Source organism: Lynx rufus, unplaced genomic scaffold, assembly GCF_022079265.1.
Source record: "Lynx rufus isolate CCGP_SWC_20201006 ecotype Redwood Valley unplaced genomic scaffold, mLynRuf1.p SCAF_41, whole genome shotgun sequence".
NCBI lineage: Eukaryota > Metazoa > Chordata > Mammalia > Carnivora > Felidae > Lynx > Lynx rufus.
In genome coordinates, this window is record NW_025814858.1 from 999,699 (window position 1) to 1,071,787 (window position 72,089).

The 72,089-nt window shown below is 47.8% G+C and overlaps 1 protein-coding gene across 1 annotated transcript; it reads left to right on the plus strand.

Moving 5' to 3' along the window:
* The first annotated feature begins 20,935 nt into the window (after nucleotides 1–20,935).
* LOC124525416 (uncharacterized) lies at nucleotides 20,936–44,577 on the plus strand. The gene is given in 9 exon segments (XM_047097796.1): nucleotides 20,936–21,013; nucleotides 21,444–21,506; nucleotides 33,849–34,032; nucleotides 34,378–34,524; nucleotides 36,343–36,486; nucleotides 36,605–36,921; nucleotides 37,342–38,026; nucleotides 38,029–38,513; nucleotides 44,449–44,577. Coding segments are annotated over 9 exon segments (2,232 nt in total).
* The last annotated feature ends 27,512 nt before the right edge of the window (nucleotides 44,578–72,089 follow it).

Here is a 72,089-nt window from a genome sequence, read left to right on the forward strand (position 1 = left end):
ATGTTTGTGATTAAATGTTTTAAATATTTGTGTGCTTTGGAATTCACTGCATAGTCCTTATGATTGTTAACTCTTCCTGATGGACAGACACTTTAATTATTTAATAATGCCCTTAAACATCTCTTGCTGCAAACTTTAATTTAAGGTCAAGATTGTCTGATATAAGTGTGGCTAATACAGCTTCCTTTTGACTCCCAGGAGCATGAAAGGTAGTTCTCCATCCCCCCACTTTCAATAGTAAGGTGTGCTCAGGTCTGAAATGAGTCTCCTGTACGACAGCAAATAGATGGGTCTGGTTTTGTATTATCCATTCTTATACCCTGTGTCTTCTGGTTGGAGCATTTGCTCCACTTCCATGCAGTGTTATTATGGAAAGCGATGGTTCCGAGGTATTGTGATGTCTGTAGTTTTCATGCTTGTACTGGTGTCTGTGGTACTTTGTGATACTTGCGACATTTCCCTCAAGAAATCCCTCTTAGGATCTCTTGTAGGGATGGTTTAGCGGTGGTGAATTCCTTCAGTTTGGGTTTGTTTGGGAAGACCTTTACCTCTCCTTCGATTCTGAATGGCAGGCTGGCTGGATAAAGGATTCTTGGTTGCATATTTTTCCTATTCATCACATTGAAGATTCCCCTATTCCTTTATGGTTTGTCTGATTTCAGTAGATGGTTCTGCTCCTATCCCAAAACTTCTCTACCTTTGTGTGTTAAGGTCCAGTCATCCCTAGCTGCTTTCAGAATTCTCTCTTCATGCTTGTATGTTGCCAGTTTCACCCTTCTGTGTTGTGCAGAAGATCAACTCAGGTTACATCTGAAGGGAGTTCTCTGTGCCCGTTGGGTTTCAATGCCGGTGTCCTTCCCCAGCTTGTGGAAGTTCTCAGCTATGATTTGTTCAAGGTCATCTTCACGCCCCTTTTCTGTCTCTTCTGGAAATCCTGTGATATGGATATTGTTCCATTTGATTTCATCACTTAGTTCTCTAATTCTCCCCTCTCGATCCTCAAATTTTTTCTCTATCTTTTTCTCCCCTCCTTTTCCCCATATTTTTACCTTCTGATTCATTTAGTCTCCCCTCTGTCTCTTCAATCCGCGCTGTGGCTGCCTCCATTTTAATTTGCTCCTCATTTATAGCATTGGGATTCATCACGACTACGTTTTATTTCCTTGATCTCCGCAATAATTGATTCCATGCTGTCTTGTACGCCTTCGCCAGTCCCAACGATTCATCTTTTGGCTGTTATGCTAAATTCTGATATGTAGCTTATACCTGTTTTGATCAAATCGTTAGCATCCCGGAACTTCTTTTGAGGGGAATTCTTCTGTGTCATTATTTTGGCTAGTTTTCTCTCTCCTGGGAGGTTTACAAGCTGTTATTTGCTCTGCACCTGCAAGAATTGCTATATGACAGGGGGCTCACGCCCTGTGCAGGTTCTAGCCCTGCAGGTAGTGTTTCTTGGAGAGTGTTACTTGCTCTCTGTTGCTGTGACATTGTCTCTTTGAGTTCTCTACTCGTAATGATGTTTTTGACCCTTCACAAGGGGTGCTTTTAATTGTCCCTTGAAGCAGCCCTGGAAAGGAAAACAAACAAACCAACAAACAGGAACCAGAGACATGTAAGGAAACGTGCAAATAAAAGAAATAAATGGACACACACACGCTCACACACACACAGAAAAAGAGTCTGAAATCAAAAAACAAAACAAAACAAACAAACAGACCAGAATATATATATATTGACCAGGCTGGGAGGCGAAATGTCTTAATGCAGACAGAGAGAAAGGAAAATAAGGAAGGAGGTGGGGGAACAAAAGGAAGATAAGTTTAGCCAGACAGAGAAACTATATGGCTTGATTATCCCAGAGAGAGAGAAAGGAAAGTATTGAAGTATAGGTAGGAAATGTATCACGGGAATGGATTATAAATGTCTGCTTAAACAAACCAACAAGCAGAGTTATCAACCTAAAGGAGGGAAGAGATAGGAAGGGAGAATACGTCTAAACAACAAGAATTGTCCCGGAATTACTCCAGGCTAGGCAGCATCACCGGTCAGGATGAGGGAGCTGCCTGGTTCCACAGCGCCTATCCTGCTCCATCAGACAAGCAGGTACCCAGCACAGAGGGGCGTGGTTTGGGATAGGCTTGTCCCACCTCCACTCTGGACCCTCGGACTGATCCCTGAGGCCCCGCCTTGGTGGTGGTGGTAGTGGTGGTCGTGGTGGTGGTGGTGGTGGTGGTGAAGTGGTGATGCCCAGCGTCTTCTCCATGACCTGGTGTACTCCGTTCCAGTTGTCCTCATTGTGCCGAGAGCACACGCAGGGTGGTCCTTCTTGCTCCACTGACTCCTTTGGCACAGCGCTTGTCGAGGGTTCACAGACCCGTTCCGTGTGCTCTGGCACTGGGGCAGTGCCGCTCTGTGCTGCTCCAAATGTCTTCCTGTCTTTGTTTGGGCTGCTGTGCTTCAGGGAGCCCCGCCTTTTCCTGCTGTGCACTGCGCTGCTGACCTCACTGCTGAGCTTGGGCATGATGGATGCAGGCAGGCATTGTTTTGTCCCACAGCGACGCCCCCAGGGAGGGGGCCACCTTCTCCTACTGCAGACTGCGTCCTACACCCAGCCACTGATCCGGGCGGTGGGAGTGGTGGATGCGGGTAGGCTTTGTTCTATTGCACAGCCCACCAGGGAGGGGCTACTGTCTCCTTCTGTGGACTGTGCCCCTGCTCTACCCCTGAAACCAATGCTGGCTCCTCTCCTCCCCAGGTGCGCAAACAGGGAGCCTAGCCCCAGACCCAAGAAAGCCCCACAGTTAGAGATAAGATCCCTCTCAGTCCCAGTCCGAGGTTCTCCTCTTATCCACATACAGCCCTACACTTCCGCAGCCACTCTTTCTCTTACTTTTGTCTCTCTGCAGAAGGGGATCTCTTCCCTCCATTCCTACTTGGCCCAATTTATGTACCCCAGTTCACAATTAGCCACCTGTCATCTCTCAAGGTGTCTCATTTCCTTCAGGGGGTATTCAGTCTGTTTTCCTCGCAGACTTTTGGGGTTCAAAATGCTTTAGCTTCAGCACTCTGTTTGAGAGACATGGGATGTACAGATCTTCCTACTTCTCCACCATGGTGACCCCTCTGCCCCAGAAGGATTTATTTATAAATTGATGGACATCAAATTCTAGATCTTATTTTCTTATTAATGTTATTAGGATTAATCTCAGTACATACATTTAGTTTTAAGAAAAATTCCCTGTGATTTGAATCCTTTGAAAATGTATTGAAGAGGCAATCCGAATAAATATCACATTCCCTTACTGGGACTTTTCTCTCTCCATCTCTCTGTCTCTCTGTCTCTCTGTCTCTCTGTCTCTCTGTCTCTGTCTCTGTCTCTGTCTCTCTCTCTCTCTCTCTCTCTGACACACACACACACACATACACACACAGACACACACACACACACTTCCCACAGACTGTCAGGAGTCTCTCTGAGGTGCCCGCCCAACTCCATGGCCAGTACATAAACTTCACCAGTACTCAGGACTAGACATTCTCACTAAGGTCTTCCCAGAACAAAATGGAAGAAAACAGCCTCTGTCTGTCCCCCTCTCCTGCCTGTTCACTTTCCTCCCTCCTGCCAGGTCTCCCTGACCTCCACCCCACCTTGCTGTCACAGTCCATTCTATAAGTACCCGAGAAACCTAGCTAGTGTTTGATTCTGCAGCAAAATGCAACAAAGTTCCAAAAGGTCTCAGCCCTCCCAGGCCGATGAGTCAGCAGGAAAACACGAGGCCAAGAATCACACTAGGAGAATTCTCATTCCAGCTGTACCACTTCCTAGCTGAACATGCACAGTGAAGCTGTCATCCAACAACAGTCTAGCTCCACATCTGCAGACCTCTAGCCCACCTGCATTGCTACCAGGCTCGGGGACACATCCAACGATTTTGTTTCTTGAGCGCCGTCTGGACTGTGTTTGCTTTGTTCCAAATGTCTACCTCTAGGATAAACTAGATTTTGAAACACAAATATGCACAATTCCCCAAGGTAAAAGACACGTCCAGGAGTCTGTTCACTGCACTCATCCAAACCCCCAAAGCACTGATTTCTACCGTGTACATAATTAGAGAGAAGAAGCAGGCAGACACCTGCCCAATGACAATGAAAAAGCAACAGAGGGTGATGGAGAGCCCCACGTGATGTAGTAGCTGGAAGACCAGAAGTCAAGAATTACCCACAACCACCACGGAGGCAGGGGTATACCTCGAGAACAGAGCCTGGCACACAGAGTCCCTCAGTCAGTTTTCGGTGAGTGGTGAATAAAGCCACAGGGGCACCAATAAACTGATAAGCAAGCGAGCAAAGGCTGACAAGGGAAAATCCACCTGTTCTATGGTGGTGTAGAGAAAGTAGGTGCTTTCAGCAATGCCAGTAAGAGGGTAAACATTATGGAACAGGCGAATTAGTGAATTCTGTGGTGGAATGTTTCCCCCTGATTACAATGGGCAGCTTATCCATCCTCCAGCTCTGAAGCATATGGTCAGTGGACACCGCATGTTGGGGACAACAAGTTCTGGAGGAAAGGAGTGGAAGTAACAACTCTCTACCTTTGCTAGAATGCCAGCGTCCATTTACAGACAATCCATCTGCCCCCTGGCCCTTTCTTCCTCCCACCCACCCCGATTACTCCCACATATTACGTCCTTACTGCAATCTTGCAATCCTTGGTTTTGAACCATCGTTCTAATCTGTTTTGTTGTTGGTTGTGAGGTCTGTCATTTATCTGCGTAAAAACCTGGGAATTACTATCTGAACAAAGGTGAGAGCACCTGGATGGCCCAGTCAGTTAGGCATGTGACTATATTGCTTTCGACTCAGGTCATGATCTCATGGTTTGCGAGCTCCAGTTCTGCATCAGGCTTTGTGCGGACAGCGTGGAACCTGCTTGGGATTCTCTCTCTCCCTCTCTCTGAGGTTTCCTGGCTGTCTCTCACTGTCTTATGTTTGTGTGCTGCTTTTTAAACTGGCCTACCAGTAATTTGGGACAAGTGGTATGATAAGTAACCTTCTCTTTCACCTGCTATGACAGCTCTAACGTTCCCATTACTCTGATGTGTTAAGACAGAGCTAAGGCAGAGTGTCCCGAGATCCTCAACCAAACTACACGGTGTAATCGTATGAGCATAGGTATTCACACTTCTGTCCATTCCCTCAATAACTCAGTCATTTCACAAATAGCGAACACTTACGCGGTGCACTCTGAGGAATATAACAGTAAGCAAAACAGCCTTCGTAAATTAATTTTTTTTTCCGCCTTGGGATTTCATGGGCCTATAGTACCCAGTCCTATGTGATTCAGCGCATGATTAGGATTAACGTATTTCACTTCTTCCAAAGATGTTTCTAAAGTTTGGCAGAGGCAGTGGGATGTGACCGATGCTGGTTCAAATCCTAGCTCTGCCACATAGATGTGATATTTGGCAAGGTATTTAAGCTGTCTAAGCATTAGCCTAGTTGCCTGTTAAGTGGGAATAGTAATACCTTTGCCACAGGCCTGTTATGTTTGCTTGAGAGGGAAACATGTGTGAATTGCAGAGAACTGTACTGGTGTATGGTGGGAACTGAAGTAAAATTAGTTTGTTCCCTCTGTTTTCCTATGGCTTTCTGATCATCTCGTTATGGGTTTGTTCCGAGGGCCTTGTGCCTCTCTGTGCCTCTCTGTGCCCTTGAGTATCGTCTTGCAATCCCCAGCATCAGGGAATTGGGCCTCATTCTCCCAAGTAAGCCTGACTCTCACACGGTGCCTTCCATAGTTCACCTGTTCTGTACATTCAACCCAGCCAACGTGAAGGTTTTAAGTAAGCAAGCAGCGACTTTGTCAAAAACGTAATTACATCACTGATAGAGGCGAGTGTTTACTGACTCGCAGTGAAGGGGGTTCCATGCATTATTCTAAGTGTTGTACCGTTGTTACCTCACTGAATTCATTTCAGAGCTCTATGGTGAAGGTGCTAGGTTGTGCCTGATGTTACAGCTGAGAAAACTGAGGAACAAAGAGAAAAAGTAAGTTGTCCAAAGGTCTGCTGCTGGAAATAGAGCAAAATAGGATATGAGATCCCAGGGAGCCTGGCTCCAGGGGTAGTCACTGAAATATTTTGCTTCTTGCTAAGCAAGAATTTACTGTAGGATAGGGAATTTAAGTGGTATTGGGTTGCAAATAAGATCATAAGAGATGGCAAAGGTTCCACCCAATTCATCTGATCACAAAAGGGTGAGAGTTAATCAAAAGTTGATGATGCAGGTGTTTGTAAAAAGAGAGAATCCGCCGTATAGACTGCTGCTGTTACACATCAAATTGAAGTGAGACAGCTAGTTCTTCTGTAAAAATTGGGAACTGAAACTCCATAAATACATTGCATTCATTCATTATGTCCAGGGTCCTTTGCCCATGGCTGGCACTGTAGTAACGACAGACGGATGGCTAAGGTGAATCCTGCCCATGAGGAACACATGGTCTAGGAGGGGAGCAAGGGCTACGTAAGGAGGTTCATGACAACACAAGTAGTGGGAAGAAGAACTGTGGACGCACAAAGGGGAAGTAAGCACCCCCAAGACACTTTCCATAAAGAAAGACATAAGAAAGGAATGAAACCTCTTAGAGTTCTGGAAGCATCCTTCTTGTAGGCTCTCATGAGTGTGTTTTCACTAAGTCCATAACAATTGGGAGCTGATCCCTGCTGAGCCAAGCCCCTCCAGGACAGAACCTTCCTCTGCTCACTTGGCTTCAAGGGAACCTGGGTATTCAGCACTTCTCCAGTGTCCCTCTCCTACCATCCCACTTCTGGCCCTCTTGATTCCTAGGTTCCTAGGAAAATCAGCCTATCAGGTCAAATCCTTATTTGTTGTTGGTTCCTTCGAGAGACAGGGTCTCCACGATGCTATCGATTATTTCAGTGGAATCCTGCCCATGGGCTGCACAAGGAACTCCATGATACGAGTTCAATGCCTCCTCAAATGATGGGTTTTATGAGAAGTTAAGTCCTGTGAGCTTGGGTTAGAAATAGTCCACATCATTCCCAATCTCAAGGCTTGTTTTGGACAAAGGATGAAGATAAAAGGCAACGAATACATAAAAGACTATTGGAAGAATCTCAGCTTAAATCTTTTCTCAGCAGAAGAAAAGATAGGGGGAAAGTGTCTTTTCATTTCATGTTAACAGCTAAAGAGAAAAACTTCTTTAGATTTCAAGAAGAAAGGGATAATATCAGTACACAAAGCAAGCTTTAAAGGTGAGTTTTATCATCGTGTCAGTAGAGCTTTTTAGTACAAACTCTACAGATTATGGTATTTCTCACGACTCCTTGCTTCCCTAGGGAAAAGTACTTAATTGCCTAACTTTTATCTGAGTTCATGGCTATTTTCCTTTCATTTTTAAAGCTTAGCGTGTCTTAGTTCATCAAATAATTTTTTTTCTATTTTGATGACAGAAATCTCATTTACACTCCTGAACGTCCTATTACCTTTGACAGGTACCTAGCATTCTGCCTTGCACATCTACTTACTTATGTGGGGAAAATGAAAAACAAAAACAAAAACAAAAACCGGCATTGTTTCTTCGCCGTCCACCGACAGAATAAACTCCTAACGGAAATAATAAAATATTTGGGCACTGAACACGTGACTGCTCTTAAATGTTCATATATTCAAATTGAGGAAATGTTTTATTTGACAGGTTTGGTCAAATGCCCAAGAGAACGATTCAAAAATAAAGAGAACTCTGGGAATCAATGGGTTAGGAAGGTCATGAAAAAATTGGAGACTACGATCCAGAACTTAAAAAAGCTCTGAATGTATACTCACAAAGACTTAACGACTTTGGATAACCAGGTTAAAAATAGTGCTTTGAAAATCCATAGAACTGTAGCATTCGAAGGCAGGGTTTCTTACAGTATGATCTGATACCTCTCCCTAATCAAGGGAATCACCGAGGGCTAACTACAGGTACGGATTCTGAATTCACACGGAATTCTACATTTTTAGATAATGTGCCAGTTTTTGTTAAGATAACCCAAACTAGTAACAGCATTCCAATCTGCAAAGGACACACGGGCCCCACTCTCTTTAGCATAAAGTTTGGGTTGCCTTGGTAGGTGGATGAAAGCAACAAAACACAGAAGTCTGCAGGGAGAAGTGGAGACTTGAATTGTTTGAAATGCATACTGTCCCATTTCTCAGGGATGGCACAGATACTGCTTGATGGCACCCAAATCAGGTATTTCTGTCTGAACCAGTCCTGCTACCCAGGCCACAGTCAACCATAAAGATTATCCACAGAAATGATCTGCATCTGCATCTGTATCTGCTGGAGGTTCCCTGACTAACCAGATTCTCACTGCTGCTGGGACTGGGGGTGTGGGGTGGGAGGTAGATAAACGGAGAGAATCAGACAAGCCCAGGTGGCCAAGAACTGGATGGAGTCCGCTCTAACTGTTACCGTGGCCATATCTGAAGTTTCCAGAGCTGACGATGCTACATTCGGGGCCACCATTGTTCCGTGATGATATTGCAGTTGGTATATGATGCTAAGAATTAAAACAAGGAAACGTAGTAACTTAGTATACATTATAACGTGTCAAGAAGAAGGCAAAGAAAACTCTTGGTTTGTACTTCGTCGGCATTACTAATAGATATGAAAGTTACCGTGCCTCCTAGGAGGCAAGGATCTTGCCAACAGAAATACAAGGCTAATACAGGAGCACCTTCCAAGTGTTCATCTGAGAGTATACTGAATGGCCTGAGTCTTTAATGTGATTTGATAAGGCCGAACTGGTTTCTCCATGGCCCACAAGTATTAAATTCTAGAATTCCTATGAGTTTTCTTGATGCATTGATAAGCAAAGGAAACCGAGGAGGGGATTTGGTGAAGCCACATGCCCTAGAAATATGACAGCTAATTTTTTAAAATTTTTTTTCAACATTTATTTATTTTTGGGACAGAGAGAGACAGAGCATGAACGGGGGAGGGGCAGAGAGAGGGAGACACAGAATCGGAAACAGGCTCCAGGCTCTGAGCCATCAGCCCAGAGCCTGACGCGGGGCTCGAACTCACGGACCGCGAGATCGTGACCTGGCTGAAGTCGGACGCTTAACCGACTGCGCCACCCAGGCGCCCCTATGACAGCTAATTTTTGACTTAAGAAGAAAACGAATGACCTCCAAAAGACATCAACAATTTTACCTCACCGACGTGCTGTGAGCTTGAAATGCTCACACATGTGCTGCATCTTGAAGACGGTAAGTGGTAAAAACATTGGTATTATTATATTAATGGCTGCTACCCTTTTTCCCAAAATCTTGTAGGAGGTCATAAAGAAATTGGCAGCTCTGCCATTCCATGCAGCCTGCTGCAGATGACATTGCTGCCTTAATGGAGCACAGCCTACAGCCTCTTTGTGAGTAAAACTCTCTTTGATTATGCCACTGGTGGCAGCCTTTCTGTGACAGCTGAACACGTCCCTAACCGATACTACTTGCACTTCCTCAATGCCATTCAAATACAATTTCATGTTTTGTTAGCACAGATACCATCAATAATGTCACTGTTATTGAAGGTGAAATTACCACCAACATCACTCAGCAGATGACGTCGGGGAAAAGATGCTAGAAAAGTTTCCTAAATGAAGAAGGGTCTTGGAGCATACCAGTGTTCTATCTCATAAGCATACCCTCGCAGAGTAAACTGTGGGGCACACGGTTCTCTCTGTTACAATATCACTTGAAGTTTAGGAGTGTTTTTCCTTATAAATGTTTGAAAAAGTCCATGGTAGAGAAGGGTTTACTTAATCCCAGAGAGTAAAATGAAAGAAGGCTTTGGACCCACAAACTCCTACAATCAGCAAGTAGGCCGAGACAACCATAAGGCTGTAGACACAGGCTACCTTTCATGAGAAGGGAAGAATGACTTGGAGGTTGAAAGCCAGAACCCTGGAGGAGCTAGAGCCATGGAAAATCATTCCCAGGCCTTAAGACCCAATGAAAGGACTGCCTACCTGTGCCAGCTGAACTTCAGAATTGCTATGGACCAGTGACTCATTCATGATAACCTCCTTCCTTTCTTTGGAACAGCAATGTTTGTGTTTTCTTGGTTTGTTTGTCTGTGTGTGTGTGTGTGTGTGTGTGTGTGTGTGTGTGTGTGTGTGTGTGCGTGTGTGTTTTGTGTGTGTGTTTTGGTTATCACATGCCCGTGTTGGTTTATGCTTAATTCATAGGTCTTCATTCATAGGTGTTCAGATTGAAAGTGTTGTCAGGACCAGTGCGCCCAAGGAGACTCATTCACACCTGGACGTAATTTAGATAAAAATATCCTGGACTTTGAGCTGATGTTACAAGGGTTGGGTCTTTAAAAGGGAGGATTCTTGGGGAAGGGTGAGGATATTTTTCATGCAGGATGAGAGTGAATAATAGGAGGCCAGCAGACAGGCTGTGGCAGTCTAAAATATGTTCATAAGTTCTCTTTTAAGCCCTTCAAAAGAGGGACCTCCGTTCCCTTTTCCTTAAGCATAGGCCAGACGGACTGAATGATTTTAAAAAATAGAAGAAGATGGAAGTGATAGTGAGTTAAAAACATTCTAAAGAACAGATATTGTAGTTCCAATGGTGTTGTGATTAGGGGAAAATCGATGGAAGGGGCAACTGGCCATTAGACGCTAGAATTCTATGAGTGGAAGAGATGAACATAAGTGAAGAGAAACAAAAATTATATAAAATCAGGGAGGGGGCAAAACAGAAGAGACTTATACATATGGAGAACAAACTGAGGGTCACTGGAGGGGTTGTGGGAGGGGGGATGGGCTAAATTGGTCAGGGGCACTGAGGAATCTATTCCTGAAATCATTGTTGCACTACATGCTAACTAACTTGGAGGTAAACTTAAAAAAAATAAAAATAAATCAATTAAAAAAAGAAGCGAGAATTCTACACCTATGAAAATTATCAATTAGATTTGAGAGTGGACTCAAGATATCTTCAGACGTGCAAAGACTCAGAACATTTGAGTCTACTCATTCTTCATTAGGAAGTTATCTGAAGGTGTACTCAGAGAGTACAAAACAAGGAGAGAAAAAATAAAAAGAAATTATACTTAATAATAGGCAACATTAACAGAGTGTTTATTTTTGTGCCAGACACTGGTATGGGTTATTTTCACATATTATTACATATGAACCACACAACAAACTTATAAAGTATATAAAATTACCATGATTATCTTCGAGAGGAGGAACGAGGGTTATAAAGAAGCCAAATAACTCATGCAACATCCAACTTACACAGTTGGTAAGTGGAACAAGTAAAGTCTAACCCCAGGCCGTCTGGCTCAAGAGTCCAGGCTTTTACATGCTCCCTAACTTCCCAGATAGCCATATTACCATGAAACCATGGAAACAAACTGGGAGCGTAGCAGAGGAAAATCACAGGAAGGAAGCTAGGAAGCAGACCTACAGAGTCACCACCTAAATGAGGCAGGAAAAGAGAAGGGTCCAGTGAGAGACCGCTAAGAGGTTAGCAGGAAGATGTCATAAAGTGGCATGATTTGAGAACACTGAAAGAGTGCAATAAAACGAAGAAGTGCAATTAGAAAATTAAGGAGAACAAGAAAATATCCATAAGACGGTCTTAGTCTGAATGAGCCAAGTGAAACATGGCATGGTTCAAAGCACTGATGGAATACAAAGAGAAAGGATCCATTTCACCTTGATGCCAGAGATGTCCTCATTCAGCAGGTCCAAGGACTCCAGGAAAAGAGTAGTAATTCTAATGTTTGCATATTATTTAATAATCCCAATAATTTAAACCATTTATTAGTGTTCAAGTTTTGATGCAACCTTGAACCCTCTAAAGAGACTTGATTGCAGAGCATAATAGCAGTGTTAACAACAATGACAAACAGAAGCCCAAAGCTGATGGGAGACAGAGAAAAAGTGCAGCACGGTTAAGGAAGACCTTTATCTTACAATGTAAGCAATGAAAAATGATAGTACAGGTAAGGGAAATAGGTCTCTATTTTAAAATTACATCTGTGGGGTACCTGAGTGGCTCAGTGAGTTCGGAATCCAACTCTTGATTTTGGCTCAGATGATGATCTCACAGTTCATAAGACTAAGATGAGCATTAGGTTTAGCACTGACAGCTCAGAATTCTCTCTCTCTGCCCCTATCCTGCTTGAGCATACGCTCTCTTTCTATCTCTCTCTCTCTTTCTCTCTCCCAAATAACATACATTCATACATACATACACATACATACATGCATACATACATACATACATACATACATACATACATACATACATACATATGTACAAACAAACATAAATTATATCGTGTGATGGTTAATTTCATGTTTTACTGTGCTAAGCCACAGGGTACCCAGATATATGGCTAAACATTATTTCTAGTGAGTCTGTGAGGACATTTCTTAGTACAATTAACATGTGTATATCAGTAGACTAAGCAAAACATATTGCCTTGCCAAACACTGGGTGACCTCACCTAATCGATTGAAGACCTGAGTAGAACAAAAGGCGGAGTAAGAGAGAATCCACTCTGTCTATCTGACTGTCTTCAAGCGGCGATATTGGTCTCCTGACTTCAGGCGCAGACTTGGAATGGAACATCCATCATCAGCTCTCCTGATTCTTAGGCTTTTGGAGTCTGCCTGGAACTAAACTACTGCATCTCCTGGGTCTCCCTTCTCAGCCTCCGTAATCCTGTGAACCAATTCCTATTGATACTGAGTCTCTGGAGAACCCTAACTAGTACCTATATGTACTTCCCTTCATCCGTTATGTCTTTTTGCCCTCAGATCCAGTTCCTGCACTTCTCCTACAGACTCTGTTTCCTGGTTCCTTGCCAACTGGCTTCCAGAGGGGTTTGACCAATGGTGTTTGATGGGAGAAAGGGAGGAAGGTATAAGCCCAGAGGTTTTTCTCTCTCCCGCTCCACTTCCTAGCAGTGATTTTATCTCCTCCAAATTCTAGCTTCTTTCCAAGAGCCTCTTCTCCCATGTTCTCAGTTCCTGCTAGGTATGGTTCTGAATTTCTCTAGCTCTGGGGGTGGCAACAGCTTTCTGATGATACTAATTCCTGATTGCTTCTCCATCCTTTGTTTGGCTTCTGGGATTTCCCATCACGTGTGTAACTGTTTAAAATACCTCGGGGCGCCTGGGTGGCGCAGTCGGTTAGGCGTCCGACTTCAGCCAGATCACGATCTCGCGGTCCGCGAGTTCGAGCCCCGCGTCGGGCTCTGGGCTGATGGCTCAGAGCCTGGAGCCTGTTTCCGATTCTGTGTCTCGCTCTCTCTCTGCCCCTCCCCCGTTCATGCTCTGTCTCTCTCTGTCCCAAAAATAAATAAACGTTGAAAAAAAAATTTAAAAAAAAATACCTATAGTGACTCCCTGGCTGGCTGGACCTGACTGAAACAGTATACAGATAGAAGTTCGGGAATATATCGGAAGGTGAGGAGAGAGAAGACAGGTGGCTTCAGCGACCTATACGTCAACTTCACATAGGAAGTCAGTAGACGGGGCTTAAAACTGACAAATCAATAAGCAGCAGTATACTATATGACTTATATTCATGAAGATTCCTAACAAAAGAATATAAACCTGGAACAGTTAAAAGTGTTGCCTCAAATAATGGAGACAGGAAAGAGACCTGTGGTTGCCAGGAACTCAGGGGGGAAGGGAGAGATGAATAATAGATGAAGCACAGGGAATATTTACGGCAGTGAAACATCTTGTAAGACAGTGAAATGCTTTGAATCATGGCATTGTGCGTTTGTCAAGACTCACCGAACTGCACACCACAGTGAATGCTAAGGTAAACTTCGGACTTTAGTTAATAATAGTTTTCATATGGGCTCATCCGTTGTCACAAATGCACTACACTGACACAAGAAGTTTACAATAGGGAAAACTATGTTTTGGGGGGTAGGAGGGAGAGCAGGGGAACTCTGCACTTTCCAGTCTTTTTCTGTAAACCAGCTTTTTAAAAGCTGTTTTAGAAAATAAATTCCCTTAATGACAGGGAGGCAGAGAGACAGAAGAGGAGGGAAGGAAAGAGGGAGAAAGGGAGCTACTTAAAAGTCATGGAGGAAACTTAAGTGTGGATTACTAAGTGAAGGGATCCAATACGAGAAAGCCATTTGCTTTACGTTTCCAACTATGATAACGTTCTGGAAAAACAAAACAAAATAAAACAAAAGAAATCAAAACAACGACACCTCTACAACAACAACAACAACAACAACAACAACAACAACAACAACAAAACGCCTTCGGAGACAGTAAAAAGACCAGTGGCTATTAGGGTTTAGGGGGAGAGAGTAAGTGGTAATAGGCGGAGCACAGGGCACTTTAGGGTGGTGTAACTGTTTTGTATGATACTGCAATAGTAGATACATACCATTATACATTTCTCAAAACTTATGAATCTATATAACACAAAATAAACCCTGTTAGTTAATGATAATGTTTCAAATGATAATGTGTCAATCAAGAATGGCTCATCCACCACTTAGAATTAATGTATCCACATTAGTGCAAGGTACTATAGAAACAACCGGGGGTGAGGAACCTGTATTTTTTGTGCAATTTGTCTCTAAATCTAAAATTGTCCTTAAAAAATGGTCTGTTTAAAAAAGCCCTGATTTAAAAAAAAAGAAAGTGATTGCCTGGTAATACTCCATTGTGTATGTGTGTGTGTGTGTATGTATGTATGTATGTATGTATGTATGTATGTATGAATGTATGTATACATATATACATATATAAATTATAAAATATAAATATAAATAATATAAATATAAATATAAATATAAATATAAATATAAATATAAATATAAATATAAATAAATATAAATATAAATATAAATATAAATATAAGTATAAGTATAAATATAAATATAAATATAAATATAAATATAAATATAAATATAAATATAAATATAAATATAAATATAAATATATATAAATGTAAATGTAAATGTAAATGTAAATGTAAATGTAAATATAAATATAAATATAAATATAAATATAAATATAAATATAAATATAAATATAAATATAAATATAAATATAAATATAAATATAAATATAAATATAAATATAAATATATATATCTTCTTTATCCATTCATCCATTAATGAATATTTGAGCTCTTTCCTTACTTTAGCTATTGTTCATAGTGCTGCTATAGACATTGGGATACATGTGTCCCTTCGAAACAGCACCCTTGTATGCCTTGGATAAATGCCTAGTAGTGTAATTGCTGGGTCATAGGGTAGTTCTATTTTTAGTTTTCTTAGGAACCTCTATACTGTTTTCCAGAGTGGTTGCACCAGCTTGAATTCCCACCAACAAAACAAAAGAGATCCTCTTTCTCTGCATCCTCACCAACATCTGTTGTTGCTTGAGTTGTTAATGTTAGCCATTCTGACGGGTGTAAGGTGGTATATCATTGTGGTTTTGATTTGTATTTCCATGATCGTGAGTGAAGTTGAGCATTTTTTTCATGTGTCAGTTGGCCATCTGGATGTCTTCTTTAGAGAAGTGTCGATTTCTGTCTTTTGCCCATTTCTTCACTAGATTATTTGTTTTATGCGTGTTGAGTTTGAGAAATTCTTTATAGATTTTGGATACTAATCTTTGTCTGATATGTTGCTTGCAAATGTCTTCTCCCATTCTGTCAGTTGCCTTTTAATTTTGTCGATTGTTTCCTTTGCTGTGCAGAAGGGTTTTTTTGTTTGTTTTTTGTTTGTTTGTTTCTGTTTCTGTTTTTTATATGGTTCTATTAGTTCATTTTTGCTTTTGTTCCCCTTGCCTCTGGAGATATGTTGAGTAAGAAGTTGCTGCAGCCAAGAGCAAAGATTTTTTTTTCCTGCTTTCTCCCTGAAAACCTCCCTCATTCTTACTTGGAGCATCATTTCCCTCATCCTGCCTCGTAGTGCAATATCCCTCCTGCTGGTTTGGATAGGCTTATCTGTCACTTTGTCTGGGAGAGTCGTTGCCACCGTCTCACCTGAGAACACCTTCTTTGTCATCCTCCTGGGAGCGCCATATCCATCATCATGCCTGGGTTCATGGCCTCCATACTCCTGCTGGGAGGATAGCCACCTTCACCCTGCTCTGTAGCATGATCTCTATCATCCTGCCTGAGAGAATGATCTAAGCCTTCCTGCTTAGAGGATGATCACTGATATTAAGACTGGGAGTGTGGTTTTGGTCATTCAACCTGGGAGTGCAATTTCCTTCATTCAAATTGGGAGCATCCTCTCCACCATCCTTTTTGGAAATGAGATTTACCTCGTTTTTCCTTGGAGTTCCATATCCATCACCCTGGTTGTGGTCACCATCTCTGCCCCACTGGTTGGAAGCAACATTTATGGCTTCGTGGCAGGGAATGGGCTAACTACCTCCTGCCGGTAATACTATGCCCATCATTGCATGGGGACACAGATTCCATAATCCTGCTTGAAAATGCCATATTGTCATCCTGCTTTGCAGTGCAGTATTCCTTGTCCTATGTGGGAGTGCTCCTCCGTCATCATTCCTTTGAGCAGCAGTCTTCATCTTCCTTCATGGGAGGACATATTGTTCATTCTACATGAGAGCACCATGTCTTTCATTTTTCCTGAGAGTATGACCTCCTTCAAGCTTCCTTGGAGCATGGTCTACCTAATCTTGCCCCAGAGCATGATCTCCATTATGCTCCCTTGGCATCCCATGCCTGTCATACTGCTGGGGAGCACAGCATCTTTCAGCATGCCTAGGGGCATTATCTCCTTAAACCTGCCTGGGCATCTCAGTTTCTAAATTCCTGCCTACGAGAACCTTCTACATCATCCTTCTGCCATCGTGTTCCCCATCACTCTGCCTTGGAATACCGTCTCCATAATGTTGATATGGAGCACTCTCCCCATGTCCTCCTTCCTTAGAGCACCTTATCCTTCATCATGCCTGCCTAGGAGTGCTGTATACATCATTTTTCCTGGGACCTCCCTCTTTGTCATCGTTTCTGGAAGCATGATCTACTGCTTTCCACCCTGGGGTGTATTTGGCTGTCATTCACCCTTGACAATGTGGAGTGCTATTATTACCGGGGCTTTATCATGGTAAGATACAATTAAAAGCAATTTTCTTAGGTATCCATAATAAAATTGTTGAATGAAGTGGCGTTTTGTCTTTAGCAATTGAGATTTTTTTATGTTTATGATCTTGGTGTTTTTTGTTTGTTTTTTTTTTCATGTCCATAAATTTGGATTCACATCACCTGATTTCAATTTATCCTGAGGAGTTACACTTGTAATGTGCTGTGAATTCAGTATGTAATATCACATTGCTGATGCATGTGGGTATACTGGATGAGAAATAACTTTCAGCATAGGTGAAGAAGACGTTCCTTTTCTTTAAACTCCTACACAATCATGCATTGCTTTGATTGTAGTTTTAGTGAAATGCCATTTATTTCTAGATTTTAAAAATGAGTTAGTGGGCATGGGATTTACATAGCCACAATATAGAAATGATGTTTGCGACCTGAAGAACTTAGACCTTTCCCTGAGTCAGGATGAGAGAGGTGACACTCTCTCTCAGGCAAAACAACAGAAAAAGCATCATAGACAGAATGACCTCAAGTAAGATGAAGGAAACCGTGCTCCCATGATGGATGTAAGTGATCATTCTCTAAACAGGATGACAGAAATTGTCCTCCCAGACAGGGTGACAGAGATCATGTGCAAAGCAGGATGAAGAAAATAGTCCTCTCAGGATGATCAGGGAGACCATGGACACAGTAGGATGACAGATATGTTGCTCCCAGGAGGATGACAAAGAAGGTGCTCCCAGGCATGATGATTACAATGGCACTCCCAGACAAAATGACAGAAAAGACCCTGCAAGGCAGGATGAGGTGTATTGGGCTACCAGGCAGGATGAGGAAAACGGTGTTCCAAGGCAGAACAAGGGAGATCATGCTTCCTGTAAACGTGATGGTGTTTGCATTCCAGGCACGATGACAGAGATGGTTGTCCCAGTAAAGAGGAAGTTGACTACTCTTCCAGGCAGGATGAGGGAAATGTATCCCAGGGAAATTCTGGAGAAGTTTCTCCCTTGAAGGGCAATGGAGACAGCCTTCTGAGGCAGGGTGATGTACATCGTGCTCCCAGAAGTGTGACAGACAAGCACTGCCAGGCAGGTTTGGTCAGTGAGGGGTACTGTGCCTCCAGGTGGGATGAATAAACGACAGTTACAGGCAGGATGATCATGACCATATTCTACACAGGATGTCTGAGAACTCACTTCCGTACAGAATGGTGCAGTTGGCCCTCCTAAGCATGATGAAGGACATTGTTCTCCCAGGCCATACGAGGAAGAATCACTCCTAGGCAGGATTATGGAGACTGTGCTCCCTGGCAGGATGGCAGAGATGACCTTTCTATGCAGAATCATTATGTCCCACTCCCAGTAAGTATGACAGAGAGACACTCTCAGGCAGGAATTGTAGACTGCACTCCAGCACAGAAATTAGGAGATCATGCACCCTGAAAGGATGACAAAGAAGGAGCTCCCAGGGGAAAACCATGATGAGAATCAGGTTCGTGAAGAGGGAATGGAGATGATGCAGGAACACCGAGATAGCTCTCCAAGGCAGTAAGTCCAAGATCTTCCTCCAGACACAATTACAGAGATTGTGCTGTCAGGCAGGATGATAGGCATAGCAACCAAGGGAGCATGATGGAAATCGCTCTCCAAGACAAAATAAGGTAAACGGCACACCCAAGCAACTTGAAGGTCATCACACTCCCAGTTATAATGAAGTGCACAGCACTCTCAAGTATGATGAATGATATCCTGTTCTCAAGAAGGGTAACAGAGATGTGCTAGCAGGAAGGATGACGGAGAAGGCACTCCCACACAGGATAAGAGATATTGCTCTCCTCGGCAAGATGACAAAACGGTGCTTTCCGGGAGGATGATGGAGTTCATGACTCCAGACGGTGGTGGATATCATGTTCCTATGAGTGATGTGAACACCACGCTCTCAATCAGGACGACAGAGATGGCCTTTCCAACCTGAAGGACAGAGATATTATTCTCAGTCATGGTAATGGAGATGGCATTTCCAGTTAAAACAAAAGAAACAGCTTTTTCAAATGGATGGTGGAGAGGACACTCTCCAGAAGGATTAAAGAAATCACGCTTCCATGTAGGATTTCTGAAATAAAGCTCTCAAGGTGTAAGGAAAAAAAAAATCATGCTCAAAACAGGATAACGTAGATCTTTCTCCAAATCAGGACGAATGAGACTTCCACCCCAGGTGGATTAGCGAGATCATGCATCCTGGCAGGATGATGGAGACATTGCTCCAAGAAGAAAGACAAAGAAGGTAGTCCCAGACATGAGGACGACAAAGGCCCTCCCAGGAAAAATGATGGATTAGGCCCCCTAAGGTTGGAATATGATACTGCACAACTATGGTGGAGGACATAAATGGTGCTCCACGGCAGAAAAAGGGAGATCATGCATTCTGCAAGGGCGAAGGAGTTGGCACTCCTAAGCAGGATGACAGAAATGGCACTCCCAGGTAAGATGAAGGGGACGATTCGTCCAGGCAGGATGAGGGAGATGCACTCCCAGGCCAGGTATGGAGAAAATGCTCCTTTGCAGGATGAAAGAGATGAGCTTACTACACAGGACGCAGGGTATTACCCACCCAGGAAGGATGACAGTTACGTCCTCCCATTTGGATGACAAAGAATGCACTCGCAGGCAGGGTAATGGCAAGGAGGATGGAGATAGCACTTCCAGGGTGGATGACATAGATCATACCTCCAGATCGGAGGATGGACACAGGTTTTCTAGGCAGGCAGGAGGATAGATATTGTGCTCCCAGGGGGGAAAAAAAAGACAGAGACAATGATCCAAGGTAAGATGATAGAGATAGTGTTCCAAGACAGGAGGATGGGGAAAATGATAACAGGAAGGGTGACATAGAAGGCACTCTGAGACAGGATGTCATACACTGGGTATCCAGGTAGGTTGAAGGATATTGTGCATCCAGGTATGATGAGAGACATGGGCCTTCCCAGGCAGTACGATAGACATGATACACCACAAGAGCATGATGGAGATCGTGCTCTGAGAGGAGATAATTTAGAAGGCACTCCCAGTCTGTTTGAAGGTAATCACATATTCAGGTACAATGAAGGGCAGGACACTCTCAAGTAGGGTGAATAATATCATGCTTCAAGACATGATGACTGAGACTGTGCTTGCAAAAAAGATGAAGAGGAGGCTTTCCCATGCAAGATAAGGCATATTGTACTCCTAGACAGGTTGATATAAGAGCACTTTTACTCGGGAAGATGGAGTTCATGTCCCCAGGTGATGGTGGATATAGTATAACCAGGAACTATGTGGCTTCCACGCTCCCTGCCACAATGACAGATGGTGTTTCCACCTTGAAAGAAGGAGCCCATGTCCCCAGGCAGGGTGACAGAGATCGCTACTCAGGTAAAACAATAGAAATTGCATTCCACATATGGATGATGGAGAGGCCTCTCCCATGTAGGATGAAAGACATCTCACTCCCAGGTAGAATGTCTGAAAACATGCTCCCAGACTGGATTTCTGAGATGGCCATCTAAACAGGATGACATGGATCCGCACCCAGGCAGCATGACAGAGATCATGATCCAAGCAGGAAGAAGGATACCATCCTTTTTCAGGAAACGAGGCACAGGGAGACCACACACCTAGGCAGGATGATGGATATGGTGCTCCCAGGCAAAAAGAGAGATAAGGCCCTCCATGACAGGATGAGGGATACTGCACTACCAGACAGGATGAGAGAAATGGTTCCCCATGACGAAAGTGAGTTTGTGCATCCTGCCACGATGACAGAGTCGGCGCTCCTGGAAAGCATGACAGAGGTAGAGGTCCTAGAGATGAAGGGGACCTCTATTCCAGGCATGGTGAGAGAGACATGTTCCTAGGCAAGATGTTGGAGAACATGCTCCCTGGCAGGATGAAGGATATGGTCTTATGAGGCAGGATGGTGAAGATCATGCCCCCATGATGGATGACCCATACGTGCTACCAGGCAGGTTTCTTAGACGGCACTCCAGTGCAGGATGAAAAGAAAAATCATTCTCCCAGGCACCAAGACAGGACGACGGAGATGGATGTCCCAAGCAGGATGAAGCTAACCACTCTTCCAGGCAGGGTAAGGAGATGTGCTCCAGGGAAAATGTTGGAGAAGATGCTCCCTGGGTGGATGATGAAGACAGTCTTCATAGGCAGGATGCTGGAGATTGTGCTCTGAGGAAGGGTGACAGATATGCAGTCCCAAGTAGAATTTGTAGATGGTACTCCAGCGTATGATGAAAGAGGTCCTTCTTCCAGACCCTGACATGGGATGAAAGAGATGATGCTCCCAAGCAGGATGACGATGATTGTTCTAGCAAGGTAAATGACCATAGGGTTCTCTGAAGCAGCATGCAAGATATGTGCTACCAGGTAGGATGAATAAAACAGCAGTCCCAGGCAGGTTGACTGACATCATGTTCCAGACGGTATGTCTGAGAACTTGAATTCCAGACAGAATGATATAGTTCATGTTGCTAAGCATGATGAAGTACGTCAGTCTCCCAGGCTGGAAGAGGGAGAGTCACCTCCAGTCAGGATTATGCAGACTGTGCTCAATGGCAGGATGAAAGAGATGGCCTTTCTATGCAGAACTATGGTTTCTCACACCCAGTAAGTATGACAGAGATGACACGTTCAGGCAGGAATTGTAGACTGCCCTACAGGGAGAAATGTTGGAGATCATGCTCCCAGGAAAATTCATGGAAATGATGGAAACCATTTTCCCAAAAGGAGAAAAAGGTGACACTCCCATGTTAGGAGACTGGGATTTCTCCTCAAGGCAATAAACCAGAAATCTTACTCTAGACATAATGAAACAGATCATGCTCTCAGGCAGTATAAGAGACACAGCAACAAAGGGAACATGATGGATATTGCTCTCCAGGGCAGGAAAATGTAGACAGCACATCCAGGCAGATTGAATGTATTCACACTCCCAGGTATAACGAAGGATACTGCACTCTCAGCTACGATAAATGATATCCTGGGGGAGGAGCCAGAAGGGCAGAACAGCATGGAAGCTTTTTGTGTGTCTCACATCCATGAAATACAGCCAGACCAACACTAAACCATCCTACACACCTAGAAACTGATTGGAAGTATAACACAACAATGTGCACAACCTGAACCACAGACTTCAGCAAGTATGCGACACAAAGAGCTGAGCTTGGGGAGCAAGAAGCCCCAAAAGGTAGGGAACCCATTTTGTGGGCAGAGAGAGGACGGAGACTGGGGGAGGGAGAAAACATACGGGAAAAGGACGCCTCTCCAAAAGCAGCTGGAGAGAAAGTAGAAAATTGGAAACACCCACAGGAACGAAACTAAAAAGGGAGAAAGGACCACGGAGAAAGCAGAGGATTTAAATTCCATTAAGACTGTAAACAAGCGGAGTGCAAAGGCTGCAACTCCTCAGCTCGATACCTGGCAGTGCTCTGGTAGGAAAGGTGAATCCCCAGGAACAGAGTGGGGTCTGGGAGGTTCTCAGGCCACATGGGGAAAAGTGGTTTCACTGCTGGAAGACCATTTGGTAGAGACTGTTGACGCCACCTGGTCCCAGAAGACCCTGGAAGACAGCCACATTCGCTGGTGCTGGGGCAAGGTTGTTGAGGGTGAAGCCTGGTGCCAGATCTGTGTTGCGATTTTCCATAATCCCTGAAACACTGATGCTACACTGTCTCGCGATCTTTTCTGGGGGCGGGCTGGCACCTGGCCGCAGTGTCGGGGTACTGGCAACAGCAGAGTCCGGCGGGCATTCCTGGGTGCAGCCAACCTCCGCCGTTGCTCATTTAGCCATTGCTCGGTGAGACCCTCCCACAGAGGGGTGGAACAGATCAAAGCCGCAGTCTGTCAGATGTAAGGGGCTGGGGGAAAACAGCCGCATCTGAGACAAAACTTGGGACAGAGAACTGCCTTGGGCCTGGTCACGGAGAGTGCATAAGTGGGGAGTGGATGAGAGCTGAAGATGGAGGACCGGTGAGCGATTGAAGATCCAGGAGAACAGACTTGGTAACTGGGTGGCGCCATTTTCACCACTGGCACAATGCCTATGCGCTGGAACAATCAACCACAGTAGGCTAGCAGCGCCATCTAGTGGAGAGCAGAGCTGTTACATGAAGCCCTGCCCAACTGGGCCAACTTTGCTCTTCAAAAACAAAAACTCATCCCCGGCTTAATTTATGGACTACAAAGAGCTACATGGACTGATCTGTAGGGGAAAATGAAGCCATTTCAGCCCTACTTCAATCTGTTAGCAGTTTCATCTATTCATTTTTTTTCTTTTTTTCTCTTTTCCTTTTTCGTTGTTAGAATTCTTTTCTTTTTCTTGAATACAGAAAGAAAAAAACTCATTTTATTTTCAATTTTTATTAAAAAATATCTGTCTTTAGTTTTTGTTAGTAAAATTTTTCCCTTGTGTACTTTTTTTCAAATTCTACTTTACTTCTATCATTTTATTTTATTTTTTTTATATGAAGTTTATTGACAGATTGGTTTCCATACAACACCCAGTGCTCATCCCAAAAGGTGCCCTCCTCAATACCCATCACCCACCCGCCCCTCCCTCCCACCCCCCATCAACCCTCAGTTTGTTCTCAGTTTTTAACAGTCTCTTATGCTTGGGCTCTCTCCCACTATAACCTCTTTTTTTTTTTCCTTCCCCTCCCCCATGGGTTCCTGTTAAGTTTCTCAGGATCCACATAAGAGTGAAACCATATGGTATCTGTCTTTCTCTGTATGGCTTATTTCACTTAGCATCACACTCCCCAGTTCCATCCACGTTGCTACAAAAGGCCATATTTCATTTTTTCTCATTGCCACGTAGTATTCCATTGTGTATATAAACCACAATTTCTTTATCCATTCATCAGTTGATGGACATTTAGGCTCTTTCCATAATTTGGCTATTGTTGAGAGTGCTGCTATGAACATTGGGGTACAAGTGCCCCTATGCATCAGTACTCCTGTATCCCTTGGGTAGATTCCTAGCAGTGCTATTGCTGGGTCATAGGGTAGGTCTATTTTTAATTTTCTGAGGAACCTCCACACTGCTTTCCAGAGTGGTTGCACCAATTTGCATTCCCACCAACAGTGCAAGAGGGTTCCCGTTTCTCCACATCCTCTCCAGCATCTATAGTCTCCTGATTTGTTCATTTTGGCCACTCTGACTGGCGTGAGGTGATACCTGAGTGTGGTTTTGATTTGTATTTCCCTGATAAGGAGCGACGCTGAACATCTTTTCATGTGCCTGTTGGCCATCTGGATGTCTTCTTTAGAGAAGTGTCTATTCATGTTTTCTGCCCATTTCTTCACTGGGTTATTTGTTTTTCGGGTGTGGAGTTTGGTGAGCTCTTTATAGATTTTAGATACTAGCCCTTTGTCCGATATGTCATTTGCAAATATCTTTTCCCATTCCGTTGGTTGCCTTTTAGTTTTGTTGGTTGTTTCCTTTGCTGTGCAGAAGCTTTTTATCTTCATAAGGTCCCAGTAATTCACTTTTGCTTTTAATTCCCTTGTCTTTGGGGATGTGTCGAGTAAGAGATTGCTACGGCTGAGGTCAGAGAGGTCTTTTCCTGCTTTCTCCTCTAAGGTTTTGATGGTTTCCTGTCTCACATTTAGGTCCTTTATCCATTTTGAGTTTATTTTTGTAAATGGTGTGAGAAAGTGGTCTAGTTTCAACCTTCTGCAAGTTGCTGTCCAGTTCTCCCAGCACCATTTGTTAAAGAGGCTGTCTTTTTTCCATTGGATGTTCTTTCCTGCTTTGTCAAAGATGACTTGGCCATACGTTTGTGGGTCTAGTTCTGGGGTTTCTATTCTATTCCATTGGTCTGTGTGTCTGTTTTTGTGCCAATACCATGCTGTCTTGATGATGACAGCTTTGTAGTAGAGGCTGAAGTCTGGGACTGTGATGCCTCCTGCTTTGGTCTTCTTCTTCAAAATTCCTTTGGCTATTCGGGGCCTTTTGTGGTTCCATATGAATTTTAGGATTGCTTGTTCTAGTTTCGAGAAGAATGCTGGTGCAATTTTGATTGGGATTGCATTGAATGTGTAGATAGCTTTGGGTAGTATTGACATTTTGACAATATTTATTTTTCCAATCCATGAGCAGGGAATGTCTTTCCATTTCTTTAAATCTTCTTCAATTACCTTCATAAGCTTTCTATAGTTTTCAGCATACAGATCCTTTACATCTTTGGTTAGATTTATTCCTAGGTATTTTATGCTTCTTGGTGCAATTGTGAATGGGATCAGTTTCTTTATTTGTCTTTCTGTTGCTTCATTGTTAGTGTATAAGAATGCAACTGATTTCTGTACATTGATTTTGTATCCTGCAACTTTGCTGAATTCATGTATCAGTTCTAGCAGACTTTTGGTGGAGTCTATCGGATTTTCCATGTATAATATCATGTCATCTGCAAAAAGCGAAAGCTTGACTTCATCTTTGCCAATTTTGATGCCTTTGATTTCCTTTTGTTGTCTGATTGCTGATGCTAGCACTTCCAGCACTATGTTAAACAACAACAGTGAGAGTGGGCATCCCTGTCGTGTTCCTGATCTCAGGGAAAAATCTATCATTTTATTTTAATCTACCTCAGTGTACTCACCTTTTCAAATATTCAAGCAATTTCCCTTTTTTCTTTCTTTTTCTTTTTTCTCTTTTTCATTTCTTTTTTTCTTGAAGGCAGAAAGAGAAAAACTTCATTTTTACTTTAAAATTCTTTTAGGGGCGCCTGGGTGGCGCAGTCGGTTAAGCGTCCGAATTCAGCCAGGTCACGATCTCGCGGTCCGGGAGTTCGAGCCCCGCGTCGGGCTCTGGGCTGATGGCTCAGAGCCTGGAGCCTGTTTCCGATTCTGTGTCTCCCTCTCTCTCTGCCCCTCCCCCGTTCATGCTCTGTCTCTCTCTGTCCCAAAAATAAAATAAAAACGTTGGAAAAAAAATTAAAAAATAAATAAATAAAAAATAAAATTCTTTTAAAATATTTTTATTTAATTTTTATTATTCTATTTTTTTGCTTTTGTAATTTTTTTCAAATTCTATCTTACTCCCATCATTTTATTTCAACTACTACAGTGTTTTGACTTTTACAAATTTTCAAAATATTTCTTATTTTTCTTTTTTCTTTTTTTATCTTTGTACTCTTTTTCATTTCTTTTCTTTTTTCTTAACTAAAAAAAACTAAATATTCATATTTCTTATTAATTTTTACTAAAAATATTTTTCTATAATTTTTATACTATATTCTCTACTATTGTGTATAACTTTTTCAAATTCTATTTTACCCACATCATCTCATTTTAGTCTACTTAAGTGTAATCATTTTCTCAAAATCTCAAACGATTTCCGTCTTTTTTCACCCCCCCCTTTTTTTTCATTTCTCTAATCTGTCAAACCACGTTAACACCCAGACCAAAGCACGCCTAGGGTGTAGCATCATCTATTAGATGTGTGTGTGTGTGTGTGTGTGTGTGTGTGTGTGTGTGTGTGTGTGTGTGTGTGTGTGAAATTTTTGATTTTAATATTATTTTATTTTAATTTTTATTAATTTCAATTTTTCTACTTCATTAATTCCTTTTCTCCCTTCAAAATGACAAAACCAAGGAACTCACCCCAAAAGAAAGAGCGCAGAGAAATGACAGCCAGGGATTTAGCCAACACAGATACAAGAAACATGTCTCAACCAGAATTTAGAATCCCGATAACAAGAATACTAGCTGGAGTCGAACATAGATTAGAATCCCCTTCTGCAGAGATAAGAGAAGTAAAAAATATCCAGAATTAAATTTAAAATGCTATAACTGTGCTGCAATCACAGATGGATGCAGTGGCGGTAAGGATGAACAAGGCAGAACAGAGAATCAGTTTTCTGAGAATATAGGGCACAAACTTATAGAGAAGAACGAAACAGAAACAAAGAGGGAGATTAAGGCAAAAGAGCACGATTTAAGAAGTAGAGAAATCAGTGACTCATTAAAAGGGAAAAACATCAGAGTCATAGAGGACCCAGAGGAGGAAGAGAGAGAAATAGGGGTAGAAAGGTTATGTGAGCAAATCATAGCAGAAAACTTTCCTAAAGTGTGGACAGGTACAGACATCAAAATCCAGGAAGCACAGAGGACTCCCATTAGACTCAACAAAAACCGACCATCAACAAGCCATATCATAGTCAAATTCACAAAATACTCAGGCAAGGAGAGAATAATGAAAGCAGCAAGGGAAAAAAAAAAGTCCCTAACCTACAAGGGAAGACACATCAGGTTTGCAGCAGACCTATCCACAGAAACTTGGCAGGCCACAAAGGAGTGGCGGAATATATATATATACATATACGTATATATGTGTGTATATATATATACATATATATGTATATATATACATGTATATATATATATGTATATATATATACATATATATATATGTACATATATATATATACATATATATATATGTATATATATATTCATATATTCATATATTCATATATATATATATAAAGGAAAGCATCAGAATATACCTTTAGCATCATCCTAAAGCATCAGAATATACCTTCTTGTCCAGTGCACATGGAACATTCTCCAGAATAGACCATATACTGGGACACAAATCAGCCCTAAGTAAGTACAAAATGATCAAGATCATACCGTGCATATTCTCAGGCCACAATGATATGAAACTCAAATCAACCACAAGAAACAATTTGTAAAGGTAACACATACTTGGAGACCGAAGAACATCCTACCAAAAATTGAATGGGCTAACACAGAAGTGAAAGAGGAAATTAAGTATATGGAAGTCAATGAAAATGATAGCACCACAACCGAAAACATCTGCGATGCAGCAAAGGTGGTCATAAGAGGAACGTATATAGCAACGCAGGCCTTCCTAAAAAAGGAAGAAAGATCTCAGAGACACAACCTAACCTTATGCCTTAAGGAGCTGGAAAACAACACCAAATAAAACCCAAAAACACCAGAAGACAGGAAATAACACACATTAGAGCAGAAATTAATGGTATCAAAACCAAAAACAAACAAACAAACAAACAAAACACTAGAACAGATCAATGAAACCAGAAGCTGGTTCTTTGAAAGAATTAACAGAATTGATAAACCACTAGCCAGTTTGATCAAGAAGAAAAAGGAAAGGAACCAAATAAGCACAATCAAGAATGAAAGAGGTGAAATCACAACCAACACAACAGAAATTAAAACAATAATAAGAGAATATTATGAACAATTACATGCCACTAAAATGCACTATCTGGAAGAAATGGACAAATTCCTAGAAATATATACACTACCAAAGCTGAAACAGGAATAGATAGAAAATGTGAACAAACCCATAATCAGTAAGGAAATCGAATTAGTAATAAAAAAACAAATCTGCCAAAAAAACAAGATTCCAGGGCCAGATGGTTTTCCAGAGGAATTCTACCAAACACTTAAGGAAGAGTTAACACCTATTCTCTTGAAACTGTTCCAAAAAAATAGAAATGGAAGGACAACTTCCAAGCTCGTTCTATGAAGCCAGCGTTACCTTGATTCCAAAACCAGACAGAGACGCCACTAACAAAGAGAACTATAGACCAATTTCCCTGACGAACATGGATGCAAAGTTCCTCAACAAGGTATTAGCCAACCGGATCCAACAATATATTAAAAAAAAAAATTATTCACCGCAACCAACTGGGAGTTATACCTGGGATGCAGGGCTGGTTCCATATCCACAAAATAATTAATGTGATTCATCACATCAATAAAAGAAAGGACAAGAACCATATGGTCTTCTCAATAGGTGCAGAAAAAGCATTTGAAAAAATACAGCAACATTTCTTGATAAAATCCCTCAAGAAAGTAGGGATAGAAGGAGCCTAACTGGAGATCATAAAAGCCATATATGAACGACCCAACGCTAACATCATCCTCAATAGGGAAAAACTGAGAACTTTCCCCCTAAGGTCAGGAACAAGACAGAGATGTTCACTATCTCCACTATTATTCAACAGAGAATTAATTGGAAGTCTTAGCCTCTGCAATCAGGCAACACAAAGAAATAAAAGGCATCCAAATCAGCCAGGAGGAGGTCAAACTTTCACTCTTCACAGATGACATGATACTCGATATGGAAAACCCAAAAGATTCCACCCCAAAACTGCTAGAACTGATCCATGGATTCAGCAAAGTTGCAGGATATAAAATCAATGCACAGAAATAGGTTGCATTCCTATACACCAACAATGAAGCCACAGAAAGAGAAATCAAGGAATTGATCCCATTTACAGTTGCACAAAAACCCACAAAATACCTAGGAATAAATCTAACGAAAGAGGTGGAAAATCCATACACTGAAAACAATAAAAAGCTTATGAAAGAAACTGAAGAAGACACACAAGGAAATGGAAAAAGATTCCATGCTCCTGGATAGGAAGAACATCTATTGTTAAAATGTCGATACCACCCAAAGCAATCTACGTATTCAACGCAATCCCTATCAAAGTAACACCAACATTCTTCACAGAGCTAGAACAAATAATCCTAAAATTTGTTTGGAACCAGAAAAGACCCCGAATACCCAAAGCAATCTTGAAAAAGAAAACCAAAGCAGGAGGCCTCACAATCCCAGACTTCAAGCTATAGTTGATGATACAAAGCTGTAATGATCATCACGACAGTATGATACTGGCACAACAACAGACACTCAGATCAATGGAACAGAATGGAGAACCCAGAAATGGACCAGCAAACATATGTCCAACTAATCTTTGACAAAGATGAAAGACTATCCAATGGAATAAAGACAGTCTCTTCAGCCAGTGGTGCTGGGAAAAGTGGACAGCGACATGCAGAAGAATGAACCTGGACCACTTTCTTAGTCCATACACAAAAACAAACTCAAAATGATGAAAGACCTAAATGTAAGACAGGAAGCCACCGAAAGCCTCGAGGAGCAGCAGGCAAAAGTCTCTTTGATCTTGGCCCCAGCAACTTCTTACTCAACATGTCCTCTGGAGAGAAGGGAAACAACAAAAACGAATTTCCGGGACCTCATCAAAATAAAAACGTCTGCACAGCGTAGGAAACAATCAGCAAATCTAAAAGGCTAGTGAAAGAATGGGAGAAGATATTTGCAAGTAACATATCAGATAAAGGGTTCGTATCCAAAATCTATAAAGAACTTATCAAACTCAAACCCCCCAAAAAGCAAATGATCCAGTGAAGAAGTGGGCAAAAGACATGAATAGACCCTTCTCCAAAGAAGACATCCAGATGGCCAACTGACACGTGAAAAAATGCTCAATTTCATTCATCATCAGTGAAATACAAGTAAAAACCACAATGAGATACTACCTTACACCTGTCAGAATGGCTAACGTTAGCAAGTCAGGCAACAACAGATGTTGGTGACCATGCAGAGAAAGAGGATCACTGTTGCATCATTGGTGGGAATGCAAGATGGTGCAGCCATTCTGGAAAACAGTATGGAGGTTCTTCAAAAACTAAAGTAGAACTATCCTGTGAGGCAGCAATTGCAATATCCAAGGGATACGAATATGCTGTTTCGAAGGGGCACATGCTCCCCAATGTTTATAGCAGCACTATCGACAATAGCCAAAGTATGGAAAGAGTTCAAACATATACATATATATACATACATATATACATATACAAATATACACATATACATATACACATATACACATACACATACACATGTGTGTGTATATATATCCATATATATGTATATATATGTATATATATACATGTATGTACACATATATATATATACACACATATATATATGTGTGTGTATATAGATACACACACACACACACATACACACATATATATACACACATATATATATACACACACACATATGTATGTATATGGTGACAGATTCACCGGAGGCAGAAAAAAGGAGACAGAAGTTTATTGGTGTCTTGGGTCAGGACAGAGGGGGAGGGAGAGGCCGTCTGTCATGCAGTGGAGGTGCGGGGCTGTCTTCCAGGGGGAAGGTGAGCAGGCAGGGCTCGTCGCTGTTTTGAGGCAGGTCACCCGATGGGCCTGTTTGTGTTCAGGCAGGCAGTGGGAGGTGGCCACTGTGGGCCCTTCTCCCTTCACTCGGGTTTCCACTGCTCCGGTTGGTGGCGCGATGCGACCTCTGCCCACAGCATCTGCCCCGTGGACACAGCACGCCGTTCCTGGAGGATGGTCACTCGGCCCAGAGTCCAAGCCTGACAGCCAGGGATGCGCAGGCTGCTGTCTTGATGGAGGATGAGCAAGAACATGACTTTACTTGATCTAAGCTGCGTGGGGCCCACACTACTCCACGCCATTGTTCAGAGCTATTGGCAGGGAGCCCGCCGGTTCTCTTTCCCCCGTTTCCCACTCTTCCTGAGCACTCCACGGGGCTGTCTCTATGCCCGGCTTTGCAGGGCACTGCACGGAACTCAGGCTCCTGAGATGCAAAACACAAAGGCAGTGGAGAGGACTAGAAGCAGCCTGCGACTACCTGCCATGTGTGGCTGGGCCCCCGGCACCGTCCCTGGCCTTTGAAACCGCCAGCCCACGCGGTGCAGCCAGGACACATGCCTTCCTGTTGTGCATCTCTGATCCAGGGCTGGAGGGCTCCTAGCCAGCCCTCCTGTCTGTTGAGCATGATGACGTGGGAAACAAGCATAAGTAAACTTGAACGGAAAGCAGGAGACTCTAGAGGGAGGACGTGCGCAAGGCAGGCCCATTGCAGACCTTTGCGCGGGAGGACACCAGGCGCCTCTTTGAAGGTTTGGCTTAGAGGGAGTTGTCTTGGTGCCTCTTCTGCCAGAGCAGATGCCTGTGTCCCCTGCTGGACATGTGCAGCGTGGGCTGGGCCCTGCAGGTTTTCAGACCACGCGGTCAAACAAAGCCGCTTCCTCAGTGCCCACCCAAGGTCTCCTTGAGCAGGGACAGTGTCTCTGCCCTCCGAAGGCTTCCAAGACTTGGGAGCTATGCCTCCCAAGGCTGCAGCTTTCTGCCGTGTGGCACTCGCAGCCACTGTCACCAGCCGGCTCCGGGTGACAGCCAGTCACACTCCAGTGACTTCCTTCCATGTTGCCCAGAACATCTTCAGAGTGAAAGGGAGTCTCCAATTATGTACTCTCTTTTCTTTTTCTTTTTTCTTTTCTTTCCAAACCCAGACAATGTTCGGTAATTAATGGCATATTTTAAGTACACCAGGGAGATTTGCATTTTTCAACAAGGGAGGAAGTAACAGCACACGTACAAATACGAGTTCACACTCAGGCTGCTTCCGGGCTGGCAATCCAAGGACCTGCTGGAAGAAAGTGAAAGGCCTGAGAAAATTAAAACTTAAAAGTTTAAGTTACGGGAAACTGAAACCTAACCAAGCTTAACCAGCTTGTTCCGCTTCTGTACAATTGCTTGGCGCACCCCTGTATTTCTGATCAATCATAGTTGCCTGGCACAACCGTATATTCTTGATCAACCATTGTTACTTGGCACATCCGTGGATTTCTGATCAATCGTTATTGCTTAGCACATCCGTGTATTCCTGATTTTCCCATGACTTGTTTGTACCTGTCTATAAAAGGGGTGTAAAAACCTCTCTCAGGACCTCTCGGCGTCACCGGCAACGAGGGCGCAGAGGTCCAGGTTCGAACCTGCAATAAATGACCCTTGCTGCTTAGCTTTGACTCTGGATTCTGGTGGTTCGTTTTTGGGGGTCTCTTAGACTCTGGGCGTTTCATTTGGTGCATTGGCCGGGAAGGCCCTCCCCCAAACCCACCAGACCCCAAGTCAACGGGTCATTTCTGAGACCGATCGGTGAGTGAGCCGGCTCTGTCTGTTTCTGTGTCTGTATCTGTGTCTGTGTCTGTATCTGTGTCTGTGTCTGTGTCAGTTGTCTGACCGTTTCTGGCTCTCCCGTGCGGGATCTGTATCAGTGACTGATCTAGCCCTGGCGGACGCGCTATAGGGCAGTCAGTCGGGACCAATAGGAGACGTCCTCTGGCTCCCGTCTGGGGCACTATTTTGGCCCATCAGAACTCTTTGTTCGGGTTACGGACACCCGTTCTGTATCTGGTCTCTTCTCCAAGGCACTTTCTGTTTGCCGCCACGCTTGCGATTTAACTTGTCTCTTCTCCCCTGCAGGTGTATCCAACTCGCTTCCGGAACAGAAACTAACTTGGCCCATTTATTTTTTCCTATACAGGCTATGGGACAAAACCAGAGTACACCTCTCTCCCTTCTTCTAGCTAATTTCAAGGATGTTCAGGCTAGAGGCCATAACCTAAGCCTGGACATCCGCCGGTCAAGACTCATCACTTTCTGCCAGTCAGAGTGGCCCACTTTCGGGGTGGGCTGGCCTACTGAGGGCACTTTTTGTTTGCCTATAGTTGCCAAGGTAAGGGCCAAAACCCTCTGGCCAGGAGAGGAAGGTCACCCAGACCAGGTTCCCTACATCCTCTTCTGGCAAGATCTTATTGAGAACCCTCCACCCTGGATGTCCCCCTTCCTTTCCTCAGGGTCCTGTAAGATTCTCGCGGCCCGCTCCACTGACCCAACCAAGCCGCGACCCCCTCAGCACCCCTAAATCCCATATTGCCCGATAGCCAGGACCTACTATCCCTGGACCCTCCACCCTATCTACCCCCTCCCCTTGCACCCCAGGCCCTGCCCGCAGCAGCTGCCCCACCAATTGCCCCGCTGGTTGCCCCTCAAGGGGAACCGGGGGAGCAGGAAGCGGCAGCTGTGCCAGAACCAGGGAGGCTACAAGCAGCGGCCGCACCAAGCCCTATTGAAAATGTAACCAACCATGAAGGGCCAGCCGGCCGAACTCGCGGGCGCACCCAGCGTGAGCCAAGCTCTCGCTTCCCCGACTCCACTGTAGCCTTACCCCTGTGGGAAATAGGACCCCCCGATGAAATGGGCAATCCCCGACTCCAGTATTGGCCCTTTTCCACCAGTGACCTTTATAATTGGAAAATTCAAAACGCTCGGTTTTCTGATAACCCTAAAGATCTTATAGCCCTCCTAGAGAGCATAATGTTCACCCACCAGCCTACCTGGGATGACTGCCAACAGCTTTTGCGAATCCTATTTACCACGGAGGAGAGAGAGAGAATTCAACTTGAAGCGCGGAAGCTGGTCCCCGGGGAAGACGGTCGACCCACTGTTAACCCTGACCTCATTAATGCAGCATTTCCCCTGACTCGGCCTGACTGGAACTACAACGCGGCAGAAGGTAGGGGACGACTGCTCATTTATCGCCAGACTCTAATGGCGGGTCTCCGGGCTGCAGCACGCAAGCCCACTAATCTGGCCAAGGTGTACTCGGTAGTACAAGGTAAGACAGAGAGCCCTGTCACCTTTTTAGAGAGATTAATGGAAGCCTTTAGGCAGTACACTCCCATGGACCCTGAGGCTCCTGAAAATCAGGCTGCTGTTGTAATGTCATTTGTAAACCAGGCTGCCCCTGATATCAAAAAGAAACTCCAAAAATTAGAGGATTTAGAAGGAAAACAGATCCAAGATTTACTCCGCATTGCTCAGCGAGTATATAATAATCGGGACGCTCCAGAGGATAAGCAGCTCAAAGCTACCAGGGAAATGACTAAAGTTTTAGCCGCCATAGTTCAAAAGGATCAAGGGCCCACAGGAGAACAGAAAACTTGCCCCCCTAGGCGCCCCCTAGACAAAGACCAATGCGCCTACTGTAAAGAAAGAGGACATTGGATTCGTGACTGTCCCAAAAAGAAACAACTGCGCTCGGGGTCAAAGCCATGGCAAACCAAAGCGGCCCCCATCCTATTTACCCAGAACTCAGAATAGGGGAGACGGGGTTCGGACCCCCTCCCCGAACCCAGGGTAATCCTACAAGTGGAGGGGACCCCTGTGCAATTCCTCGTGGACACAGGAGCACAGCATTCAGTACTCACTATCCCTCATGGCAAAATCTCTGATAAGTCCTCCTGGGTCCAAGGAGCTACAGGAACTAAAAAATATCCTTGGACCACCCAATGAACCGTGGATCTAGGGACAGGAAGGGTAACCCACTCCTTTTTGGTCATCCCAGATAATCCCTGCCCCTTGCTGGGAAGAGATCTCCTCACAAAAATGGGAGTTCAAATTCACTTTCAGCCCGGAGGGCCTAAAGTAACTGACTCCCAGGACCAACCCATCTCGGTCCTCACCATACGACTGGATGAATATCGGCTTCACCAAACTCCACCCTTCCCGGAACAGGATATTAGCTATTGGCTCCACTTGTGTCCCGGAGCCTGGGCAGAAACCGGGGGAATAGGGCTGGCAAAACATCGTCCTGCTCTATTCATAGAAGTTAAGCCAGGGGCCGACCCTGTGAGGGTCAAGCAGTACCCCATGTCAGCAGAGGCCAGGCTGGGCATTACCCCACATATCCGTCGTCTCCTCGACGTCGAAATCCTTAGACCATGTCATTCGGCATGGAATACCCCTTTGTTGCCTGTGCGCAAGCCTAATAGTGGAGATTATCGGCCAGTACAAGACCTAAGAGAGGTCAACAAACGGGGTATGGACATACACCCTACCGTGCCCAACCCTTATACTCTTCTCAGTACCCGCAGCCCAGACAAACGATGGTATACTGTTCTTGATTTAAAAGATGCCTTTTTCAGCCTGCCCTTGGCCCCCAAGAGCCAAGATATCTTTGCATTCGAATGGGCGGACCCGGAAAGAGGCATAAATGGACAACTCACCTGGACCCGACTTCCACAAGGATTGAAAAACTCCCCCACCCTATTTGATGAAGCCCTCCACGAAGATTTAAGTGAGTACCGGAAATTAAACCCAAATGTGTCTCTCCTACAATATGTAGATGACCTCCTTGTTGCAGCCGAGACCCGAGAAGCCTGCCTCGTGGGGACAAAAAACCTCCTACAGACGCTGGAGAACCTAGGGTACCGCGCGTCCGCTAAGAAGGCCCAAATCTGCAAGCCTGAGGTAATATATCTGGGGTACTTACTAAAAGGAGGACAAAGATGGCTCACTGATGCTCGGAAAGAGACTGTCCTCCGCATCCCGCGACCCAACACGCCTCGACAGGTAAGAGAATTCCTGGGGTCTGCGGGATTCTGCCGATTGTGGATCCCAGGTTTTGCTGAAATGGCCAAACCCCTTTACGCAGTTTCTAAAAACCAACCATCATTTAAATGGTCTGAGGAAGCTGAGCAGGCATTCCAACAGATAAAGAGAGCTCTCCTATCGGCCCCGGCTCTGGGACTGCCCGATATCTCTAAACCTTTCCACTTATATGTGGATGAGCACCAAGGTATAGCCAAGGCAGTGCTAACCCAGCATTTAGGTCCATGGCCCAGACCAGTGGCCTATCTTTCAAAAAAAACTGGACCCTGTAGCCGCAGGATGGCCCCCTTGTCTCCGGATAATAGCGGCTACAGCCCTAATGGTTAAAGATGCTGATAAGCTGTCCCTGGGTCAAGAGTTACATGTCACCACACCCCACGCCATTGAAGGAGTACTCAAGCAGCCCCCTGATAGGTGGATGAGCAATGCTCGGATGGTCCACTATCAGGGACTCCTGTTAAATCCTTTGCGGATCACATACACCCCTCCCCGAACTTTAAATCCAGCCTCGCTGCTACCCGACCCTGACCTGGACTCCCCGCTCCATGACTGTGCCGACGTCCTAGCACAGATCCATGGAACAAGGGAAGACCTACAGGACCGGCCATTACCTGATGCTGAGGTCACCTGGTTTACTGACGGAAGCAGCTTCGTCCATCAAGGACAGAGGTATGCAGGGGCAGCAGTGACATCTGAGACTGAAGTGATATGGGCAAAGGCTCTGCCCCCAGGGACTTCTGCCCAAAGGGCAGAACTAATTGCATTAACCCAAGCATTAAAAATGGGGCAGGACCGCAAAGTGACTATATATACGGACAGCCGGTATGCCTTTGCTACGGCCCACATACATGGGGCAATATACCGTGAGAGGGGACTACTCACTGCTGAAGGCAAAGACATCAAAAATAAAGATGAAATTCTGGCCCTATTGGCCGCTATTTGGGCCCCTAAAAAATTGGCCATAGTACATTGCCCAGGTCACCAAAAAATAACTGATTCAGTCTCTCGAGGGAATAACCTCGCTGACCAGACTGCATGCCAGGTAGCACAAAACCCCATTCAAGTACTCCCTACGCAGCTACCAGACCCAGGGCCCCGAGATTTACCCCCACAGCCTGAATACTCAGAAGATGATCTTATCTGGATGCGCAAGCTCCCCATGACCCAAGTTACAGATGGATGGTGGAGGGACTCTAGAGACCGCCTTATCCTTCCCGAAAAATTGGGCCATGCAATCCTGACAAAAATACACCACTCTACCCATTTGGGGCCCCGAAGACTTCAAGATCTCCTCAGACAATCTCAAGTGGTATTAAGAGACATCTCTGACCAGACGGAAAGGGTTGTGTCAGCCCGTTCCACATGTCAACTCCAAAACGCGCACCCACACACCACAGTCCAAGGCCACCGAAAAAGAGGAACCATACCAGGAGCCCACTGGGAAGTGGACTTCACCGAGGTAAAGCCCGGCAAATACGGCTATAAATACTTACTAGTGTTCATAGACACTTTTTCAGGATGGACTGAAGCCTTTCCAACCAAGAAGGAAACGGCGCAGGTAGTAGCCAAAAAGATCCTAGAGGAAATCCTGCCCAGGTATGGTTTTCCAGTCATGATAGGGTCAGACAATGGACCTGCATTCATCTCTAAGGTAAGTCAGGGATTGGCTTCCGTACTTGGGGCAGATTGGAAATTACATTGTGCCTACCGGCCCCAAAGCTCAGGACAAATAGAATGAATAGAACATTAAAAGAGACCCTTACTAAATTGACTATGGAGACTGGCGCTAATTGGGTAGAGTTACTCCCCTACGCTCTGTACAGGGTTCGCAACTCCCCATACAAGTTGGGCCTTACACCCTATGAAATCATGTTTGGCAGACCCACACCTATTATACCTAATCTTAAGTCAAACCTCATTCAATTAGACCAGGATAACAGCCTCTTGTCTTCTCTCAGGGCTCTACAACGGGTTCATGAGGCCATGTGGCCTAAACTAAAAGAACTGTATGAGACAGAGCTCCCACCCACTCCTCATCAGTATCATCCAGGAGACTGGGTCCTCGTCAAGCGACACAGACAAGAAAACCTCGAACCCAGGTGGAAAGGACCTTACCAAATCATCCTGACGACTCCCACTGCCATCAAGGTAGATAACCTCCCCACCTGGATTCACCACACCCACGTAAAACCTGTCGACCTGCTGTCTGACTTAGTGGGACACACTGATAAAAATATTACTTGGACTGTAAACCGGAGTAAGAAAAACCCCCTCAAACTAACCTTGCGCCGTGCCTCCCCTAAACATGTTCAAGATAGCAACCCTTGTCCTACTAGCCCTCAACCTTAAACTCCTAGAGGGAGGACTAAATGCCCCCGTTGACAAACAGAAATTGTATGAAGTTCTGTATGGGAGGCCCTGTGATTGCAGAGGTGGCATAGTTAAAATCCTTACCCTGCCACATGGTAAAAGACTAATAGCTGGCTCTGTAGGAAGGGGTGGTCACTATCAGCGAATATACACTCAAACCCAAGACTGTGGGACCACAATTGCTCACTCAACCCAGACCTATGATATCACAGGACCCCAAAAACAGCAGTGGTTATGTGTTGACAAACCTAAACCCCTGCCCCCCACAGCAGAATGCCCTTGCTCTACTTTCCAGGAATCGATGCATAGTTCTTGTTATGACTCCTATCAGCAATGTATAGGGCCAGACAATTCCACAACCTACTTTACAGCTATCCTACAGAGTGTCAGGGCAGCAAAAGCTAATGATAATAACATGCAACTTCAGGCTGGCTGCCGTGGCTCAGTGGGAGAAGCCGTCTGCTGGAACCCTCGAGCCCCCATACATGTGTCTGATGGCGGAGGACCCCAAGACACTGTCAGACAGATAGAAACGCAAGCGAAACTTAAAGAAATTGCAAAACACATGTATCCACAGCTTAATTACCACCCCCTAATTCTCACTAGGCACGACCCTTATGAGTTAGACCCTCAGACAATGTGTATCCTAGAAGCCACTTTCTCACTCTTAAACATCTCTAACCTGAGTCTAGCCCAAGATTGTTGGCTTTGCCTGCCCCGGCGGACTCCCCGACCCATCGCCATCCCCACTGAAATTAATATCAGCATAACCAATGACTGCTTACCTTCTTCCCTACTTGACCCCTTCCCCGTTCAGTTCATTAGCCCATTCAATGCCTCGTGCTTTAAAAATAACCTTACCTCCCAGAATGACAACATAGACGTAGGAATCGTATCCCTTGCCCAATGCCACCAGTACATCATTATCAACTCCTCATTATGCAGTACCAACACTACCGTTTTTGTCTGTGGAAATAACCAAGCCTACACTTATCTACCTCATAATTGGACTGGAATATGTATCCTGGCCACCTTACTGCCAGATATTGACTTGGTTACAGGAAAAACCCCCATGCCCATTCCTAGTCTAGATTTTGTAGCTGGCAGATCCAAACGAGCTGTGGCTGTTATCCCCCTCCTGGCAGGCCTAGGAATTACAGGCGCATTAGCTGCCGGGACAGCAGGATTAGGAGTCTCTATACACTCCTATCTTCGACTTTCTCGGCAACTAATTAACGATGTCGAAGCCTTGTCAGGGACAATCCAAGATCTGCAGGATCAGCTAGATTCCCTAGCAGAGGTGGTGTTACAAAATAGAAGAGGGTTAGATCTGCTAACCGCAGAACAAGGCGGCATCTGCTTAGCCCTACAAGAAAAATGTTGCTTTTATGCCAATAAATCAGGAATAGTTCGGACCAAAATTAAACAGCTCCAAGAGGACCTCGCACGCCGACGAAAAGAACTAGCCGAAAACCCACTGTGGTCAGCACTCCATGGGTTTCTCCCTTACCTTCTCCCCCTTTTGGGCCCCCTACTAAGCCTCCTCCTTCTTTTTACCATCGGCCCTATTATATTCAACAAAATAATAAACTTTATCAGAGATAGATTAAACACCATTCAGGTTATGGTCCTTAGGCCACAGTATCAGCTCCTCGACATGGAAAGCGAGCTTAATTAGGTAACACTGTAGGACCCAAGATTGGGTCCTCAGGTACTTGAGAAAGGGGGGAATGAAAGGCCTGAGAAAATTAAAACTTAAAAGCTTAAGTTACGGGAAACTGAAACCTAACCAAGCTTAACCAGCTTGTTCCGCTTCTGTACAATTGCTTGGCGCGCCCCTGTATTTCTGATCAATCATAGTTGCCTGGCACAACCGTATATTCTTGATCAACCATTGTTACTTGGCACATCCGTGGATTTCTGATCAATCGTTATTGCTTAGCACATCCGTGTATTCCTGATTTTCCCATGACTTGTTTGTACCTGTCTATAAAAGGGGTGTAAAAACCTCTCTCAGGACCTCTCGGCGTCACCGGCAACGAGGGCGCAGAGGTCCAGGTTCGAACCTGCAATAAATGACCCTTGCTGCTTAGCTTTGACTCTGGATTCTGGTGGTTCGTTTTTGGGGGTCTCTTAGACTCTGGGCGTTTCAGAAGGGAGATTGCTTTGCCCTGTGGAGAAAAATCCTTCTTGCTCAAGGAGCAGGGGGAAGTTTTTGACAGCGTCTGCTGCTGCAGAGGCATCTCGGCAAGACCTTTGTTAAAACGTATTTCTTGCTTTTATTAATGAGATTTGGTTCAGGGAGATCCTGTGGGGGAATTAAAACTCTGCCTTGGAAGGCAGTTTGAAGAGCTGGCTGGGGCTCGGTGACAAGGGACTCGGCGGCTGTTGTCAGGTATGTGGGCTACACTGGACGGTGGGTGTCGGGGGACAGAGCCACTGGGCGGGTGATCTCGCAGAGGGTGGCTAGCTAGAGACGAGCACTGAGGGGTCCACACCATTTCCCCCCCCCCGCCCTCATGAGCCACGCTGGGATCTCCATAGCATCCTAAATGAAAACCTAGTCTTTGTGGCTGGAAAAGCTTGGATCTGAGTCTGAGCATGTGACTTTGGGAAAGCCTCAATTTCTCCATCTGTAAAATGAGGAAATAGTCACAAGTTGTAGAGGGCAGTGAGTGGGGTCGTCTGTGCAGAGAGCTCAGTGCACAGTGGCCTTGCTCAGGCCGGGCTGGGCTCCTTCAGCCCTGGGGTTCTGCTGAAGGCCGTGGTGCGTCCATGCTGCCCTTCTGTCCTGGGAGGTTTGTTTTCCACACCCACCCCCCCACCCCGCCCTTCTCCAAGGCTGATGAAACTTAACCCGTAGAATGTTCAGAGCAGCGTTGCATAGAAGTGGACATACCTCCAATGTCCGTCAACTTATGAATGGGAATTGTAAATAATATAATGTGATAATACATGGTGAAATCTATCTTGGGTTTGAGGGCATTGTTTCAACAGAACAGAAGTGCTGTTCCTATACACCACCTGAGGAGCCCTCTCCCCCTGCTCCTGCCCCCTACCCTCCCTCCTTCTACCTCCTTTCTGTCTCTGGAACGTTCCCTGAGGTGCTCTGATGCACTTGGCGGTCGCTCTGCTGGTGAGGCCCACACTCGCTGGCTGAAAACCACGTCAGTGGTTTCAGCTGGGAAAACCACATTCAGCATTTGCTTCCAAGGGTGAGCGGCCTTAAGTAATCACATTGGAGGCCCCCTTTGCTGGGAGAGGTTGGCTGACAACTCATTCTGTCTCAGACGCTGAGATTGATTGCCTGAGAAAGACCAGGCAATCGCACAGGAAGGCCTGTTATGGGGCGACTGTCGAACTCAGTGACTGCACGGGCACACTGAGCAGGTGTCGACTGGGCTCACTGGGAAGCGTCGGATATGAAACGGCTGCACAGTGCAGCACGCACGTGCAAAGTGCAAAGCTCAGGACTACATGATTCAGTGAGAAAACATAAGCGGGGAATTACGGGAGCTGAAATTTTATTGTTTATCTTTGTTATTACTTTCTGAATCCTTTTGTGCTTTTTGTTCACAGCAGTGCATAGAGGCACTCTTACTTACACTGTCAGCAGAGATTGGGAGGGAAGAATATTCCTCACGGCACCACAAAATACCAGATTAAGTCTCAGCCAGGCCTGTGATTTCTCTCATTACAATGAAATATCTAGAAATTGAAATAACAATAATAAAAAAATGTTTTTTGTAGTCCTTTTGCACAGACAGTTCACATGATTTCCTTTTGATGCCAGTTAGCGTTTCTTATTACAATAATAATGGTGAGAACAGGGCTCCCAGAAAGATGTGGTCTGGGACTCCATCACTTTGGTTTCCAGCTTGTTGTGCAGGGACCCTGGCCCACTTCTGAGAGAAGATGGACGCTGGCCAGACAGCTAAGGTGATGTGATGTTAATAACAGGAATGATTCATCTTTTACTTTTTCATAAAGCTGGTTACTTTTCAGAATCATAGTCCACATCCTTGGATTCTTTAAAATCTGGGATCCAGATTATGGCAGATTGCGTATTCCACAAATGGCCATGCTGATATTCCCTGTCCCATGTGTCCTTTAAATTTTTTTTTAACGTTTATTTATTTTTGAGACACAGAGAGGCAGAGCATGAATGGGGGAGGGTCAGAGAGAGGGAGACACAGAATCTGAAACAGGCTCCAGGCTCTGAGCTGTCAGCACAGAGCCCGACGTGGGGCTCGAACTCACGGACCCTGAGATCATGACCTGAGCCGAAGTGGGCCGCTTAACCAACTGAGCCACCCAGGCGCCCCTTTGTCCATGTGTTCTTACGGAACTCTGCCCCTCCCTCACTGAAAGTCAGTCTTGGGGCTCCTGGGGGGCTCGGTCTGTTAAGTGTCCAACTCTTGATTTCAGCTCAGGTCATGGTCTCATGGTTAGTGGGTTAATGGGTTAGAGCCCCGTGTCAGGCTCTGTGCTGATAACACAGAGCCTGCTTGGGATTCTCTCTCTCTCTCTCTTTCCCTTCCCTTCCCTTCCCTTCCCTTCCCTTCCCTTCCCTTCCCTTCCCTTCCCTTCCCTTCCCTTCCCTCCCCTCCCCTCCCCTCCCCTCCCCTCCCCTCCCCTTCCCTTCCTTTCCCGTCCTTTCCCTTCCCTTCCCTCCCTGAAGCTCTCTCTCAAAATACATAAACTTGAGAGAGAGATGAGTGGGGGATGGGCAGAGAGAGAGGGAGACACAGAATCCAAAGCAGGCTCCAGGCTCCCAGCTGTCAACAGAGCCCAACGCGGGACCCGGACTCACAAACTGTGAGCTCATGACCTGAGCCAAAGTCAGATGCTCAACTGACTGAGCCACCCGGGTTGCCCCTAAAATAAGTAGACTTTAAAAGAAAGAAAAAAAGAAAGTCAGTCTTATGTCCCTTCCATTTGAAATTGGGTCGGGGTGACAGCCGGGTGGGGAAAGTGGCAGAAGTGATGATGCATGGCTTCTGGGACTCGTTTGGAAAAGGTGTCCAAAAGGCAGTGTCTTCTTGGTTCTGTCTCTTGCTGAACATACCCCTTTTGGGGCTCAGAGCTGCCAGGCCAGGGAGCATGAAGTCACTATGCTGGGGGAGGTGCATAGGAAAGGAGATGTTGCCTAAGACCCAGCTGTCTCTGAGTGTCCCCAGTGCAGACTCCAGGCATGTGAGGGAAGGCGATTCTCATGGCAGCCGCCATCTGACGACAGTGTTGCGAGAGACCCTGAGCGAGAACTGCCAGGCACAGCTGCTCCCGAGTCCCCTTCCCATGACTCCCTCCCCCCAAAACAGGGATAACAGGTGTTACTGTCTTTGAAGAGCAAAGTCTCAGGGTTCATTATTAGGGAGCAGTAGGAACTGTAGCACCAATAACTTGTTTCTCTGTGGTGGGAACTGCCTCTCAGCTGGGGTCAGGAGGTTGACCACTGGACATCCAGCTGGAAGGACACTCGTCTGTGCCTGGGACTCTGCGCAGACCTCCTTCCAGCCCACCTCCTGTAGACGCTGCCACGCTCCTGGGATGGAGGTACCTGCTTGGCGATGCCCAGAACAGAAAGGCTTTGCCCCTGTCTGGGACGAGACAAGGCGGCTCCAAGTCTCCAGTTGCCTGGGGGGGAGAGATTAGTCTGCTTTGTGTGTGTCAGAGTCACAGGGCGGGGTTTGGTTCACGGGGAGTGCTAAAAGTAGCCGCCGCAGTTACTTACTGGTTTTGTACAGCAGATGGGTGCGAGGACTGTGCCGGAACACAGATTGGACAAGCGCTGACGCGGCTGCTCATGAGGCTGAGCCCAGGGAGCTTCGAGGGTGTCAGACATCCCCCTGGTGCACCAGGGATGATCGTGACGATGGTGCTGGTGGTGGTGGGTGATGTGATGTGATGTGACGTGATATGGGCTCGGTGTGAGCAGTCAAGAAAGAATTCTTGACACATTTTCAGTGCCAAAAGGTGGTTTTATCAAAGGCACAGGGACAGGACCCCTGGGCAGAAAGAGATGCACTGGGATTGTGAGGAGCTTTCAACTTAGGGGCAGGTAGAAATAAAGGCATTTTCCAAAATGACGGTGTTCGCATGTTGAAGAGGCCTTGTGGGATCCTGGAGGTCTGGCTTTTGTCAAGCTAAGGTGGCTTTTTGCCTCTAGCAAAGCATTAACGTTAATGCTTACGCATTATGCTTCATGGGGTCGTGAGTTCCTGTGCTCTGCCTGCCTCAAGGAGGCTGAGAGTTCTAAGGCAGCTTAATTTTACCTTCCTGTCTTTTGCCTTTGTTCTCCTTGTCAGTGATGACGATGGCGGCTAATGCTTCCTCGTTGTCCGTCACGCATCAGGTGCTCCGCGAAGGGTCTAAACCACTCAGTTCTCACTGCAACGCTGTGAGGTAGGTCCTACTCTTGTTCCCGTGTTTCAGGCAGGGGGAGGAGGCACTGGGGAGGGTCACATGACTGGCCCCGTCTTACGCAGTCACCAGCTGCCCTGGGCTCCTCATTGTTAACATCTCCAAGTAGCACGTATTTCGAGGTCTGCACCGCATATATAATGTGACTTCATCTTCAAAGCAACCTTGTAAGGGAGTTGAGGAGATCTCCGTTTTTTTCTAGTTGGAAGCTACCATCCAGTAAGTTAAGTGGCATCCTGACAGTGACACTGGAAATGAAGCAGAATGGTGTCCATGGGGGGAAGTGTCAGGCGTGCCGTTTGGAAAACGGTCCAGGTGTGTAAAGGAGAGGTCGGGTGAGATGCGGCTGAAGTGAGGGCCAGAACCGTGGAGCAGGGACTTCATTCGGGATGAAAGGCGGAGCCACAGAATGCACCCGACGTGCATTGTTGAGGTTTGTCCCTGGTGTGGAGGAGAGTTTGGAGTGGGAGAGGAGAGCTGATGTGATGGGGTCCCAGCAGGGGCAAGGTGCCGGCCTGGCAGGTCACAGGGGCTAACGAAGGACATGCTGTTCTGGACTAGGCGGTGTCTTAGCAGCGTCTCCGCTGTGGTGGCAGACACACAGAGGGGAGTAATTCTGAGCCACGCCTGAGGTGGTGAGGGTGGGTGGGTGGGCAGGAAACAAGGGGCCGCCTCCACCTCCCATCTGCTCCAGAGTCACATGTGGATGGGCCTGACCTGCAGGGAAGAGCCAACGGTGAACCACGTTTCACTTTTCTTGCAAAGAGTCTGGTAGATTTCCCACTGTTTTTTCAGATAGCGCCATGGGATCCGTGAAGGGGACACACTCACAGATCCTGTTAGTACATGTGGCACCCTGTCAGGTGCGGAGAGTTGGAGGAATCTGGTGGGGTGCATGTTGGCTGTATTGGTGATGAGGCCAGAAAGCCAGGATGGGATACTAGGCAGACCAGAAGCCGGCTCTCTTCTTGCAGCGGAGAAAAGGGTAACAAAAGGCCCACGTGTGCTCCAGCGACAAGTAGTAGCTGTCATATCGGTTGCAAAATTTTGACCGTTACGTACCCCAGATTCCTCGGTGGAGTGGAATGTGTGCTCTAGACCCAGCCAGACCTGGTCCTCTCCCACCTACTCACCACGTGATCTTGGGAGGTTGCTGAGATTGGCACCAGAGTCAGGTAGGAGATGCTGGAAAGGTGGGCATCGGAACACTCAATACAGCCGTCTTTCTGAGTCCCATCTTGGTTGTCTACAAAAGGGAGGTGGGAAGAACATCCACTGCATTCGGCACCTGTGAAGATGAAGTCAGTTCTCTTAGAGGCAAACCCACTCCATTACTGCCGGAAATGGTAGTAGTAAAGGGGAGGTACAAAGGAGCAATGCCGGAAACGTTCTTGAGTAGGAGGAGGGGCTGTACTCCAAATTCTTGCACATCAGCCTCAGGGGTGATGTTAGATACAAGCAGCCAGCCACGAAGCTCCTGCAGAACATGACTTCCTGGAAAAAATAGCCCAGCGCCGCCTAGGAAGAGACACATTTCGGCCTTCTGCCAAGTTACTCACATTTCGGACAGTTCGTATTTGAATGCAGAATGGGTTTCGAACAAATTCCTTTCTTTTACCCCGACTACTTGCAGTGAGCTTGGGGTTGAACTCTGCCCCTTCGAAGAAAATAAGGCACTGAACCATAAACTATTATTTTTTGACACTAATTTCCCCAGATTATTTTTCTAGGGAAGTGATCTCAGTTTAAGATACATTGATGAGTTTTAAGGGTTTTTCTTCTCAGAACACATTTATGGGGATGAGCAGGACATAGAACACAAGAATTCAGATTCTCGGAATTTTGAGTCACGGTGTTGGGGACAGAGTAACCACACACACACACACACACACACACACACACACACACACACACACACACACACACACACACTCCAGTCTTTACCTGCACATCTGCCTTCTCCCAGGAAGAGGAGGGGAAAGGAAGCTCCTTTGTTGCTCAGGCCCTTTTGTTGATTTATTATTTTTTAAAATGACTAAAAATGTAATTGGCCTCATCACTCTGTTTTGGTGTGGGCTTAACCAAGTTCCTCAGCTCCTGGGGAAAAGTCCTCCAGATGCCATGGTTGTTTTTTGTTTTTTGTTTTTGTTTTTTTTTTTCTGTTTTTTTGTCCAGTTCTCACCTCAGGCACGAGCTTTTATTCATCGGCACGCCTTTGCAAAAGACTGTTGTCCCTCCATCCCTCCGCAAAAGACATTTTCCTTATCAGAAATTTTAGAGATTTCCGGTTCCATTTAGTACTGAGAATGTGTAGCAGTGATGATGGCAGTGATGTCGTAGCGATGGACTCATGTGCTGAAAAATGTGACACATGTCAGATTTCTTTTCTTTACCATAATCTCCCCAGTTCTGTTAGAAAGCCATTTGTGGGTTTGAAGTGAGGATAACTGCCCCCTTCCCTTACCACGGGGCAGGGTGGTGGATGTGGGCACAGTGACTTGTTTCCTGCTGGGCATGTGACCAGACCAGGAGACTTTCTGTGAAGTCATTGGGTTGGGTGGTGACCAGGTCTCCTCCTTGGAGGTCAGAAGCATAAGGTTCATGCCGTGCCCCATCCCATGGCATGGGGAGAGACAGTCTTCCTGCAAACTTCCAACAGACAGGAACCAGTCTGGAGGTTCGGAAGGAGCAGACCTTGGGCGTGAGCCCATCTCAGTAGTGCTGGTGTGGGGTGAGGCGGATCTGTTATCAGAAATAAAAGGAGAGAGCTTGAAAAACATGCAGGAAAGCCAGGAAACAGTTGTTACTTCCAAAGGGGAAGTGTTTTCTGCGGACTCCTGTTGTAAAACGAGGACCGGGCAGTGTAGCAAGGGGTGGATGGATCATCAGAGAAGAGAGGAATGGGTTTCCGCGTTATCCCAGCAGCTTGGATGTTTCAGAAAAGGAGTTGAAAGGATGGTAAAGAACAGGCCTCTGAGAAGCCTGTGGGAGGCGGAGAAATGGCCCCCAAAGATGTTCACTGTAACCCGTTGGGCCTGTGGACGCGTCCTCTGCTGTGGCCCAAGGAGCACCGAGCATGGATTAAATAAGGGCCTGGGGATGGGAAGCTCTCCTGGACTGTCTGGACAGGTGCACCATTGCCTCATGAACCCTTCAACGTGGAAGAAGGAGGCACAAGAGAGGTGGGAGAGGTGAGGCCAAAGGGAAAGAGGGGGTGAGAGGGGCTAGAAGGACTCAGTGCACCTTGAAGATGCAGGAAGGGTGCGGAGTTGTGGAATGCAGGGGACCCTGCAGCCAGGACGGGCCTCAGCGGCCAGCCGGCCAGTGGTGCGCTGTGCCCACAGAGTGATGGAACAGGAGAGGCCCCACCCCCCAGGGCCCCCTGGGGGAGGCGCACCTGGCCTGTACTTGGTGTCAGCCACTTCTGACCTCCAGAATCCACTGAGGTCGTCTAAGCCACCATTTGCGATAACTTGTTGCAGTAGCAACAGAAAATTAGTGTAGAAAGAGACCCACATTGGTATCAAATCAGGACAGAGGCGGCACCCTGCAGGCTGGCTCAGTGCGCGCCAGCCGCACAGGGACCTGTCCTCCCAGAGGCTCCGTTCGCGGCCTTTCATGTAGAAGGAAAAGTGCCCGTGCCTCCCGGGGCCTGTGCTTGCTGGTTAAGATTGTTCTTTTACAGCAGTTAGCAGAGCACCTACCCGACTCCGTGCTCAGTAACTGCTCGATTGATGCAGACGAACACAGGAGAGGGAGAGACATCCCCATACATACTTTGAGATTCTCCTTCCTGTCTTAAGTAGACAAACTAGGTCACAAAGAAATGCAGCCTGAATAGACGTTGCAGGCTAATTCCATTTTGAAGTGTTTTGACAGCTTTTATGTTTTCATCTCTATAAAATTGTAGTGTACTGAAAATATGTTGAAATTTCATTAGAAGGTAATGCATGAGGCCACACCTCCTTTTTCTGGACAGAAGAGGGATGCGAGGGGGTAACAAGGAACACACCAGTTTAAAATTCCACTCCACATGCATCCATTCTGTGACATTTGAAATAGCAATCAGAGGCCCATGCCTTGGTTACGGTGTGGCAGCAAGTGGATAGCCAAGCCCATTAGCCTTGGATTGTTTCTGAAATAAAAGGTTCACCTTATAGGAGCTCAGCTGTATGCTTCCCCGCTGCACATGGCTGGATATGTGGTTTCTCCTCTGCACTGTTTTCCCCTCCCACACACCCAGTTCTTTCCCCCACTCATTTATTCTTGCCCTGTCTCTCTGGAAGGACAGGGAAGGTTGGAGTCTGGGGTTTGAGCCCCTGCTCCACCACGCACAGGGCTGCTCAGGGCTGTGTCCCCGAGCCTGGCTAGCTGCTTGACTGATGGGGTTGCTGCAGGGTGAACAGAGGATTCCGGAAATGCACTTAGCAGAGTAAATGCCCCTACTCTTCTTGTCTACACTGCCTCCACAGCAGTCCTGAGAGCCTGGTGTCTGAGCCACGCTGCTGTTTTCCAATTCCAGCGTCTCCTAGGTTAATGAAAATTCAGGGACCCAGGTTCTTACCAACCCGTCCTTTACGTTCTGACACCTGGGGGTACTGCCCCTTGATTTGCTGCTGTTGTGCTAGAAGTGTGTGCGTTGAAAATATCTGTCTTCCTCCACCCTGCCCCGCCCTCCTCCCCACACGCTGATCATCCAGGACAAACCCTCAACCTCCGATCACTCACCCGGGCCAGGCTCGCGCGTGCGCCCATAGAATCGTTCCACGCTTGTTGGTTTCTTAACGTAAAATCATTTTCTAACTCACTGTTACAATAACAATGATTATTCCGATTGAATCACAATTTGAGGTGCCTCACAGTGTTCCAGGGATTGTTTTGTCTCACCATTACCGATGCTGTTAATAACTCGTGAGGGATGCTTGTCATCCACTCCGACGAGCCCTGGGCCATCCACGTACAGCAGTACAGCAGGAGCATCTGGGGGACTGACGTGGCCTCAGGGGCCCCTCCTCTGAGCCCATCCAGGGTGTGGGTGTCCTTGATGACACCCTTGTCAGTTTCAGTTTGACCCCTAAACTGCCCCCTCCCTCCTGTCCTGTGGCCTCTGATAATTCTCAGGCATCTCAGACCTGCCTGCAAGTTTTGTTTGACCTGACACCACCTCCCTCCTGAAGGGCGGGGTCAGCCCCAAGGTCAGGGAGCTGGAGGTGAGCAGGGTGGCGGGGTGGGGTGGGGGTGCTGTGGGTGTTTTTAGAAAGAAAACCACAGGCCCCAAATAGTGTCACTTCGCTGAAGTTCCCAAACTGGGCCTCAATGCCTAATCCAACTGCGTTTCAGCCCCCCCTCAGAGACGTAGTCTGAGCCAGCCAGGAATGTTCCATCAGTGCCAGTGACTCTGCCATGGGGGCCTCTCCACCCCCCCAAAGAAAGAAGAGGTCTTCTGGATCCAGGGACCCCTTGCTTTCTCCCTGGATGGCAGCCTCCCTGCAACAGCCCTTCACTGTTGCTAGTAACTCTCTTACCCAGCCCTCCTTCTAGATGGACCTTCCTTTTTGTCCAGCTCCTTGGAGCCCCTTCTGCTTGCTGCTTGGGGTGCTACCCAATTAATGAGTCCTAAAGCCAATCAGATCTTTAAAATCTGCTCAGTTGCATTTTTGTTGTCTAGCAGTCTACGCAAGAAGGCTCAGCCTGTGTCTCTCTGAGGCTTAGGCCACGTCAGGCATGGCCACCGAAGACCCTGAGGGACCTTTCTCGGGAGGGAGGGGCTCTGAGTTTGGGACTCATCCTGAGACAAGATTTGAGTGATGTTAATGCTCGTAAGGGAGCAGGGCAGGATGGGGGCCAATAAAGGGTGTGCGGCTCCTCTGAGAGACCGTGGGGATAGTGTGGGGACAGTGTAGGAAACGCCTCAGCGTTGCCTAGTGGGGGCAGAGGACAGGGGCATGTGCGTGCACTGAGCCCACCCTCCATGGCTGATGCTGGGGCAGAGATGCCTTGCAGGCAGCCGCCTTGGCAGGAGGGGGTGTGGGTGGGGCACCCTGTGGGCTGCTCCTGCCTCACTTCCCGGCCTCCCTGCAACTTGGGGACCAGAAGTCTTGACCGTAGTGTTGATAGTGGAATGTCTGTGCCCACTAACGGGAGCCCTGGAGGAGGAGTATGAGAGTGTCCTATAAAAGCTGACCGCCTGGGAGAGCAGGGGAGGGAAGAAGACGGCTCTGTCTGTGGGCTGGCCCCAGCCCTCAGACCAGCCAGGAGCCTCTGTGGGAGCAGCCGGTGGGATCAAGCCCAGGGGAGCCTACCCTCTGTTCAGCCCAAGCGTTGGAGCTTCAGGCCCAGACACTGGCAAGGGCAAGACTCTCCCCTCACCTCCTCACCTCTGTCAGGAGCCGAGCCTCCCCAAAGAGGCCGATGGAAGAGAGCAGGTCTCTGCATCCTCTCAGGGGCCATGGCAGCCCTTTGTGGCTTCTCCAAGTGGATTCCTAGGCCACCAGCATGGTTAGGTGGGATCCAAGAGGGACGGAAGACCAGCAGTGGCAGGACATGGTAGACGGGCACACGGGAAGAAGCCCTTTTGAGACTCAGAAATGCCTGGGTGTTTTTGCGGGTTTTGACTCTGCCACTAAGGCCACTGGAGGGGTGTCTATGCACCATCATAGGAACATGAAGGAACAACGGGGAAACCCAAACTGATGCGCAGCCTGAAAGTAACACACAGGCCTCTGTTCCTCGACATTTCTGTGGCATGAATGACCAAGGCGGAGGAATGTTCCAGAATAGAAGGTAAATAAAGAGATGTGGCCAACAGAATACACTTAGTGATCTTGGAATGCATTCTGTGCAGGAACAAAGTTTAAGAAGGACATTTTTGGGACAGTTGATGACATTGGGAATATGACCCATGGTTTAGATTATGGTGTTGTACCGGTGTTCAATTTCCTGAGGCTTGTCACTGACTTGTGACTATGTGAGAGGATGGTTTTGTCCTCAGGGTGTAGACCCTGAGCATAACCGACAAAGGGGCATGGTATGTGCAACTGACTTTGAAATGATTTAGAAATACAGTAAAACCTTGGATTGCGAGTAATCTGCTCCGCGAGTGTTCCACGAGACAAGCAAACATTTCTAATAAACTTTAACTTGATGAAGGAGCGATGTCTTGCAGTATGAGTCGTACACGATGCCGAACGTCATGTGGTCACAACTGAGCCAGTGGTTCTTGAAATTTGCTTTGATACATGAGTGTTTTGGGTTACAAGCATGTTTCTGGAATGAGTTATGCTCGAAAACCAAGGTTTTGCTTTACGTATGAGTGCACGTGCATACGTATGTACATATGTAAAACCTGGCCAAGCAAAGTATTAGTGAAACGGGGTAAAAGGTGTATGGGGGTTCCTTTACTATTCTCGCAGTCTTTTGTAGCTTCGACAGTGATTGCAAGGTAAAAGGAAAAGGAAGTTAGTGACCAGTTAGTGAGGCCCAGGAACACACACACACAGTGTCCCCTGCATCCCATGGGAGACCAGATCCCCCACCCCTCCTGCCCAGTCTGCTGCCTCACCCCCTCCTAGCAGAGTCCTTAGATTGTCCAAGAAGCTCAGTCTCCTACACCCGCCTTGCGTTCCACCCCCTTGGGACTCTGCTTGGAACCATGCACAGGCGTTTGTTTCCTCTTCATTCACATGGCCTTATTTTCCTCTACCTGTGCCAACACCGACACTTGGTGCACCCCCAGGGTCCCCAGACAGATCAGGAGTGTCCCGCCCTGCCCTCTTTTAAGCCATATTTTCCCAGCCGTATTGTCCAGATCTGGTCTGTCCAGCCCTTTTGCATGATGTGTGGCACACACTTCATTTTCTGGGTCGACTGAGCGGGCCAGGCAGGGGGAGGGTGGTGTGCTCCCAGACCCTTGGGAAGATGTGCTGTGGGAGGAGAGGGCCACCTGGCTGCTGCTTTCATTGGGGGGGGAGGTGGGTCGGCGTGGGCCAGGCGTTCACCCAGGGATTGTGGTGCCACCGACAGGCCCGTGTCAGAAATGACAGGAGGTAGAACCGTACCTGTCCGTTGTGACCACATCATGCTGGAAACTTCCTTTCTTAGTGTCCCTTTGAGACTGCGGTCAGGGAGGGGTTGGGTCCCATTGGAAGCTGGGTTTTTTGTGGTGTGGGGAGCCCGCAGCCCCTGGGAAGGGGGAGAAGGGGGAAGGGGTGGAAGGGGGAAGGGGGTGCTTCCATGTGGCCACAGGAGGTCTATAGGAGGTAAAAGTCAGCTAGAGACACAGAAAATAAAAGCAGAATGAAGACTTTTAGGGATCCGTAAACAAGCTGATGGGGCCCGCCCCTTGAGGTCCTCTCCAAAGCCCGCCAGTGGGGAGCTTCTCAGACTGCAGGGAAGGTCTTTGTGAGGAAGGTCAGGTAGGTGCTGCACTTAAGTGGATTGATGTAAAAGTATCTCAAGAGCACTAGGGGAGGGCGAGCAGGGTATGTAAACTCTATACTAGGGCTTTGGATTTCTACTGTTCCTTTTGATTTGTGAAGTCAGGTCTTTTCTCCATGTCGGGAAAGGCTTTGCTTTGGGGGGGGGCAACTCAGGGTCCTCTCCTTGCAGAGGGGTCACAGCCTCTTCCATCTCATTCACTGGCTTTGGGCAAATCGATAATGAGCCCACCCACCGTCTATAGAATCAAATCAATCCTGTGAGTGTGTCTGGGTGGCCCACACTCACTTCTCTGGCCCCAGTGGACTCTGGCCAATCTTAGTCCTCGATCTGTTCAGCAAATATTGTTGAGCTGCTTTTTAAGAGCCAGGCAGTCTGGCTGGAGCTACAAACAAAACGGCAGCCCACGGGGGCCCCTGTTCCAGGTCTGAGACGACAGGAGACCAGTAAGCAGAATCCTGAGGTCCATCCAGCAGGATTCATGCTGTAAAAATAAAGAAGCCTAGGGCTGGAGAGAGGAGCTCTAGATTAGGTCAGAAACGTCTTCCTGGAAGGGCGTGGGGTGAGCAGAGACCAGAAGGAAGTAGGGACCAGCCCTGTGTCCTGTGAGCTCCCGGCAGGCGGCAGGGCTGCAGCCGTGGTTGTGAGGCATCTCTGGGGAGGAGTGGAGGGCCGTGGGGGGACGGGGCAGGAGTGGCAGGGACAGGCCTGGATGTTGGAGGCAGCAGGGGGAGCACCGCCTGGCAACACGGGCAGGGGCTTGTCTGTAGCCACACTGATGTGAGAAGCGGGTTTTGGGGCTAGGAGAGTGATACGTAGCACGTTCATCCAGGGGGTCAGAGTAACTCCCACTGACTTCAGCTTCTCTGTTAACCCTCCCGAGGGAGCTGTGGCCCGAGTGTCTATGCCCCGCATCTGTGCTTCTGATTGGTCGCTGCATGAGGACCAGTAGGAAATAACGCTGAAGGAGGCCATGCTTCTCAACCAGAGGTGATTCTGCCCCCCGGCTGACACTCGACAATGTGTGGGGACATTTGTGGTTGTCACCACTGTGTGTGTGTGCACATGTGCCTGCACATGTGTGTATGTGTGCGTGCGTGTGCATGTGTGTGCACTCCTGGCATCTACTGGGTACAGGCCAAGGATGTTTCAAACATCCCTCAGTGCCCAGGTCAGATGCCCCAAACAGGCTCTTCTGGCCTCAGATGTCCCCATTGCCGACTCTAGACCCCAGCTAAACATGGCATGTTCTTTGCTTCATTTAATCTTTATAGGAATCCTATTAAGAGTGCAGTTCCCTTTTTATAACTGGGGAAACTGACACTGGGGATGGTGAGCCATTTCCCAAGTGCCACAGCTGGCTAGTGGTGGAGCTGGGATTCGAACCTGGGTCTGACCCTGCAGTTTGTGTTTTAGCCGATGCAGGACACTGTGCGGGGACCAGGCAGGTAAGGGGCACTCAGCAGGTGCCTGGAGAGCGAAGAAACCTCTTTATTTTGACTTGAAAGTTCTCTGGGTGCTGCTGCCAGTTTGCTTTTGCCCCAGACATTCCCTAGTGACCCCCTTGATTTGTTCAGTCCCTCAGAAATCATCCAGAACATTCACACCACTGCCCAGCACTCATTGGACACTGGCAAGCCGGGAGTTAACGACGTCTTGATGTTGGAGTCAAGGAGACCGAGATTGGGCAGCCAAGTCTTACAATCTGTACATGGGAATGAGGGGTTATATTACCAGTGCCGCCCGCCCTGAGTCTTGGGTTTGTAAAGTGTGCTGACGAGTGACCGTCAGCCTCAGGTCCCTTTCTTAGGAGGCCCCAACTCCTTAGGGAGGTTCCTGGACCCACTACATGGCAGGGCGGGGGGGCCTGATTACCCACCACGGCGAGAGGACGGTGGGGCATCTGATTCAATTGCTGTTCCTGTGGATCCACTGTGACGGATGTCTGTGGTGGGCCCGTGTGCACGCTTGCCCTGGGGACTTCCTCAGCGCCTTGACAGCGATCCCAGGGGACGCCTCAGCAGGGGCACTGGAGGACCCAAATGTGAGATCCATGAGCATGGTTCCTAATCACACCCCTCCCTGCCCCTCTCGCCGGCTGCCCCAGGGGCTCCTGTTCGTATCATCCCCTCAGCTGTGATTCCCTTGGGCCTACAGGTTTTGATCCAGCCTGAGCCAGAGCAGTGGGTAGGTGGGCTCTGAATGGCATCAACTTACCGGAGACCTGCTTCTTTTATTTATTTTTTTAAAGTTTACTTATTTGGGGGGAGAGAGAGAGAGAGAGAGAAGAGAAGAGAAGAGAAGAGAAGAGAAGAGAAGAGAAGAGAAGAGAAGAGAAGAGAAGAGAAGAGAAGAGAAGAGAAGAGAAGAGAAGAGAAGAGAAGAGAGAGACAGTGAGAGCGGGAGGGGCAGAGAGAGAGAGAGAATCCCAAGCAGTCTCCGAGCTGTGAGCAGAGCGCCTGAGGTGGGGCTCGAACCGTGAGATGATGACCTAAGCTGAAATCATGAGTCGGTGGCTTAATGGACTGAGCCACCCAGATGCCCCAGGAGCCCTGCTTCTCAGTGTCTCTCACCCACTTCCCTAATGCTCAGGGCCATTGGTGGATGGGCTGATGGGGACGGTGGGGACAAGACAGCATTCATTAGCAGTATACAGATGGCTCATGGGGACCTCTGCTAGTTTTTCACGTTCAGCTTTCTCACTGAGCTGGGCAGGCCCTGCTCCAGGCATGGGAGCTATTCATTTAAATGAATCCTACAAGGCCTGCCCTCTGTGAGCATGTGGTCTGTTAAAAGAGCCCCATGTACAGTAAGTACATCAGTGCAGGGCCCCCTGTCTCTTGTCACTGCCCTGCTCACCTTCCTGCCTTCCAGGGCTACTCTTGGCTGCTCCCGTCCCCTCTCTTGCCCTCAGCTGAATATTGCTGGCAGGTCTGGCCTCCAGGCACCTGGCCTCCAGAGCCCTTTCTGCACCCACCACCCATCCTTTTCCCTGTGGCCACCATGCCTTGCCCTCTGGGTAGAGGCCTCTGGACGTGCTCCTCAGCCTGGCTGTGAGCTGGCCGTGGATGGGCCCTTCTGTGCTGCAGGCCTGGCGCTGTGTGCTGAGGGGCAGAGGAGGGCCTGGCGTGGTGTGTGGGGCAAGTGCAGGGTGTGGAGGGAAACCATGGGTCTGTGTGCAGCAGCCTTTCCTGCAGAAGGCACTGATCCTGGGTATCTGGGCATTGACCTCACCCACATCAGAGGCTCAGGGGCAAGACCTTCTTGCCATGAGTGTGCAGTGCACGTGGGCAGGTTACAGTGTAAAGAGCCAAGTGTGGACAGCCCAGGGGAAAAATAAAACCTCTTTCTTGCCATTGCCAAGAATTCTTATTGCCAAGAAAGTCCATGCGTTCATTGAAAACTGCTGTTTTTGTAGAGGACAAATATCAGGGTTAAGCCTGGATAGCAGCCTCCTATGAAACATATACCAGGAAAGATGTGAGGGTTTGGTGAAAGGAAACACACACACAGGATCACAGGAAAGGTTTAACAACAAGGCTCATTGTTGGGATTTTCAGCCACTCAACATACACTCCTCCTCCTGCCTTAGAGGAGAAACCCTCCCCACCTCAGGATCCTTCTGGAAACCACCAGGGCCTTGACAAGAGGATAACGGACAAGAGGATAATGAAGATTTTCTGCAGCGACAAAAATGAAACCTGGAACTAATGTGTTTTTACCACGTCCAGTGTGGTCTCCCCGACCCACAATCGCGATGCCCCAGCTCATCCTGCCTCCTGCCCCCACCTGCTGCTTGGACTTGGAGGATAAATGAGCTGGGCTGTCCCTGAGAGCTGGCCTGCTGGGCACGTGGAGTCGGGGGCGCTTGGGGCAGGGGGTGGCGCAGAGCCGCATTTTAATAAGTGTTTGGTAGTTGCTACCCGCACAGTGACTAATTGCGTGGACCTGTCCAGAGGGCAGACCTCCTGCTTGGCGCTCCGTTAACAAATTACTCTTCAGTCCTGAGAGCAGGACTCTGTTCTTGCTGTCATTCTGGAAGCTCAGTGGGGCACAGCCTCACCTTCGGAGTGACAGCTTCCTTGTGCCACCAGCAGGCTGTGTGGGAGGTTTTACCTCTCACCCTTCCCGTGGCTGGGTCAGAAGGGCCACCCTGGAAGGGGTGTCGGCCTCTGTGCCCTCCTTATCCCCCTCATCTGCTTCAGCGCTTGCCCTCGCCCCTGCCTGAAGAGCCCCTGCCACAGCCACCTCTTTTTCACCTGGAGGTCTCTGTAGTCAAACACCGTTTCCTTAAATAGGGCAACTTGATTCCAACAGATTCTGTCCCTGGAGCAGGAAGGCCGGGACCCGCTAAGCCAGAGTGGCAGGTGCGTTATGTGATGTGGGGTCAGAGGGCACCCTCCTGTGACACTGAAATCATCCCGTTTCCTTGCTCAGTCTCCCTGGGAGACCCACCTGCTACCCTTCCGACGTGCCCAAGCACAGCCCAGGGGAAAAATCAAACCTCTTTCTTGCCATTGCCAAGAATTCTTATTGCCAAGAAAGTCCATGCATTCATTGAAAACTGCTGTTTTTGTAGAGGTCAAAAATCAGGGTTAAGCCTGGATAGCAGCCTCCTATGAAAAATATACCAGGAAAAGATGTAAGTGTTTGGTGAAAGGAAACACACACACAGGATCACAGGAAAGGTTTAACAACTAGATTTTGTCTGACAAAAAACTGGCGACTTTCCCTCCCCCTCCCTCCCTCCCTCCCTCCCTCCCTCCCTCCCTCCCTCCCTCCCTCCCTCCCTCCCTCCCTCCCTCCCTCCCTTCCTCCCTCTCTCTCCACCCCAACTAGTTCCCTGTTATCTTTAAGAAACCTCTCCTTTACTTCCCCATCTTGCTCATGGTTCTTGGTTGCAAACAACAGACCCCGCTCTAGCTCGTGGCTCGTTTCAATGTGGACAGAGCCCGTTGAGGGACTCTGGTGAGCTCACAGAATCCCCTGGGACAGTCAGAGACTTGCGATCACAGGCCATGCACACAGGAGCCCACCCAGGCCTGGTGACACCCCTGCCCCAGCTACTGTGGGCCGTGCTACTGCCATGGATGGGGCCCAGGTCACGCGTCCTGCAGCTAGGACAGATGCATGGCCCCGCAAATCCAGCGTGAGGTGAGGACCTAAGACCGGGGCTGAGGAGCAGGGCAGAGCTATGGACTGAGAAGGGGCTCAGGCAGCCACTGGTCTGTCTCATGGTCATCAGTGGAGACCTGCAGTGTGCCACAGGGTGGGAGCACCGGGGGCAGGGGTAGGCGTGGGCTCGTGGGAAAGATGGGCCAAACCAGGGGAACATAAACATCACAGTAATTTTGCTGGAAGGGAAAAAAACGGAGGTAGTGATGGGCCTTCCCCAGACGGGGTCCAGGGCACCTCCCTGCGGTGGTGCCAGCTAAGCTCACCTGTGGCCCCTCCTGCCATCTGGCCACAGCCAAGTGTGCCGGCTCTGATGTCCGCATTGCCAGGATCAAGGCCCGTGTGCCTGGCTCAAGCTCATGGCGGTCCTTGGATAAAGTTGGTATGTACCTGGGTGGTTTGGGGTCAAGGGGAAGCATTTGGGCCCTGGAATCCCAGAAGCAGCTTAACTTGGGTAAACTGACCTCTCTTACCCTTGGCTTTCTTGTCAGGAGGTAGGATTGATGAAGGTGCCTGTCCCATTGGGTTGGAGATAGTGCTTGTCAGATGTGGAGGACGCAGTCTAGCTCACAGCAAGTGCTCAGTTAATGCTTGGCTGTTAGGGTGGCATCACCACGCTCATTAGCAATCAACTGGTGAATCATCGCTAAACCATAAAGCCAGACTGTTCCTTAGTGCTTAGCCAGTGCATAGGGACAGGGGAGAATAGCATTTAGGATTTTCTTTTAAGAATCTCTGTTCTACCATATTTTCATACCTCAGTGTTCTTCATTAACTACATTATCTACTAGTTGTTGGGTATTTATTCTAGGCGCCTTCCCCAGAATGCCATACTTAATCCTTAGTTTGTGTGTGTGCGTGTGTGTGTGCGTGTGTGTGTGCGTGTGTGTGTGCGTGTGTGTGTGTGTGTGTGTGTGTGTGTGTGTGTGTGTGTGTGTGTGTGTGTGTAAATCAAGTGTCATAGACTTTAAGTATGTTGCCGAGTGTTGTAGTTTCTGTGAGGAATAGCTGGGATTTGAACCCAAATCTGGCTGACCTCCAGTTCCAACCAGTGCCAGGTTGCAGAGCAGCGCTGAGGTGCGGGGGGCTGGAGGCCTGGGCTCCGCGTCCTTCTCGGCGTGAGCCAGGATCCTCACACACAGCAGGTGTGTCCCGAGGAGGGCCCAGCAGCATCCATTTTTGCCGTCAGACAAAGAATGTGCCTGGTGTTTCCCCCAGAACCTTCTTGGGAAATTATGCCTAAAGGAGGCAATTCCTTGTAAATTCAGCTGCCACCGAAAGCAGAGAGGACTCGGTTTTCCAGAATGGCAGAACCAGCCGCCGATCCATTTTTATTTGCTTCTTGTTCATTTTGCATTTTCTTCTATCCCCATAATCTTTTCTCCCCCATGTGATAAGATTTTCATCTGACTGTCTATTTAACATACCGATGCTTCTCACAGAAACCGCCGTCTATTGTTCCTTGGAGTGGGGATTCATTAGTCTTTGCCGGAGAAGGGCTGTGTGCTGTGGATTCGGTGCCTCCTCTGTAGGTTTGAGATTAATTCCTGCTGTGGTCATGTTCATTGGGATAATTTTATCAAGATTTTCTCTCTCTTGCTTTTATTACTTGCTTTCTTGGTTACTTTATTAAATTCTAAAATGTCGTATTAAAACCACGTCTTTTCTCATGACAGAGGTATAACTTTTAAACTTGGCTTGAAAAAATTCGCAAAACAGGTGCTTCCTGCCTCTTCCCCCCCCCGGGGTGGGGGGGGGACAGGGCCTGCCGGGGACATGGGTCAGGGAAGGCTCTCACCTGTTCGCTCTAAACGTTTGTGCATGGTTTTCATTATTGATACTCATCACAGACTATTTCACTGAATTGCTTTAAGCAGTGAAGGAAGACTTCTGGAAGTGGTAATGTTAATTTTTAAAATTGTCTTATAAATTTATGTTAAAAGCAGTCGGCAGATATAGAAAAGTAACGAGTCTTTTGTGAAATAAACTTCTAGGACTCCACATTTAAAAACCTGACAGATGGCAATCCCTCCAGTGAAAATAATGTGGCTACCAAAGCCGCACAGAATTCAGGAATATGCTTTAATGGAGATTTTTAAGGCCACTTGGCCTAACTGCAGTTTACAGCCCAAGTGAGAATCTGTCTGGGTTCTGTTGGAGTATCCAAAGGTGCAGAGATAAGCTGTATTCACACTGTGGAGCGAGACTTAATGCCAGCAAATGACTTCCATATTGGCCATCACCGGAAACCATCTGGAAGGACGATTTATGAAAACCTGGCCTTTTGTGACTTACATGGTGCCTGGTCTTTTGAAAAAGGACTGTCAGGGCAGGACTTATTTGGTGCCCACCATGAGTTAGTTTCTCACCTGGACAGGTGTCTGCCTCTTGCAGGTGGGCAGGTAAGTTGTCTTGCTGGCCTTGGGAGGCAGGGCACCTATGGGTGGAAGCCAATGGCTGTGGAGAGTGACGCCTGGTGGCGGAGGAACCTTCCTGTGTTCACAGACCTCCCCACCCCCCATTCTCCAGGGCTCTGTGCCTCTCCTGGTCCCAAAGAGGAGTACTTTCTTGAAGCTACAATAGCCAGAACACCTCACGTCCTCTGCCTTGTCCCCACCCCCGGATCCCCCACTCATATGTCACATGTGTTTCTTAGACACGGATCTAAAATTAATGCTCTCGAGCTCGGTTCCTCAGGGGAAAAGTAGGGTAATCAGCAAATGTCAACATGTTTTCTCCAAATTTCTAAATGAATGGAAAATAAAGCAACATAACCCCCCCTCCCTCAGGAATTACCTGGCCACCGTTTTCCCACAGATTTGGCAAGGCTATCTCCTGTTCCCCTGAGTGAATCCAGTTGGGAATATTTTATGCTGCAGATCTCTGAGCTCTGAGGAGAGACACTGCCCCTTTGGAAAGAGGGGTTCCTGAGTCCAAGGGTTCTAGGGCGGTGTCCTCGGGTTCCGGGCAGCTTTCTGAGCCATGAAGTCTGGGAGGCACCTGGCCACACACCCAGAAACGGGCTCCTTCTCTGGGTAGTGCCGGTTAACCTCCATAATCTAGTGTACCTGGAAATCTTTATTGGAATTACCCAAGCCATTACCTGCTCACTGTATTAGCTCTGCCCTCCAGCACTCTTGACTGCGTCTCATGGGGATGGAGTGCTTTGTCAGTTGGAACTCAGCCTCCCGATCTTAATTAGAGATGTGCCAAAGTACCTGAATTTAATGGAGAAGGTTGGAAGACAGATCTCCCTCCACCCCTCTTGCATTTAGTGACTTCATTACTGATTACCGTCCACAGCCGTGCAGAAATTAAATATGCTCTGCAGAGAAGCACAGAGGTTGACGTGCAACCGCTTCTGTGCGGCACGTTCTGTGTGCAGCTCTGCGCTCTTTGCAAAACGGGGAGAGCTGAGATGTCAGCATTTTGCCCTGCCGTCCCCCGGCCATGCTCCGCCCAGCAGCCTGGCCTCGAACACCCGTGAGGGGCTGATGCCCCTGATAACCTGAGGTGCGGAGAATGCATTATTCATGCACTCGCTCCCATCTGCAGATCATCCAATATTCTGCTCTCAACAATCTTTTCCAGCGTTATCGGTATTCATCCTCTCGTTTTGTAAAGAAGGCTGCTAAGTAATTGTTAAATATCTCTCCTGCTCCCTGAATAAATTGGAGATACAGAAAAATAATAAGGGTACGATTGCACCATGTTCAGTGGGTCGCGTCTGCCCTGCGTCAGTGGTGCGGTCACGGCAGATGGAAGTGCGGCCTTGTAGGGACTGCAGAGAAGGGCCCAAGTCACAGCTCTTTCTCCCCCTGGAAGATTTCCTCCGACATCTGTCCCTCTTAACTCAAACACGGCACCCTGCCCTGGCAACACCAGCTCTTACCAGCAGTGGCTTCTTTTCCCCCCAAAACCAGGTGGTGGTCCTGGTCCATTCACGTGGAAACACTGCCAGCCTCATTCTCTTCTTTAAGCTAAACATTTCCGCCGGAGGCAGGAGCAGTGTAACTATTACATCGGTCTGCTTTGCAAAGCCAATTCACAGGTTCAGATTCCCCCAGTCCAAGCAAGGGCTTGTGAGCACAGTAAATACAGCTGGAGGAAACTGTTTGTGTAACACTTGCTTGGAAGGAATAAATAGCACTGGGTTCCGCCAAGAAAGGTAAAGAGCTCCCAGGCTTCCACAGAGGAGAGAGGAGCCAGGAAAACGGTGACTCTTTCCTGGAAAATTCACCGGAAAAGAAGGGGTCGCTTTCGCTTTGACGCTGAAAGAAAACATTCAGGGAGAGCGGCTGATGCTGGGGTGCTGGGCTTGACCGCTGTTCCTCAGGAAGCCAGGCGCCGGCTGAACTTGAGGGCTGGACAGGCGGCTGAGCACGGGGCTCCCAGCGGGCAAGAAGCTGGTGCTTCCGGAGCGCAGAGCCGCTGGTCCGGGTGTGTGGGCGGGGTGGGTGGCACAGGGCGGGTGGCGGGTCAAGGGTGTTGGCTCGTGGGGAGTCCTGACCACCTGCTCCTCTGGGCCCCTCTCCGGTCAAGGTGAGGTGTTGGGCTAGTGCTTGCCATCAGCCCTGGGTGACCGCAGGTAAGTTTAGAACACCACACTTCTCATCCTGAGAGCTCCATCGGAGGCCACTCGGCCACAGGTATTTAAAAGCACGTGTGTCTCTTAAGTGACTACCTGTGGAAGTCAGCTCTACCTGCATTCTGGTTTCTCGGTCACATTCAGTCGGCCGTTCGCACAGGTTCCTGCCCTTCCCCTTGGTGGCACAGCACTGCGCTTCTCTCCGTCTGTGGATGCACATCAGTCTCTTCCCAACCTTTCCTTCTCTCGGTCTCTGACGTAGTGTCTTCTGACACGTCACATCCTTCTATCCTTTCCTCGCGGCCGGCAGACTTCACTTGCATCCCGATCTTCAGGGTCACCGCTCACTCCCTTGACATCTTTTTGTTTTAGAGCCTGTCACATCAGCGCGGACGCAAGCCTCCCGCAGCCTCCAGAGAGCTTTGACAGTGCTGTAGACGCCTCAACCCACCTGCTGTGTGGAATCTGCTCCCTGCCGGATTAATTTCCTCCCCAGCCTCGAGAGCCTTCAAGGAAGTATGGTCTCAGCTCTTCATTCACCCTGGCCCAGACTCTCTCTCTGGGGTCGACGAACACAGAGCACTGGTTGAGACCAGTGGTTCTCGACCACGGGGCTGTCCCCTCCCCACGGGACACCTGGGGATGTGTGCAGGCATCTAGGGGGTGGAGACCCGGGAGGCTGCTGACCATCCCACGGTGCACAGCCCCCATCACAGAGAATCACTCAGGCTGGAAGTCTGTCGTGCCGAGGCAGAGGAACCCTAGGTCGTAACACAGCAGTGGTCAGGGTTTGCCTTCTCCTGGCAATATGATGTCGGCCAGAAAACAGACCCCTACAGCCCTTACCTTGCGTGCTTCCGCAGGGATTAAATGAAGTCATGTTTATAAAGTGCTTGGCAGAGTTATTCCTGGCACGTGGAAACACGCAAGTCCCGGGTGCTGTTGCTGATTTTCCTGGGCTTCGTAAAACCCAAGCCCCCCCACACCCTAACCTCTCTCGAGGGCTGGTCTCCTGTTCTTCATCTGCTCAAAGCCGTTGCTTGGCTCCTTGCGCTACCCTGCTTCACACCAGGACTGTACAGTGGCCCCTGGCGGGGCTCCCCCAGCCCGGCCCGCACTGCCAGCATCTGCACCGGCGCTCCGCTGTTTGGGCCCTTCCCTGAGTGTGTGCCTCTGTCTCGCATCCCCAGGGACGTGGCCATGTTCCTCAGGACCTCCCTCACCCAGGCCCGCCTCTCTACCGCAGTCGGTACGGGGGAGGGGAGGGCTGGTGTGGGAAGGGGTTCAGCGTGCAGAGCCAGAGGCCACCTGCTCATCCCTCTCCTGAGTGCCCACTAAGCCTGACCCGGGCACTGGGACTGGGCCTGCCCTTCTCACATCCGTGCTCGAGGGTCTTGGGAGCAGGATGTAGGGGTGTGCGAGGAGCATGAGGGTCCCTCTTCCCTTCTTCTGAGTCTTCCCCAAGGCAGAGGCTTCTCACCTGGTGGAAAGACACGTCAGGGGTTTTAAGGGGCACCTTGTTAAATGATATTAATGACCCTCGAATGTCTAATATTGCCCCATACTTGGAAATGAGCTCAGGGACAGAAAAGCTGCCTTATGTTACCTGGTACTTAGAGTGAGAGTCAAAGGCCATACACTTGCAGAAAGTCCTTTCCTTCGTGCTGAGGGCTTCCATTTGGCCCAGCAGATGGGTCTCAGATGCCTCTGCCCCTGCCCTCTGACTGTCCTCAGGACCCTCTTGCTCTGCTGCATTCCAGCAGCTCCTTGGTCTCCGCTCACTTGTCACCTCCTGTCACAGGCTTACCTGAGCATCTTATAGAAAGGCGCCTGTTTTCAATCACCCTGGTTCTGGTTAGGATATTGTCGCCACCTTAAAATACCTTGTTGATCTGTCCAGTCGTATTCTCTGCGAGCTCTGCCATGGAGGCAGGTCTGTGTATCCTGTTCATTCATCGGTGTAGCCAAAGGATGTAGCTGAGCCTCTGGCACCCAGTAGGTGCTCAGGAACTATTTAGTGAGTGCCTGGCATGAGTGGACGGGAGGTTCTCCTTCTGCCCATGGAGAAGGAGGGAACGGGGAAAGGCAGCGAGATGTGGCATCATAATGCCTTCCTGAGGGTTCCCCTTGATTCAGGCTGGGACCAGGGCAGCATGGTGACACCTTCCGGGTCAATGGTATTCTTCTTGGATTCTACAGACCAGTGGTCTCTGTAGCCAGGACTCTGAAGACCACAAATAATAAAAATACGGTTGGGTCCTTGGAGCCGTTCCCTGCTCAGTATGTGTGGACATTATTCCCCGGCCCTGGGTTGAGCACCTGCTGTGCAAGGCCCTGGACCATGGTCTGTGCAAGGAGCAGACCTGGTGGGCTGGCAGGAGGAGAACGAAGTTGGAAAAATGGCGGCCATGCGTGACAGTCTGTGGGGAGTGGTAAGAGACACAGAACGTGGCCGCAGGCGTGGGGCTCTGTTTGCATCCGGCCCAAGCTCCTCTGTGGGACCATTTATTAGGTGGGTAGCTAGAAAGAGCCCTGTCATTCCTAGTGCAAGATGAATCCTAGCAACCTACCTGTAGGGATCTCAGCTTTGATAAGGATGTCCACATTTGTTGTTCATTTCCTGCCTCCTGACGCCTCAGCCTCAGCTGCCCCAGGAACCTGCCCCACCGATTTCCCTACCCTGCACTTCCTTGCTCTTTAGCTGACCTTTAGTGCCATTCGGATCCCTGCACCTGCGCTGTGTCCTGGTCGCCGGTGCCCACATGCCCTGTCGTGGTTGCATGAGCCACATCCCGCTCTCCTGCTCTCCGTTGGCCGGGACGGGGCATTTTTAGAAGATAGTTTGTCCATGTGGGATTGTAAATAGGCTCATAACGTGCCTTCCCTGGGTGACCCCTCGGTATCTGCACCCTGTTCTTGAGGGTCTTGTGTCAATGGCATTAGCAGGGTTTGAAGTCCAGAGCTAAGAGGTGAAGTGTAGAGCAGGCTACAGAAAACGCTGCAGACTTTGGGCTTTCACGGCCCTGGTTGGAATCCTGGACCACCATTCACCAGGTCTGTGGCTGGGCCAAGCATTTCCCTTCACTGGGCCAGTGTTTCCACCTGTAAGATGCAGATAATACCAGTATTGCACACGGCTCTTAGAATGCAAGCCACGTGGCTGAGGCTGGGTCTTGCCTGTCCAGCATTGCTTCCATCTCTGCTAGTAGGATCCCCCCTTTCCTGTGCAGAGTGCATTTCATCGGGATCAATCTCCCCACCTCCCTTTGGGGACGGGCACCTTGGCCAAGCCAAGCTCAGGATGCTCATATGACCTAGACTAACGAACCAGCTTGGGAAACACACACACACACACACACACACACACACACACACACACACACACACACACACACACACGCACGCACACACGCACACATGCACACACATGCACGCACACACACAGCCAGGACTAATCAGTCAGCTCAGGGAGGCAAGCATACGTGACCAGGTCTGACCAGATCAGCACAGGGTAACTCAGATGACCCAGACTAGACCATGAGCTCAGGGAAAAACATACATGACCAGGGCCACTCACTTCAGCCCCAGGATGCACACCTGACCGGGTGGTCCTGTCTCCCCATGAGTGATCAGTCACTCTCCATCCCAGGAGGGAGGCTGCACCCTTGGGCAATTCTCAGAACACATAGCCTTCCATGAGCTGGAATCTAGGAGATTTCTGGGTGTATGTGAAATTTATTTCCATTTCACCCATGCTGGTGGGAGAGTTCCTGTAACTGACCACTGACAACAGGTGCCCGGTGCCTGGCACGGAGCGGACGTTGGGTGTTTCAAGATGGGAGTCGCCCCCCAGGCTCTGGGGAGACAAACCAGTAGTTTCCTGCTCCCCTGCCGGACAAGCGGCAGCTGGCTGTGGATGGGCGCAAGGGTCCTTCACATCCGTTGAGAAGACCACCACCTTCTGAGACGTCCGGAGGAAACAAAAGGTGCCTGTTGCTATCCCTCAGTGCTCAGCCTGTTAACTGAAGGAAAATGCATTTCTTTAGTGCTGCTCTGAGAGAGCTTTCTTTCTGATTGGTAATTCCCTAGCACCCAATAGATGCTAATGAAAATGCACTCTCATTGCCAATTCCTCGTGTAATTCATTCCTTTTCAGCAACAGAAAGGAGGGTGTTTTATCCATGGGTTGCAGGCAAAGAGAGGCTTCGCCTCTGGAGCAAAGAGACTTCACTACTCATATGTGTGTGACTGTGACTACATCTTGATGCAACTTGAGTCAGTGTTTTAGGGTCAGAGTGTATCGAGTCCCCCCACGAGCATTGGTGTTGGGGGCAGGAGCCATCTTTCTGACGAGCTAAACAAAAGTCAAGCTAGTTAAGCCCCTTGTTGAGTAAGTGACCATCCGTAATCTCTCAGAATTTCAGGAACCTCAGGAGATGGAGTGAGGCACACACAGGCTTCCGTGGTCTTGTTTCCTGGAGCTTGCCAGTCGAACATCCCATAGCTGATGGTCCCAAGACACGAGCCCTTCCTACATAATGACGCCCTTCCAGACTAAGGCACCATCTGTCATTACCTCATTACTCAGCAGTGTCTTATTTATTCCAGCATGGCTCTGCAGAGCCCATGAGAAAACATGTTCTTCTGCCCCCATGGAGTGCTGCCTCCGCCTGGTGAAAATGGTCTGTTTCCAATCAAAGAGCTCACAAATCACTTATCCCCGGAGCGATGAAAACGCTTGGAGGTCACTGTAGATGGAGCCGAAGGAAGCAAATCCGATGCGTCTCTCCTCGGTTCATTAGCTCTGCGTGTTTGCATCCTCACAGACTCCTTGCCGGACGACAGCCTCCAACCTTTTCCAGGCAGCCACTGCTTGTGATTTCCCTGAAGTCTCATGACTGCTGATGAAAGACGTCAGAGACTGGCCAGCCAAGGGCACCTCTCCTAGGTCATAGTGGGGAGCACATTGGAGCTCCACTCGTAGGTACAGTCAAGAGCTGGGGAGCCTGGCCACGAACGGGCTGGCCTGACCCACGGGTCTTGTCTTTAGTCTAATCCTTCTGGGGCCCCTCAATGCTGAGTGTGTCTCCTGTTACTCCTCGTTGTCTCGGTGTGTGAATGGAAGTCTCAGGCATTTATCCAGGCTGAGTGTTGTGTCAGGGACAGATTAAGCATTTACTGGGGGGGCGTGTCTCAGGAAGAGCAGTGGAGGTGCTTGGGTGTCCCAGTAGGTGGACCGCATGCTGAGGAACACAGGGGCCCCGTGCAGACCGGCCGGGGTCTTGTCTGCCTCTGTTTCTCACTAGGAGTGACTTGCGTGTCTCAGTACATCCAGTCTGCTCTAACCAAATGTCACAGGATGAGTTACAGATAAGAAGCAGACACTTTGAAAGGTTGTGTAATTTGTGAGGTCCGAGATCGTGGCACCAGCGGGTTTGGTGTTTGATGACGACCTGCTTCCTGGTTCCTAGATGGCTGTCTTCTTGCTGTGTCTCACATGGTGGAGGGTGTCAGAGACCTCTCTGGGCTCTCTTTTATAATGGCACTGGGCCCATTCATGAGGGCGCCCCCCCGACCTAACCATCTCCCGGAGTCCCTACCTCCTAACACAGTCACCTTACGCATTAGCATTTCTGTGTATGCACTTGTGGGAGTCATTTGGGGGGACACAAACATTCGGCCCGCAGCACCTGGGAAAGTTACTGACTCCCTGTCTCTGTGTCTCATCTGTGAATGAAGTGACGATACTGTCTACCTCTTGGACTTTCTGTGAGAGCCGGGAATGTAACGCATGTAAGCTGTGCCGCGAGTGCATGGCACACAGTCAGAAATGCCAAGCTTTATTTTTCATAGCTCATGGACTGAAATATGGAATTGCAGTCTTGACAGAAGAGGAAAAAAAATCATTAATGTTTTAAGAACCTTACCATGTTGGGGGCCTGGGTGGCTCAGGTGTTTAGGCGTCCGATTTCAGCACAGGTCATGATCTCGCAGTCTGTGGGTTCGAGCCCTGCGTTGGGCTCTGTGCTGACGGCTGAGCCTTGAGCCTGCTTGCATTCTGTGTCTCCCTCTCTCTCTGCCCCTCCCCTGCTCTCATTCTGTCTCTTTCTCTCTCTCTCTCTCTCTCAAAAAACGAATAAATGTTAAAAATAAAAAAAAAATAACCTTACCATTGATGATCGGCACTAAAAACGAATGTTCATTATACCTCCAACGATGAGGCACACCTGTGGAAAATTACCACTTAATGCATCCAGATCTCGCGAGGCCCCAGCTCTTTGGGAATAGTCCATTTGTGTAAAGTGGAGTCCTCTTCATGTGTGGGTGCTTGCCCTAGGGAGACAGTATGGCTTAGAAATTATTAATCTACCCCGACCCAACTTCTTTCATGGGCAGAGTCCAGAGGGTGAAGAGTGAGTGAATGTTGTAGACGTTTGCAGTCTTGGTGATCTGCTCATAAACACGGTGGTTTATTAGAATCTAGGATGCTGGATTTGATAACAGCCGCGGTAGGGAACGTCCTCTCAGAGAGGTTCCAGAATGCCCTTGGGGCTGGTAATGATGTGCAGAACTGGTCTGTCTCCCCTGGAAGGGAAAAGGCTGGTGCACAGTGAAGTTTGGAAACAAAAACAAACTCAAACACACCTTCCTCAAGACCGGAGATTATAGCCGCATATGATGCGAGGCATCGCAGAGGCCCAGCCGGTCTTGGGGGAAACTCGTCCAATACTCAGTTCTGCTTAGTGGCAGGGACTCTGCAGAGATTCACTGATGTCCTACTCCAATTGCAAAGCCGTGGCTCGTGGCCCACGATCAGAGGGCTGCTGGGTTCACATAGCTGCAAGGCAGTCCCAAAGGGTGGAGAATTCCAGAACGTGGGAGAATTCGCGATGGAGGTGGGTGAAAATGTGAGTGACTGAGATTTATCATCGAAGAGATCTGACGTATGCTAGAAGTTGGCTTTGGAAAGGGCCGGAGATCAAGGTATTGTTTGTCCGTTGGAGCCTGCTTCGGATTCTGTGTCTCCCTCTGTCTCTGCCCCTTCCCTGGTCACTCTCTATCTCTCTCTGTCTCTCTCTCTCTCTCTCTCTGTCTCAAAAATAAACATAAAAAATAATAATTAAAAAAAAAAGAAAGTGAGCCTCTGGGAGGTGATTAGTCATGAGAGTAGGGCTGTCATGAATGGGTTCAGTGCGCTTCCTTATAAAAGAGACCTCAGAGAGATCCTTCAACCCCCTCTGCCATGTGGAGGACTGTACTTGAGGACACAGTACAAGACTCTTGGAACCAGGAAGACTTTCCAAACAGTACACTGGTACTATGATCTGAGCTTCCCAGTGTCCAGAACTGTGAGAGATACACTTTCTGTTGTTTTTATGCTGTCTAGTCTATGGTATTTTGTTGTTATAGCAGCCCGAATGGACTAAGAGAGCATCACTTCTTTTTTTTTTTCATGTTTATTTATTTTTTTAGAGAGGGGGGGCAGGGGAGGGGCAGAGAGAGAGAGAGGGAGACACGGAATCCGAAGCAGGTTCCAGGCTTCGAGCTGTCAGCACAGAGCCCAAAGCAGGGCTCGAACTCATGAACCGTGAGATCATGACCTGAGCCGAAGTCGGACGCTCAACCGACGGAGCCACCCAGGAGCCCAAGACAGCATCACTTCTAATTTTACCTTCATAATAATTTATAAGATCGAAAACACCATCACCCCATTTCGCAGATTTGGAAATGAGGCCCAGTGGGGCTCTGGTGCTCCACACAGCACAGGTGACGTGGGGTAGCATTCCAGCCTCTGGAATTTTCTGTCCCTCCTTCCGTTGGGTTGAGATCTCCTTTTGCAAACTTTCACCATGATCCAGGCCCCTCACTTGGAGGCACTGTGCAAATGCCTACCCTACCCCAGAGGACAGACCATTAGGCGGCCAGACGTGGCGCCCCGAACCCGCAGTATTCCCTGTAGTACCTGCCACGTCCCTCACGTGTTCTTCCCCTGGCCTGGCTGTGAGTCTCCTCAACATTTCAGTTGTTTTCAAAGCATCTCCAGTTGAGGGAACGTCCCTCTGCAAAGTTCAGTGCCTGGCACCCAATGCCACAATGCTACCTGGTTTTAAAACACCTCAGTTACTCTTACAATGATTGCTTCTATTAACTTTGTCGCTAGAGTTCTTGAATGCCACCTCAGTTCGGACCAGCTGTGTCAGTAGCCAACAAGTGAGTAGTGAGTACACTCGCTAGTGTGTGGACTCCACACAGGTCACAAGCAGATCTTGTTTGTTGGTGGGTTCGCAAGGAGCTGGGAGTGTCTGCTGTGTACGAGGCACTTTGCTGGTGCCGTGATGTAACGCTGAGCAGTCTCCAGGGCAGAAGCAAGTGAAACAGGCCAGTCTATGTGAAATTGTCACCGTGTGTGTGCTGCAGACGAGAGGGTACCGTGCAAAATGGGAGCGTGAAGAGGTAAGCCTGGCCTGGCCTAGATGGTGGTGGTGGCTGCTAAGGGAACATTTCCCTGAAGGGGATGACATTTTACATGAGAGAAGACAAATGAAAAGGAAGTGATATGGGGGGGAAAGGGGAGTGGTAGGAGAGAGTATTCTGGGAAGAGGGTCTGGCATGTGCCGAGGTCCTGAGGTAGCGAGGGGCTTCCTGGGTAGGGCGGGTGGACAAGGAGAATGTCCACATTTGGAGAGTGAGTCTGTGCAGAGACAGGGCTGGAAGGGCTGGGGAGGGCAGCCATGCAGGCAGGGGCTGGTAGGCTGTGGCGAGGTTGCTGGGTTTTACATTGACTGAAGCAAGAAGTC